Genomic DNA, 72,089 nt, shown 5'->3' on the forward strand with positions numbered 1-72,089 from the left:
GCCACCAGAAGACTCAGTAGAAACTATTGCACAATGGCCTGATGAGCCCTCTAATGAGAAGTTGGATAGAGATGATGAGCCACCAGCACACTCAGTTGAAACTATTGCACAATGGCCTGATGACCCCTCTAATGAGAAGTTGGATAGAGATGATGAGCCACCAGAAGACTCAGTAGAAACTATTGCACAATGGCCTGATGAGCCCTCTAATGAGAAGATGGATAGAGAGTATGAGCCACCAGCACACTCAGTTGAAACTACTGCACAATGGCCTGATGACCCCTCTAATGAGAAGTTGGATAGAGATGATGAGCCACCAGAAGACTCAGTACAAACTATTGCACAATGGCCTGATGAGCCCTCTCATGAGAAGTTGGATAGAGATGATGAGCCACCAGCACACTCAGTAGGAACTATTGCAGAATGGCCTGATGACCCCTCTAATGAGAAGTTGGATAGAGATGATGAGCCACCAGCACACTCAGTTGAAACTACTGCAGAATAGCCTAATGAGCCTTCTATTGAGAAGTTGGATAGAGATGATGAGCCACCAGAAGACTCAGTAGAAACTATTGCACAATGGCCTGATGAGTCCTCTCATGAGAAGTTGGATAGAGATGATGAGCCACCAGCACCCTCAGTAGAAACTATTGCACAATGGCCTGATGACCCCTCTAATGAGAACTTGGATAGAGATGATGAGCCACCAGCACACTCAGTAGAAACTATTGCACAATGGCCTGATGAGCCCGCTAACGAGAATTGGATAGATTTGACGAGCCACCAGCAGACTCAGTAGAAACTATTGCAGAATGGCCTGATGACCCCTCTAATGAGAAGTTGGATAGAGATGATGAGCCACCAGCACACTCAGTACAAACTATTGCACAATGGCCTGATGAGCCCACTAATGAGAAGTTGGATAGAGATGATGAGCCACCAGCACACTCAGTAGAAACTATTGCAGAATGGCCTGATGACCCCTCTAATGAGAAGTTGGATAGAGATGATGAGCCACCAGCACACTCAGTAGAAACTATTGCACAATGGCCTGATGAGCCCTCTAATGAGAAGTTGGATAGAGATGATCAGCCACCAGCACACTCAGTTGAAACTATTGCACAATGGCCTGATGACCCCTCTAATGAGAAGTTGGATAGAGATGATGAGCCACCAGAAGACTCAGTAGAAACTATTGCACAATAGCCTGATGAGCCCTCTAATGAGAAGTTGGATAGAGATGATGAGCAACCAGCACCCTCAGTACAAACTATTGCAGAATGGCCTGATGAGCCCACTAATGAGAAGTTGGATAGAGATGATGAGCCACCAGCACACTCAGTTGAAACTATTGCACAATGGCCTGATGACCCCTCTAATGAGAAGTTGGATAGAGATGATGAGCCACCAGCACACTCAGTAGAAACTATTGCACAATGGCCTGATGAGCCCTCTAATGAGAAGTTGGATAGAGATGATGAGCCACCAGCACACTCAGTTGAAACTATTGCACAATGGCCTGATGACCCCTCTAATGAGAAGTTGGATAGAGATGATGAGCCACCAGAAGACTCAGTAGAAACTATTGCACAATGGCCTGATGAGCCCTCTAATGAGAAGTTGGATAGAGATGATGAGCCACCAGCACACTCAGTTGAAACTATCGCACAATGGCCTGATAACCCCTCTAATGAGAAGTTGGATAGAGATGATGAGCCACCAGAAGACTCAGTAGAAACTATTGCACAATGGCCTGATGAGCCCTCTAATGAGAAGTTGGATAGAGATGATGAGCCACCAGCACACTCAGTTGAAACTATTGCACAATGGCCTAATGAACCCTCTAATGAGAAGTTGGATAGAGATGATGAGCCACCAGAAGACTCAGTAGAAACTATTGCACAATGGCCTGATGAGCCCTCTCATGAGAAGTTGGATAGAGATGATGAGCCACCAGCACACTCAGTAGGAACTATTGCAGAATGGCCTGATGACCCCTCTAATGAGAAGTTGGATAGAGATGATGAGCCACCAGCACACTCAGTTGAAACTACTGCAGAATAGCCTAATGAGCCTTCTATTGAGAAGTTGGATAGAGATAATGAGCCACCAGAAGACTCAGTAGAAACTATTGCACAATGGCCTGATGAGCCCTCTCATGAGAAGTTGGATAGAGATGATGAGCCACCAGCACCCTCAGTAGAAACTATTGCACAATGGCCTGATGACCCCTCTAATGAGAAGTTGGATAGAGATGATGAGCCACCAGCACACTCAGTAGAAACTATTGCACAATGGCCTGATGAGCCCGCTAACGAGAATTGGATAGATTTGATGAGCCACCAGCAGACTCAGTAGAAACTATTGCAGAATGGCCTGATGACCCCTCTAATGAGAAGTTGGATAGAGATGATGAGCCACCAGAAGACTCAGTAGAAACTATTGCACAATGGCCTGATGAGCCCTCTAATGAGAAGTTGGATAGAGATGATGAGCAACCAGCACCCTCAGTAGAAACTATTGCACAATGGCCTGATGAGCCCTCTAATGAGAAGTTGGATAGAGATGATGAGCAACCAGCACCCTCAGTAGAAACTATTGCACAATGGCCTGATGAGCCCTCTAATGAGAAGTTGGATAGAGATGATGAGCCACCAGCACACTCAGTAGAAACTATTGCAGAATGGCCTGATGACCCCACTAATGAGAAGTTGGATAGAGATGATGAGCCACCAGCACACTCAGTTGAAACTATTGCACAATGGCCTGATGACCCCTCTCATGAGAAGTTGGATAGAGATGATGAGCCACCAGCACACTCAGTAGAAACTATTGCAGAATGGCCTGATGAGCCCGCTAACGAGAATTGGATAGATTTGATGAGCCACCAGAAGACTCAGTAGAAACTATTGCAGAATGGCCTGATGACCCCTCTAATGAGAAGTTGGATAGAGATGATGAGCCACCAGCACACTCAGTACAAACTATTGCACAATGGCCTGATGAGCCCTCTCATGAGAAGTTGGATAGAGATGATGAGCCACCAGCACCCTCAGTAGAAACTATTGCACAATGGCCTGATGAGCCCTCTAATGAGAAGTTGGATAGAGATGATGAGCCACCAGCACACTCAGTAGAAACTATTGCAGAATGGCCTGATGACCCCTCTAATGAGAAGTTGGATAGAGATGATGAGCCACCAGAAGACTCAGTAGAAACTATTGCACAATGGCCTGATGAGCCCTCTCATGAGAAGTTGGATACAGACGATGAGCCACCAGCAGACTCAGTAGAAACTATTGCACAATGGCTTGATGAGCCCTCTAATGAGAAGTTGGATAGAGATGATGAGCCACCAGCACACTCAGTAGAAACTATTGCAGAATGGCCTGATGACCCCTCTAATGAGAAGTTGGATAGAGATGATGAGCCACCAGCACACTCAGTAGAAACTATTGCAGAATGGCCTGATGACCCCTCTAATGAGAAGTTGGATAGAGATGATGAGCCACCAGTACACTCAGTAGAAACTATTGCAGAATGGCCTGATGACCCCTCTAATGAGAAGTTGGATAGAGATGATGAGCCACCAGCACACTCAGTAGAAACTATTGCACAATGGCCTGATGAGCCCTCTAATGAGAAATTAGAATGAGATGCCGATCCACCAGCACACTCAGTTGAAACTACTGCAGAATAGCCTAATGAGCCTTCTATTGAGAAGTTGGATAAAGATGATGAGCCACCAGCACACTCAGTAGAAACTATTGCACAATGGCCTGATGAGCCCTCTAATGAGAAGTTGGATAGAGGTGATGAGCCACCAGCACACTCAGTAGAAACTATTGCAGAATGGCCTGATGACCCCTCTAATGAGAAGTTGGATAGAGATGATGAGCCACCAGCACACTCAGTAGAAGCTATTGCACAATGGCCTGATGAGCCCTCTAATGAGAAATTAGAATGAGATGCCGATCCACCAGCACACTCAGTTGAAACTACTGCAGAATAGCCTAATGAGCCTTCTATTGAGAAGTTGGATAAAGATGATGAGCCACCAGCACACTCAGTAGAAACTATTGCACAATGGCCTGATGAGCCCTCTAATGAGAAGTCGGATAGAGATGATGAGCCACCAGCACACTCAGTAGAAACTATTGCAGAATGGCCTGATGACCCCTCTAATGAGAAGTTGGATAGAGATGATGAGCCACCAGTACACTCAGTAGAAGCTATTGCACAATGGCCTGATGAGCCCTCTAACGAGAATTGGATAGATTTGATGAGCCACCAGCAGACTCAGTAGAAACTATTGCAGAATGGCCTGATGACCCCTCTAATGAGAAGTTGGATAGAGATGATGAGCCACCAGAAGACTCAGTAGAAACTATTGCACAATGGCCTGATGAGCCCTCTAATGAGAAGTTGGATAGAGATGATGAGCCACCAGCACACTCAGTAGAAACTATTGCAGAATGGCCTGATGACCCCTCTAATGAGAAGTTGGATAGAGATGATGAGCCACCAGTACACTCAGTAGAAGCTATTGCACAATGGCCTGATTAGCCCTCTAACGAGAATTGGATAGATTTGATGAGCCACCAGCAGACTCAGTAGAAACTATTGCAGAATGGCCTGATGACCCCTCTAATGAGAAGTTGGATAGAGATGATGAGCCACCAGAAGACTCAGTAGAAACTATTGCACAATGGCCTGATGAGCCCTCTAATGAGAAGTTGGATAGAGATGATGAGCCACCAGCACACTCAGTTGAAACTATTGCACAATGGCCTAATGAACCCTCTAATGAGAAGTTGGATAGAGATGATGAGCCACCAGAAGACTCAGTAGAAACTATTGCACAATGGCCTGATGAGCCCTCTCATGAGAAGTTGGATAGAGATGATGAGCCACCAGCACACTCAGTAGGAACTATTGCAGAATGGCCTGATGACCCCTCTAATGAGAAGTTGGATAGAGATGATGAGCCACCAGCACACTCAGTTGAAACTACTGCAGAATAGCCTAATGAGCCTTCTATTGAGAAGTTGGATAGAGATAATGAGCCACCAGAAGACTCAGTAGAAACTATTGCACAATGGCCTGATGAGCCCTCTCATGAGAAGTTGGATAGAGATGATGAGCCACCAGCACCCTCAGTAGAAACTATTGCACAATGGCCTGATGACCCCTCTAATGAGAAGTTGGATAGAGATGATGAGCCACCAGCACACTCAGTAGAAACTATTGCACAATGGCCTGATGAGCCCGCTAACGAGAATTGGATAGATTTGATGAGCCACCAGCAGACTCAGTAGAAACTATTGCAGAATGGCCTGATGACCCCTCTAATGAGAAGTTGGATAGAGATGATGAGCCACCAGAAGACTCAGTAGAAACTATTGCACAATGGCCTGATGAGCCCTCTAATGAGAAGTTGGATAGAGATGATGAGCAACCAGCACCCTCAGTAGAAACTATTGCACAATGGCCTGATGAGCCCTCTAATGAGAAGTTGGATAGAGATGATGAGCAACCAGCACCCTCAGTAGAAACTATTGCACAATGGCCTGATGAGCCCTCTAATGAGAAGTTGGATAGAGATGATGAGCCACCAGCACACTCAGTAGAAACTATTGCAGAATGGCCTGATGACCCCACTAATGAGAAGTTGGATAGAGATGATGAGCCACCAGCACACTCAGTTGAAACTATTGCACAATGGCCTGATGACCCCTCTCATGAGAAGTTGGATAGAGATGATGAGCCACCAGCACACTCAGTAGAAACTATTGCAGAATGGCCTGATGAGCCCGCTAACGAGAATTGGATAGATTTGATGAGCCACCAGAAGACTCAGTAGAAACTATTGCAGAATGGCCTGATGACCCCTCTAATGAGAAGTTGGATAGAGATGATGAGCCACCAGCACACTCAGTACAAACTATTGCACAATGGCCTGATGAGCCCTCTCATGAGAAGTTGGATAGAGATGATGAGCCACCAGCACCCTCAGTAGAAACTATTGCACAATGGCCTGATGAGCCCTCTAATGAGAAGTTGGATAGAGATGATGAGCCACCAGCACACTCAGTAGAAACTATTGCAGAATGGCCTGATGACCCCTCTAATGAGAAGTTGGATAGAGATGATGAGCCACCAGAAGACTCAGTAGAAACTATTGCACAATGGCCTGATGAGCCCTCTCATGAGAAGTTGGATACAGACGATGAGCCACCAGCAGACTCAGTAGAAACTATTGCACAATGGCTTGATGAGCCCTCTAATGAGAAGTTGGATAGAGATGATGAGCCACCAGCACACTCAGTAGAAACTATTGCAGAATGGCCTGATGACCCCTCTAATGAGAAGTTGGATAGAGATGATGAGCCACCAGCACACTCAGTAGAAACTATTGCAGAATGGCCTGATGACCCCTCTAATGAGAAGTTGGATAGAGATGATGAGCCACCAGTACACTCAGTAGAAACTATTGCAGAATGGCCTGATGACCCCTCTAATGAGAAGTTGGATAGAGATGATGAGCCACCAGCACACTCAGTAGAAACTATTGCACAATGGCCTGATGAGCCCTCTAATGAGAAATTAGAATGAGATGCCGATCCACCAGCACACTCAGTTGAAACTACTGCAGAATAGCCTAATGAGCCTTCTATTGAGAAGTTGGATAAAGATGATGAGCCACCAGCACACTCAGTAGAAACTATTGCACAATGGCCTGATGAGCCCTCTAATGAGAAGTTGGATAGAGGTGATGAGCCACCAGCACACTCAGTAGAAACTATTGCAGAATGGCCTGATGACCCCTCTAATGAGAAGTTGGATAGAGATGATGAGCCACCAGCACACTCAGTAGAAGCTATTGCACAATGGCCTGATGAGCCCTCTAATGAGAAATTAGAATGAGATGCCGATCCACCAGCACACTCAGTTGAAACTACTGCAGAATAGCCTAATGAGCCTTCTATTGAGAAGTTGGATAAAGATGATGAGCCACCAGCACACTCAGTAGAAACTATTGCACAATGGCCTGATGAGCCCTCTAATGAGAAGTCGGATAGAGATGATGAGCCACCAGCACACTCAGTAGAAACTATTGCAGAATGGCCTGATGACCCCTCTAATGAGAAGTTGGATAGAGATGATGAGCCACCAGTACACTCAGTAGAAGCTATTGCACAATGGCCTGATGAGCCCTCTAACGAGAATTGGATAGATTTGATGAGCCACCAGCAGACTCAGTAGAAACTATTGCAGAATGGCCTGATGACCCCTCTAATGAGAAGTTGGATAGAGATGATGAGCCACCAGAAGACTCAGTAGAAACTATTGCACAATGGCCTGATGAGCCCTCTAATGAGAAGTTGGATAGAGATGATGAGCCACCAGCACACTCAGTAGAAACTATTGCAGAATGGCCTGATGACCCCTCTAATGAGAAGTTGGATAGAGATGATGAGCCACCAGTACACTCAGTAGAAGCTATTGCACAATGGCCTGATTAGCCCTCTAACGAGAATTGGATAGATTTGATGAGCCACCAGCAGACTCAGTAGAAACTATTGCAGAATGGCCTGATGACCCCTCTAATGAGAAGTTGGATAGAGATGATGAGCCACCAGAAGACTCAGTAGAAACTATTGCACAATGGCCTGATGAGCCCTCTAATGAGAAGTTGGATAGAGATGATGAGCCACCAGCACACTCAGTAGAAACTATTGCAGAATGGCCTGATGACCAATCTAATGAGAAGTTGGATAGAGATGATGAGCCACCAGAAGACTCAGTAGAAACTATTGCACAATGCCCTGATGAGCCCTCTCATGAGAAGTTGGATAGAGATGATGAGCCACCAGCACCCTCAGTAGAAACTATTTCACAATGGCCTGATGAGCCCTCTAATGAGAAGTTGGATAGAGATGATGAGCCACCAGCACACTCAGTAGAAACTATTGCAGAATGGCCTGATGACCCCTCTAATGAGAAGTTGGATAGAGATGATGAGCCACCAGCACACTCAGTAGAAACTATTGCACAATGGCCTGATGAGCCCTCTAATGAGAAATTAGAATGAGATGCCGATCCACCAGCACACTCAGTTGAAACTACTGCAGAATAGCCTAATGAGCCTTCTATTGAGAAGTTGGATAAAGATGATGAGCCACCAGCACACTCAGTAGAAACTATTGCACAATGGCCTGATGAGCCCTCTAATGAGAAGTTGGATAGAGATGATGAGCCACCAGCACACTCAGTAGAAACTATTGCAGAATGGCCTGATGACCCCTCTAATGAGAAGTTGGATAGAGATGATGAGCCACCAGCACACTCAGTAGAAACTATTGCAGAATGGCCTGATGACCCCTCTAATGAGAAGTTGGATAGAGATGATGAGCCACCAGTACACTCAGTAGAAGCTATTGCACAATGGCCTGATGAGCCCTCTAACGAGAATTGGATAGATTTGATGAGCCACCAGCAGACTCAGTAGAAACTCTTGCAGAATGGCCTGATGACCCCTCTAATGAGAAGTTGGATAGAGATGATGAGCCACCAGCACACTCAGTTGAAACTATTGCACAATGGCCTGATGACCCCTCTAATGAGAAGTTGGATAGAGATGATGAGCCACCAGCACACTCAGTAGAAACTATTGCAGAATGGCCTGATGACCCCTCTAATGAGAAGTTGGATAGAGATGATGAGCCACCAGAAGACTCAGTAGAAACTATTGCACAATGGCCTGATGAGCCCTCTCATGAGAAGTTGGATAGAGATGATGAGCCACCAGCACCCTCAGGAGAAACTATTGCACAATGGCCTGATGAGCCCTCTAATGAGAAGTTGGATAGAGATGATGAGCCACCAGCACACTCAGTAGAAACTATTGCAGAATGGCCTGATGACCCCTCTAATGAGAAGTTGGATAGAGATGATGAGCCACCAGCACACTCAGTACAAACTATTGCACAATGGCCTGATGAGCCCTCTCATGAGAAGTTGGATACAGACGATGAGCCACCAGCACACTCAGTTGAAACTATTGCAGAATGGCCTGATGAGCCCTCTAATGAGAAGTTGGATAGAGATGATGAGCCACCAGCACACTCAGTAGAAACTATTGCAGAATGGCCTGATGACCCCTCTAATGAGAAGTTGGATAGAGATGATGAGCCACCAGCACACTCAGTAGAAACTATTGCAGAATGGCCTGATGACCCCTCTAATGAGAAGTTGGATAGAGATGATGAGCCACCAGAACACTCAGTAGAAACTATTGCACAATGGCCTGATGAGCCCTCTAACGAGAATTGTATAGATTTGATGAGCCACCAGCAGACTCAGTAGAAACTATTGCAGAATGGCCTCATGACCCCTCTAATGAGAAGTTGGATAGAGATGATGAGCCACCAGCACACTCAGTAGAAACTATTGCACAATGGCCTGATGACCCCACTAATGAGAAGTTGGATAGAGATGATGAGCCACCAGCACACTCAGTTGAAACTATTGCACAATGGCCTGATGACCCCTCTAATGAGAAGTTGGATAGAGATGATGAGCCACCAGAAGACTCAGTAGAAACTATTGCACAATGGCCTGATGAGCCACCAGCACACTCAGTAGAAACTATTGCAGAATGGCCTGATGACCCCTCTAATGAGAAGTTGGATAGAGATGATGAGCCACCAGAAGACTCAGTAGAAACTATTGCACAATGGCCTGATGAGCCCTCTCATGAGAAGTTGGATAGAGATGATGAGCCACCAGCACCCTCAGTAGAAACTATTGCACAATGGCCTGATGAGCCCTCTAATGAGAAGTTGGATAGAGATGATGAGCCACCAGCACACTCAGTAGAAACTATTGCAGAATGGCCTGATGACCCCTCTAATGAGAAGTTGGATAGAGATGATGAGCCACCAGTACACTCAGTAGAAGCTATTGCAAAATGGCCTGATGAGCCCTCTAACGAGAATTGGATAGATTTGATGAGCCACCAGCAGACTCAGTAGAAACTATTGCAGAATGGCATGATGACCCGTCTAATGAGAAGTTGGATAGAGATGATGAGCCACCAGAAGACTCAGTAGAAACTATTGCGCAATGGCCTGATGACCCCACTAATGAGAAGTTGGATAGAGATGATGAGCCACCAGCACACTCAGTTGAAACTATTGCACAATGGCCTGATGACCCCTCTAATGAGAAGTTGGATAGAGATGATGAGCCACCAGAAGACTCAGTAGAAACTATTGCACAATGGCCTGATGAGCCCTCTCATGAGAAGTTGGATAGAGATGATGAGCCACCAGCACACTCAGTAGAAACTACTGCAGAATGGCCTGATGACCCCTCTAATGAGAAGTTGGATAGAGATGATGAGCCACCAGCACACTCAGTAGAAACTATTGCAGAATGGCCTGATGACCCCTCTAATGAGAAGTTGGATAGAGATGATGAGCCACCAGAAGACTCAGTAGAAACTATTGCACAATGGCCTGATGAGCCCTCTCATGAGAAGTTGGATAGAGATGATGAGCCACCAGCACCCTCAGTAGAAACTATTGCACAATGGCCTGATGAGCCCTCTAATGAGAAGTTGGATAGAGATGATGAGCCACCAGCACACTCAGTAGAAACTATTGCAGAATGGCCTGATGACCCCTCTAATGAGAAGTTGGATAGAGATGATGAGCCACCAGAAGACTCAGTAGAAACTATTGCACAATGGCCTGATGAGCCCTCTCATGAGAAGTTGGATACAGACGATGAGCCACCAGCACACTCAGTTGAAACTATTGCAGAATGGCCTGATGAGCCCTCTAATGAGAAATTGGATTGAGATGCCGATCCACCAGCACACTCAGTTGAAACTACTGCAGAATAGCCTAATGAGCCTTCTATTGAGAAGTTGGATAAAGATGATGAGCCACCAGCACACTCAGTAGAAACTATTGCAGAATGGCCTGATGAGCCCTCTAATGAGAAGTTGGATAGAGATGATGAGCCACCAGCACACTCAGTAGAAACTATTGCAGAATGGCCTGATGACCCCTCTAATCAGAAGTTGGATAGAGATGATGAGCCACCAGCACACTCAGTTGAAACTACTGCAGAATAGCCTAATGAGCCTTCTATTGAGAAGTTGGATAAAGATGATGAGCCACCAGCACACTCAGTAGAAACTATTGCACAATGGCCTGATGAGCCCTCTAATGAGAAGTTGGATAGAGATGATGAGCCACCAGCACACTCAGTAGAAACTATTGCACAATGGCCTGATGAGCCCTCTAATGAGAAATTAGAATGAGATGCCGATCCACCAGCACACTCAGTTGAAACTACTGCAGAATAGCCTAATGAGCCTTCTATTGAGAAGTTGGATAAAGATGATGAGCCACCAGCACACTCAGTAGAAACTATTGCACAATGGCCTGATGAGCCCTCTAATGAGAAGTTGGATAGAGATGATGAGCCACCAGCACACTCAGTAGAAACTATTGCAGAATGGCCTGATGACCCCTCTAATGAGAAGTTGGATAGAGATGATGAGCCACCAGAAGACTCAGTAGAAACTATTGCAGAATGGCCTGATGAGCCCTCTCATGAAAAGTTGGATACAGACGATGAGCCACCAGCACACTCAGTAGAAACTATTGCACAATGGCCTGATGAGCCCTCTAACGAGAATTGGATAGATTTGATGAGCCACCAGCAGACTCTGTAGAAACTATTGCAGAATGGCCTGATGACCCCTCTAAAGAGACGTTGGATAGAGATCATGAGCCACCAGAAGACTCAGTAGAAACTATTGCACAATGGCCTGATGAGCCCTCTAATGAGAAGTTGGATAGAGATGATGAGCAACCAGCACCCTCAGTAGAAACTATTGCACAATGGCCTGATGAGCCCTCTAATGAGAAGTTGGATAGAGATGATGAGCCACCAGCACACTCAGTAGAAACTATTGCAGAATGGCCTGATGACCCCTCTATTGAGAAGTTGGATAGAGATGATGAGCCACCAGCACACTCAGTAGAAGCTATTGCACAATGGCTTGATGAGCCCTCTAATGAGAAGTTGGATACAGACGATGAGCCACCAGCAGACTCAGTAGAAACTATTGCACAATGGCTTGATGAGCCCTCTAATGAGAAGTTGGATACAGACGATGAGCCACCAGCAGACTCAGTAGAAACTACTGCACAATGGCCTGATGAGCCATCTAATGAGAAGTCGGATAGAGATGATGAGCCACCAGCACATTCAGTAGAAGCTATTGCAGAATGGCCTGATGAGCCCTCTATTGAGAAGTTGGATAGAGATGATGAGCCACCAGTACACTCAGTAGAAGCTATTGCACAATGGCTTGATGAGCCCTCTAATGAGAAGTTGGATAGAGATGATGAGCCACCAGAAGACTCAGTAGAAACTATTGCACAATGGCCTGATGAGCCCTCTCATGAGAAGTTGGATAGAGATGATGAGCCACCAGAAGACTCAGTAGAAACTATTGCACAATGGCCTGATGAGCCCTCTCATGAGAAGTTGGGTAGAGATGATGAGCCACCAGCACACTCAGTAGAAACTATTGCAGAATGGCCTGATGACCCCTCTAATGAGAAGTTGGATAGAGATGATGAGCCACCAGCACACTCAGTAGAAACTATTGCACAATGGCCTGATGAGCCCTCTAACGAGAATTGGATAGATTTGATGAGCCACCAGCAGACTCAGTAGAAACTATTGCACAATGGCCTGATGAGCCCTCTAATGAGAAGTTGGATAGAGATGATGAGCAACCAGCACCCTCAGTAGAAACTATTGCACAATGGCCTGATGAGCCCTCTAATGAGAAGTTGGATAGAGATGATGAGCCACCAGCACACTCAGTAGAAACTATTGCAGAATGGCCTGATGACCCCTCTAATGAGAAGTTGGATAGAGATGATGAGCCACCAGCACACTTAGTAGAAACTATTGCAGAATGGCCTGATGACCCCTCTAATGAGAAGTTGGATAGAGATGATGAGCCACCAGAACACTCAGTAGAAACTATTGCAAAATGGCCTGATGAGCCCTCTAACGAGAATTGGATAGATTTGATGAGCCACCAGCAGACTCAGTAGAAACTATTGCACAATGGCCTGATGAGCCCTCTAATGAGAAGTTGGATAGAGATGATGAGCAACCAGCACCCTCAGTAGAAACTATTGCACAATGGCCTGATGAGCCCTCTAATGAGAAGTTGGATAGAGATGATGAGCCACCAGCACACTCAGTACAAACTATTGCACAATGGCCTGATGACCCCTCTAATGAGAAGTTGGATAGAGATGATGAGCCACCAGAAGACTCAGTAGAAACTATTGCACAATGGCCTGATGAGCCCTCTCATGAGAAGTTGGATACAGACGATGAGCCACCAGCAGACTCAGTAGAAACTATTGCACAATGGCTTGATGAGCCCTCTAATGAGAAGTTGGATAGAGATGATGAGCCACTAGAAGACTCAGTAGAAACTATTGCACAATGGCCTGATGAGCCCTCTCATGAGAAGTTGGATACAGACGATGAGCCACCAGCACACTCAGTTGAAACTATTGCAGAATGGCCTGATGAGCCCTCTAATGAGAAATTAGAATGAGATGCCGATCCACCAGCACACTCAGTTGAAACTACTGCAGAATAGCCTAATGAGCCTTCAATTGAGAAGTTGGATAAAGATGATGAGCCACCAGCAGACTCAGTAGAAACTATTGCACAATGGCCTGATGAGCCCTCTAATGAGAGGTTGGATAGAGATGATGAGCCACCAGCACACTCAGTAGAAACTATTGCAGAATGGCCTGATGAGCCCTCTATTGAGAAGTTGGATAGAGATGATGAGCCACCAGCACACTCAGTAGAAGCTATTGCACAATGGCTTGATGAGCCCTCTAATGAGAAGTTGGATACAGACGATGAGCCACCAGCAGACTCAGTAGAAACTATTGCACAATGGCTTGATGAGCCCTCTAATGAGAAGTTGGATACAGACGATGAGCCACCAGCAGACTCAGTAGAAACTATTGCACAATGGCTTGATGAGCCCTCTATTGAGAAGTTGGATAGAGATGATGAGCCACCAGCACACTCAGTAGAAGCTATTGCAGAATGGCCTGATGACCCCTCTAATGAGAAGTTGGATAGAGATGATGAGCCACCAGAAGACTCAGTAGAAACTATTGCACAATGGCCTGATGAGCCCTCTCATGAGAAGTTGGATACAGACGATGAGCCACCAGCACACTCAGTTGAAACTATTGCAGAATGGCCTGATGAGCCCTCTAATGAGAAATTAAAATGAGATGCCGATCCACCAGCACACTCAGTTGAAACTACTGCAGAATAGCCTAATGAGCCTTCTATTGAGAAGTTGGATAAAGATGATGAGCCACCAGAGAACTCAGTAGAAACTATTGCACAATGGCCTGATGAGCCCTCTAATGAGAAGTTGGATAGAGATGATGAGCAACCAGCACCCTCAGTAGAAACTATTGCACAATGGCCTGATGAGCCCTCTAATGAAAAGTTGGATAGAGATGATGAGCCACCAGCACACTCAGTAGAAACTATTGCAGAATGGCCTGATGACCCCTCTATTGAGAAGTTGGATAGAGATGATGAGCCACCAGCACACTCAGTAGAAGCTATTGCACAATGGCTTGATGAGCCCTCTAATGAGAAGTTGGATACAGACGATGAGCCACCAGCAGACTCAGTAGAAACTATTGCACAATGGCTTGATGAGCCCTCTAATGAGAAGTTGGATACAGACGATGAGCCACCAGCAGACTCAGTAGAAACTATTGCACAATGGCCTGATGAGCCCTCTAATGAGAAGTTGGATAGAGATGATGAGCCACCAGCACACTCAGTAGAAGCTATTGCAGAATGGCCTGATGAGCCCTCTATTGTGAAGTTGGATAGAGATGATGAGTCACCAGTACACTCAGTAGAAGCTATTGCACAATGGCTTGATGAGCCCTCTAATGAGAAGTTGGATAGAGATGATGAGCCACCAGAAGACTCAGTAGAAACTATTGCACAATGGCCTGATGAGCCCTCTAATGAGAAGTTGGATAGAGATGATGAGCAACCAGCACCCTCAGTAGAAACTATTGCACAATGGCCTGATGAGCCCTCTAATGAGAAGTTGGATAGAGATGATGAGCCACCAGCACACTCAGTAGAAACTATTGCAGAATGGCCTGATGACCCCTCTATTGAGAAGTTGGATAGAGATGATGAGCCACCAGCACACTCAGTAGAAGCTATTGCACAATGGCTTGATGAGCCCTCTAATGAGAAGTTGGATACAGACGATGAGCCACCAGCAGACTCAGTAGAAACTATTGCACAATGGCTTGATGAGCCCTCTAATGAGAAGGTGGATACAGACGATGAGCCACCAGCAGACTCAGTAGAAACTACTGCACAATGGCCTGATGAGCCATCTAATGAGAAGTCGGATAGAGATGATGAGCCACCAGCACATTCAGTAGAAGCTATTGCAGAATGGCCTGATGAGCCCTCTATTGAGAAGTTGGATAGAGATGATGAGCCACCAGTACACTCAGTAGAAGCTATTGCACAATGGCTTGATGAGCCCTCTAATGAGAAGTTGGATAGAGATGATGAGCCACCAGAAGACTCAGTAGAAACTATTGCACAATGGCCTGATGAGCCCTCTCATGAGAAGTTGGATAGAGATGATGAGCCACCAGAAGACTCAGTAGAAACTATTGCACAATGGCCTGATGAGCCCTCTCATGAGAAGTTGGGTAGAGATGATGAGCCACCAGCACACTCAGTAGAAACTATTGCAGAATGGCCTGATGACCCCTCTAATGAGAAGTTGGATAGAGATGATGAGCCACCAGCACACTCAGTAGAAACTATTGCACAATGGCCTGATGAGCCCTCTAACGAGAATTGGATAGATTTGATGAGCCACCAGCAGACTCAGTAGAAACTATTGCACAATGGCCTGATGAGCCCTCTAATGAGAAGTTGGATAGAGATGATGAGCAACCAGCACCCTCAGTAGAAACTATTGCACAATGGCCTGATGAGCCCTCTAATGAGAAGTTGGATAGAGATGATGAGCCACCAGCACACTCAGTAGAAACTATTGCAGAATGGCCTGATGACCCCTCTAATGAGAAGTTGGATAGAGATGATGAGCCACCAGCACACTTAGTAGAAACTATTGCAGAATGGCCTGATGACCCCTCTAATGAGAAGTTGGATAGAGATGATGAGCCACCAGAACACTCAGTAGAAACTATTGCAAAATGGCCTGATGAGCCCTCTAACGAGAATTGGATAGATTTGATGAGCCACCAGCAGACTCAGTAGAAACTATTGCACAATGGCCTGATGAGCCCTCTAATGAGAAGTTGGATAGAGATGATGAGCAACCAGCACCCTCAGTAGAAACTATTGCACAATGGCCTGATGAGCCCTCTAATGAGAAGTTGGATAGAGATGATGAGCCACCAGCACACTCAGTAGAAACTATTGCAGAATGGCCTGATGACCCCTCTAATGAGAAGTTGGATAGAGATGATGAGCCACCAGAAGACTCAGTAGAAACTATTGCACAATGGCCTGATGAGCCCTCTCATGAGAAGTTGGATACAGACGATGAGCCACCAGCAGACTCAGTAGAAACTATTGCACAATGGCTTGATGAGCCCTCTAATGAGAAGTTGGATAGAGATGATGAGCCACTAGAAGACTCAGTAGAAACTATTGCACAATGGCCTGATGAGCCCTCTCATGAGAAGTTGGATACAGACGATGAGCCACCAGCACACTCAGTTGAAACTATTGCAGAATGGCCTGATGAGCCCTCTAATGAGAAATTAGAATGAGATGCCGATCCACCAGCACACTCAGTTGAAACTACTGCAGAATAGCCTAATGAGCCTTCAATTGAGAAGTTGGATAAAGATGATGAGCCACCAGCAGACTCAGTAGAAACTATTGCACAATGGCCTGATGAGCCCTCTAATGAGAGGTTGGATAGAGATGATGAGCCACCAGCACACTCAGTAGAAACTATTGCAGAATGGCCTGATGAGCCCTCTATTGAGAAGTTGGATAGAGATGATGAGCCACCAGCACACTCAGTAGAAGCTATTGCACAATGGCTTGATGAGCCCTCTAATGAGAAGTTGGATACAGACGATGAGCCACCAGCAGACTCAGTAGAAACTATTGCACAATGGCTTGATGAGCCCTCTAATGAGAAGTTGGATACAGACGATGAGCCACCAGCAGACTCAGTAGAAACTATTGCACAATGGCTTGATGAGCCCTCTATTGAGAAGTTGGATAGAGATGATGAGCCACCAGCACACTCAGTAGAAGCTATTGCAGAATGGCCTGATGACCCCTCTAATGAGAAGTTGGATAGAGATGATGAGCCACCAGAAGACTCAGTAGAAACTATTGCACAATGGCCTGATGAGCCCTCTCATGAGAAGTTGGATACAGACGATGAGCCACCAGCACACTCAGTTGAAACTATTGCAGAATGGCCTGATGAGCCCTCTAATGAGAAATTAAAATGAGATGCCGATCCACCAGCACACTCAGTTGAAACTACTGCAGAATAGCCTAATGAGCCTTCTATTGAGAAGTTGGATAAAGATGATGAGCCACCAGAGAACTCAGTAGAAACTATTGCACAATGGCCTGATGAGCCCTCTAATGAGAAGTTGGATAGAGATGATGAGCAACCAGCACCCTCAGTAGAAACTATTGCACAATGGCCTGATGAGCCCTCTAATGAAAAGTTGGATAGAGATGATGAGCCACCAGCACACTCAGTAGAAACTATTGCAGAATGGCCTGATGACCCCTCTATTGAGAAGTTGGATAGAGATGATGAGCCACCAGCACACTCAGTAGAAGCTATTGCACAATGGCTTGATGAGCCCTCTAATGAGAAGTTGGATACAGACGATGAGCCACCAGCAGACTCAGTAGAAACTATTGCACAATGGCTTGATGAGCCCTCTAATGAGAAGTTGGATACAGACGATGAGCCACCAGCAGACTCAGTAGAAACTATTGCACAATGGCCTGATGAGCCCTCTAATGAGAAGTTGGATAGAGATGATGAGCCACCAGCACACTCAGTAGAAGCTATTGCAGAATGGCCTGATGAGCCCTCTATTGTGAAGTTGGATAGAGATGATGAGTCACCAGTACACTCAGTAGAAGCTATTGCACAATGGCTTGATGAGCCCTCTAATGAGAAGTTGGATAGAGATGATGAGCCACCAGAAGACTCAGTAGAAACTATTGCACAATGGCCTGATGAGCCCTCTCATGAGAAGTTGGATAGAGATGATGAGCCACCAGAAGACTCAGTAGAAACTATTGCACAATGGCCTGATGAGCCCTCTCATGAGAAGTTGGATAGAGATGATGAGCCACCAGCACACTCAGTAGAAACTATTGCACAATGGCCTGATGACCCCTCTAATGAGAAGTTGGATAGAGATGATGAGCCACCAGCACACTCAGTAGAAACTATTGCACAATGGCCTGATGAGCCCTCTAACGAGAATTGGATAGATTTGATGAGCCACCAGCAGACTCAGTAGAAACTATTGCACAATGGCCTGATGAGCCCTCTAATGAGAAGTTGGATAGAGATGATGAGCAACCAGCACCCTCAGTAGAAACTATTGCACAATGGCCTGATGAGCCCTCTAATGAGAAGTTGGATAGAGATGATGAGCCACCAGCACACTCAGTAGAAACTATTGCAGAATGGCCTGATGACCCCTCTAATGAGAAGTTGGATAGAGATGATGAGCCACCAGCACACTCAGTAGAAACTATTGCAGAATGGCCTGATGACCCCTCTAATGAGAAGTTGGATAGAGATGAAGAGCCACCAGCACACTCAGTAGAAACTATTGCACAATGGCCTGATGAGCCCTCTAACGAGAATTGGATAGATTTGATGAGCCACCAGCAGACTCAGTAGAAACTATTGCACAATGGCCTAATGAGCCCTCTAATGAGAAGTTGGATAGAGATGATGAGCAACCAGCACCCTCAGTAGAAACTATTGCACAATGGCCTGATGAGCCCTCTAATGAGAAGTTGGATAGAGATGATGAGCCACCAGCACACTCAGTAGAAACTATTGCAGAATGGCCTGATGACCCCTCTAATGAGAAGTTGGATAGAGATGATGAGCCACCAGAAGACTCAGTAGAAACTATTGCACAATGGCCTGATGAGCCCTCTCATGAGAAGTTGGATACAGACGATGAGCCACCAGCACACTCAGTTGAAACTATTGCAGAATGGCCTGATGAGCCCTCTAATGAGAAATTAGAATGAGATGCCGATCCACCAGCACACTCAGTTGAAACTACTGCAGAATAGCCTAATGAGCCTTCTATTGAGAAGTTGGATAAAGATGATGAGCCACCAGCAGACTCAGTAGAAACTATTGCACAATGGCCTGATGAGCCCTCTAATGAGAAGTTGGATAGAGATGATGAGCCACCAGAAGACTCTGTAGAAACTATTGCACAATGGCCTGATGCGCCCTCTCATGAGAAGTTGGATACAGACGATGAGCCACCAGCACACTCAGTTGAAACTATTGCAGAATGGCCTGATGAGCCCTCTAATGAGAAATTAGAATGAGATGCCGATCCACCAGCACACTCAGTTGAAACTACTGCAGAATATCCTAATGAGCCTTCTATTGAGAAGTTGGATAAAGATGATGAGCCACCAGCAGACTCAGTAGAAACTATTGCACAATGGCCTGATGAGCCCTCTAATGAGAAGTTGGATAGAGATGATGAGCCACCAGCACACTCAGTAGAAGCTATTGCAGAATGGCCTGATGAGCCCTCTATTGAGAAGTTGGATAGAGATGATGAGCCACCAGTACACTCAGTAGAAGTTATTGCACAATGGCTTGATGAGCCCTCTAATGAGACGTTGGATAGAGATGATGAGCCACCAGAAGTCTCAGTAGAAACTATTGCACAATGGCCTGATGAGCCCTCTCATGAGAAGTTGGATAGAGATGATGAGCCACCAGAAGACTCAGTAGAAACTATTGCACAATGGCCTGATGAGCCCTCTAATGAGAAGTTAGATAGAGATGATGAGCCACCAGCACACTCAGTAGAAACTATTGCAGAATGGCCTGATGACCCCTCTAATGAGAAGTTGGATAGAGATGATGAGCCACCAGCACACTCAGTAGAGACTATTGCACAATGGCCTGATGAGCCCTCTAACGAGAATTGGATAGATTTGATGAGCCACCAGCAGACTCAGTAGAAACTATTGCACAATGGCCTGATGAGCCCTCTAATGAGAAGTTGGATAGAGATGATGAGCAACCAGCACCCTCAGTAGAAATTATTGCACAATGGCCTGATGAGCCCTCTAATGAGAAGTTGGATAGAGATGATGGGCCACCAGAAGACTCAGTAGAAACTATTGCACAATGGCCTGATGAGCCCTCTCATGAGAAGTTGGATACAGACGATGAGCCACCAGCACACTCAGTTGAAACTATTGCAGAATGGCCTGATGAGCCCTCTAACGAGAAATTAGAATGAGATGCCGATCCACCAGCACACTCAGTTGAAACTACTGCAGAATAGCCTAATGAGCCTTCTATTGAGAAGTTGGATAAAGATGATGAGCCACCAGCAGACTCAGTAGAAACTATTGCAGAATGGCTTGATGAGCCCTCTAATGAGAAGTTGGATAGAGATGATGAGCCACCAGCAGACTCAGTAGAAACTATTGCAGAATGGCTTGATGAGCCCTCTAATGAGAAGTTGGATAGAGATGATCAGCCACCAGAAGACTCAGTAGAAACTATTGCACAATGGCCTGATGAGCCCTCTAATGAGAAGTTGGATAGAGATGATGAGCCACCAGCACACTCAGTAGAAACTATTGCACAATGGCCTGATGAGCCCTCTAATGAGAAGTTGGATAGAGATGATGACCCACCAGAAGACTCAGTAGAAACTATTGCACAATGGCCTGATGAGCCCTCTAATGAGAAGTTGGATACAGACGATGAGCCACCAGCAGACTCAGTAGAAACTATTGCACAATGGCCTGATGAGCCCTCTAATGAGAAGTTGGATAGAGATGATGAGCCACCAGCACACTCAGTAGAAACTATTGCAGAATGGCCTGATGAGCCCTCTATTGAGAAGTTGGATAGAGATGATGAGCCACCAGCACACTCAGTAGAAGCTATTGCACAATGGCTTGATGAGCCCTCTAATGAGAAGTTGGATACAGACGATGAGCCACCAGCAGGCTCAGTAGAAACTATTGCACAATGGCCTGATGAGCCCTCTAATGAGAAGTTGGATACAGACGATGAGCCACCAGCAGACTCAGTAGAAACTATTGCACAATGGCTTGATGAGCCCTCTATTGAGAAGTTGGATAGAGATGATGAGCCACCAGCACACTCAGTAAAAGCTATTGCAGAATGGCCTGATGACCCCTCTAATGAGAAGTTGGATAGAGATGATGAGCCACCAGAAGACTCAGTAGAAACTATTGCACAATGGCCTGATGAGCCCTCTCATGAGAAGTTGGATACAGACGATGAGCCACCAGCAGACTCAGTAGAAACTATTGCACAATGGCTTGATGAGCCCTCTATTGAGAAGTTTGATAGAGATGATGAGCCACCAGCAGACTCAGTAGAAACTATTGCACAATGGCTTGATGAGCCCTCTATTGAGAAGTTGGATAGAGATGATGAGCCACCAGCACACTCAGTAGAAGCTATTGCAGAATGGCCTGATGACCCCTCTAATGAGAAGTTGGATAGAGATGATGGGCCACCAGAAGACTCAGTAGAAACTATTGCACAATGGCCTGATGAGCCCTCTCATGAGAAGTTGGATACAGACGATGAGCCACCAGCACACTCAGTTGAAACTATTGCAGAATGGCCTGATGAGCCCTCTAATGAGAAATTAGAATGAGATGCCGATCCACCAGCACACTCAGTTGAAACTACTGCAGAATAGCCTAATGAGCCTTCTATTGAGAAGTTGGATAAAGATGATGAGCCACCAGCAGACTCAGTAGAAACTATTGCAGAATGGCCTGATGAGCCCTCTAATGAGAAAATGGATAGAGATGATGAGCCACCAGCACACTCAGTAGAAGCTATTGCAGAATGGCCTGATGAGCCCTCTATTGAGAAGTTGGATAGAGATTATGAGCCACCAGCACACTCAGTAGAAGCTATTGCACAATGGCTTGATGAGCCCTCTAATGAGAAGTTGGATAGAGACGATGAGCCACCAGCAGACTCAGTAGAAACTATTGCAGAATGGCCTGATGAGAGCTCTATTGAGAAGTTGGATAGAGATGATGAGCCACCAGCACACTCAGTAGAAGCTATTGCACAATGGCTTGATGAGCCCTCTAATGAGAAGTTGGATACAGACGATGAGCCACCAGCAGACTCAGTAGAAACTATTGCACAATGGCCTGATGAGCCCTCTAATGAGAAGTTGGATACAGACGATGAGCCACCAGCAGACTCAGTAGAAACTATTGCACAATGGCTTGATGAGCCCTCTATTGAGGAGTTGGATAGAGATGATGAGCCACCAGCACACTCAGTAGAAGCTATTGCAGAATGGCCTGATGACCCCTCTAATGAGAAGTTGGATAGAGATGATGAGCTACCAGAAGACTCAGTAGAAACTATTGCACAATGGCCTGATGAGCCCTCGCATGAGAAGTTGGATACAGACAATGAGCCACCAGCAGACTCAGTAGAAACTATTGCACAATGGCTTGATGAGCCCTCTATTGAGAAGTTGGATAGAGATGATGAGCCACCAGCAGACTCAGTAGAAACTATTGCACAATGGCTTGATGAGCCCTCTATTGAGAAGTTGGATAGAGATGATGAGCCACCAGCACACTCAGTAGAAGCTATTGCAGAATGGCCTGATGACCCCTCTAATGAGAAGTTGGATAGAGATGATGAGCCACCAGAACACTCAGTAGAAACTATTGCACAATGGCCTGAAGAGCCCTCTAACGAGAATTGGATAGATTTGATGAGCCACCAGCAGACTCAGTAGAAACTATTGCACAATGGCCTGATGAGCCCTCTAATGAGAAATTAGAATGAGATGCCGATCCACCAGCACACTCAGTTGAAACTACTGCAGAATAGCCTAATGAGCCTTCTATTGAGAAGTTGGATAAAGATGATGAGCCACCAGCAGACTCAGTAGAAACTATTGCAGAATGGCCTGATGAGCCCTCTAATGAGAAAATGGATAGAGATGATGAGCCACCAGCACACTCAGTAGAAGCTATTGCAGAATGGCCTGATGAGCCCTCTAATGAGAAGTTGGATAGAGATGATGAGCCACCAGCAGACTCAGTAGAAACTATTGCACAATGGCTTGATGAGCCTTCTATTGAGAAGTTGGATAGAGATGATGAGCCACCAGCACACTCTGTAGAAACTATTGCACAATGGCCTGATGAGCCCTCTAATGAGAAGTTGGATACAGACGATGAGCCACCAGCACACTCAGTTGAAACTATTGCAGAATGGCCTGATGAGCCCTCTAATGAGAAATTGGAATGAGATGCCGATCCACCAGCACACTCAGTTGAAACTACTGCAGAATAGCCTAATGAGCCTTCTATTGAGAAGTTGGATAAAGATGATGAGCCACCAGCAGACTCAGTAGAAACTATTGCAGAATGGCCTGATGAGCCCTCTAATGAGAAGTTGGATACAGACGATGAGCCACCAGCAGACTCAGCAGAAACTATTGCACAATGGCTTGATGAGCCCTCTATTGAGAAGTTGGATAGAGATGATGAGCCACCAGCACACTCAGTAGAAGCTATTGCAGAATGGCCTGATGACCCCTCTAATGAGAAGTTGGATAGAGATGATGAGCCACCAGAAGACTCAGTAGAAACTATTGCACAATGGCCTGATGAGCCCTCTCATGACAAGTTGGATACAGACGATGAGCCACCAGCAGACTCAGTAGAAACTATTGCACAATGGCTTGATGAGCCTTCTATTGAGAAGTTGGATAGAGATGATGAGCCACCAGCACACTCTGTAGAAACTATTGCACAATGGCCTGATGAGCCCTCTAATGAGAAGTTGGATACAGACGATGAGCCACCAGCACACTCAGTTGAAACTATTGCAGAATGGCCTGATGAGCCCTCTAATGAGAAGTTGGATACAGACGATGAGCCACCAGCAGACTCAGTAGAAACTATTGCACAGTGGCTTGATGAGCCCTCTATTGAGAAGCTGGATAGAGATGATGAGCCACCAGCACACTCAGTAGAAGCTATTGCAGAATGGCCTGATGAGCCCTCTAATGAGAAGTTGGATAGAGATGATGAGCCACCAGAAGACTCAGTAGAAACTATTGCACAATGGCTTGATGAGCCTTCTATTGAGAAGTTGGATAGAGATGATGAGCCACCAGCACACTCTGTAGAAACTATTGCACAATGGCCTGATGAGCCCTCTAATGAGAAGTTGGATACAGACGATGAGCCACCAGCAGACTCAGTAGAAACTATTGCACAATGGCTTGATGAGCCTTCTATTGAGAAGTTGGATAGAGATGATGAGCCACCAGCACACTCTGTAGAAACTATTGCACAATGGCCTGATGAGCCCTCTAATGAGAAGTTGGATACAGACGATGAGCCACCAGCACACTCAGTTGAAACTATTGCAGAATGGCCTGATGAGCCCTCTAATGAGAAATTGGAATGAGATGCCGATCCACCAGCACACTCAGTTGAAACTACTGCAGAATAGCCTAATGAGCCTTCTATTGAGAAGTTGGATAAAGATGATGAGCCACCAGCAGACTCAGTAGAAACTATTGCACAATGGCCTGATGAGCCCTCTAATGAGAGGTTGGATACAGACGATGAGCCACCAGCAGACTCAGTAGAAACTATTGCACAATGGCTTGATGAGCCCTCTATTGAGAAGTTGGATAGAGATGATGAGCCACCAGCACACTCAGTAGAAGCTATTGCAGAATGGCCTGATGACCCCTCTAATGAGAAGTTGGATAGAGATGATGAGCCACCAGAAGACTCAGTAGTAACTATTGCACAATGGCCTGATGAGCCCTCTCATGAGAAGTTGGATACAGACGATGAGCCACCAGCACACTCAGTTGAAACTATTGCAGAATGGCCTGATGAGCCCTCTAATGAGAAATTAGAATGAGATGCCGATCCACCAGCACACTCAGTTGAAACTACTGCAGAATAGCCTAATGAGCCTTCTATTGAGAAGTTGGATAAAGATGATGAGCCACCAGCAGACTCAGTAGAAACTATTGCAGAATGGCCTGATGAGCCCTCCAATGAGAAAATGGATAGAGATGATGAGCCACCAGCACACTCAGTAGAAGCTGTTGCACAATGGCCTGATGACCCCTCTAATGAGAAGCTGGATAGAGATGATGAGCCACTAGAAGACTCAGTAGAAACTATTGCACAATGGCTTGATGAGCCCTCTATTGAGAAGTTGGATACAGACGATGAGCCACCAGCAGACTCAGTAGAAACTATTGCACAATGGCTTGATGAGCCCTCTATTGAGAAGTTGGATAGAGATGATGAGCCACCAGCACACTCAGTAGAAGCTATTGCAGAATGGCCTGATGACCCCTCTAATGAGAAGTTGGATAGAGATGATGAGCCACCAGAAGACTCAGTAGAAACTATTGCACAATGGCCTGATGAGCCCTCTCATGAGAAGTTGGATACAGACGATGAGCCACCAGCAGACTCAGTAGAAACTATTGCACAATGGCTTGATGAGCCCTCTATTGAGAAGTTCGATAGAGATGATGAGCCACCAGCAGACTCAGTAGAAACTATTGCACAATGGCTTGATGAGCCCTCTATTGAGAAGTTGGATAGAGATGATGAGCCACCAGCACACTCAGTAGAAGCTATTGCAGAATGGCCTGATGACCCCTCTAATGAGAAGTTGGATAGAGATGATGGGCCACCAGAAGACTCAGTAGAAACTATTGCACAATGGCCTGATGAGCCCTCTCATGAGAAGTTGGATACAGACGATGAGCCACCAGCACACTCAGTTGAAACTATTGCAGAATGGCCTGATGAGCCCTCTAATGAGAAATTAGAATGAGATGCCGATCCACCAGCACACTCAGTTGAAACTACTGCAGAATAGCCTAATGAGCCTTCTATTGAGAAGTTGGATAAAGATGATGAGCCACCAGCAGACTCAGTAGAAACTATTGCAGAATGGCCTGATGAGCCCTCTATTGAGAAGTTGGATAGAGATTATGAGCCACCAGCACACTCAGTAGAAGCTATTGCACAATGGCTTGATGAGCCCTCTAATGAGAAGTTGGATAGAGACGATGAGCCACCAGCAGACTCAGTAGAAACTATTGCAGAATGGCCTGATGAGCCCTCTATTGAGAAGTTGGATAGAGATGATGAGCCACCAGCACACTCAGTAGAAGCTATTGCACAATGGCTTGATGAGCCCTCTAATGAGAAGTTGGATACAGACGATGAGCCACCAGCAGACTCAGTAGAAACTATTGCACAATGGCCTGATGAGCCCTCTAATGAGAAGTTGGATACAGACGATGAGCCACCAGCAGACTCAGTAGAAACTATTGCACAATGGCTTGATGAGCCCTCTATTGAGGAGTTGGATAGAGATGATGAGCCACCAGCACACTCAGTAGAAGCTATTGCAGAATGGCCTGATGACCCCTCTAATGAGAAGTTGGATAGAGATGATGAGCTACCAGAAGACTCAGTAGAAACTATTGCACAATGGCCTGATGAGCCCTCTCATGAGAAGTTGGATACAGACGATGAGCCACCAGCAGACTCAGTAGAAACTATTGCACAATGGCTTGATGAGCCCTCTATTGAGAAGTTGGATAGAGATGATGAGCCACCAGCAGACTCAGTAGAAACTATTGCACAATGGCTTGATGAGCCCTCTATTGAGAAGTTGGATAGAGATGATGAGCCACCAGCACACTCAGTAGAAGCTATTGCAGAATGGCCTGATGACCCCTCTAATGAGAAGTTGGATAGAGATGATGAGCCACCAGAACACTCAGTAGAAACTATTGCACAATGGCCTGATGAGCCCTCTAACGAGAATTGGATAGATTTGATGAGCCACCAGCAGACTCAGTAGAAACTATTGCACAATGGCCTGATGAGCCCTCTAATGAGAAATTAGAATGAGATGCCGATCCACCAGCACACTCAGTTGAAACTACTGCAGAATAGCCTAATGAGCCTTCTATTGAGAAGTTGGATAAAGATGATGAGCCACCAGCAGACTCAGTAGAAACTATTGCAGAATGGCCTGATGAGCCCTCTAATGAGAAAATGGATAGAGATGATGAGCCACCAGCACACTCAGTAGAAGCTATTGCAAAATGGCCTGATGAGCCCTCTAATGAGAAGTTGGATAGAGATGATGAGCCACCAGCAGACTCAGTAGAAACTATTGCACAATGGCTTGATGAGCCTTCTATTGAGAAGTTGGATAGAGATGATGAGCCACCAGCACACTCTGTAGAAACTATTGCACAATGGCCTGATGAGCCCTCTAATGAGAAGTTGGATACAGACGATGAGCCACCAGCACACTCAGTTGAAACTATTGCAGAATGGCCTGATGAGCCCTCTAATGAGAAATTGGAATGAGATGCCGATCCACCAGCACACTCAGTTGAAACTACTGCAGAATAGCCTAATGAGCCTTCTATTGAGAAGTTGGATAAAGATGATGAGCCACCAGCAGACTCAGTAGAAACTATTGCAGAATGGCCTGATGAGCCCTCTAATGAGAAGTTGGATACAGACGATGAGCCACCAGCAGACTCAGTAGAAACTATTGCACAATGGCTTGATGAGCCCTCTATTGAGAAGTTGGATAGAGATGATGAGCCACCAGCACACTCAGTAGAAGCTATTGCAGAATGGCCTGATGACCCCTCTAATGAGAAGTTGGATAGAGATGATGAGCCACCAGAAGACTCAGTAGAAACTATTGCACAATGGCCTGATGAGCCCTCTCATGACAAGTTGGATACAGACGATGAGCCACCAGCAGACTCAGTAGAAACTATTGCACAATGGCTTGATGAGCCTTCTATTGAGAAGTTGGATAGAGATGATGAGCCACCAGCACACTCTGTAGAAACTATTGCACAATGGCCTGATGAGCCCTCTAATGACAAGTTGGATACAGACGATGAGCCACCAGCACACTCAGTTGAAACTATTGCAGAATGGCCTGATGAGCCCTCTAATGAGAAGTTGGATACAGACGATGAGCCACCAGCGGACTCAGTAGAAACTATTGCACAATGGCTTGATGAGCCCTCTATTGAGAAGTTGGATAGAGATGATGAGCCACCAGCACACTCAGTAGAAGCTATTGCAGAATGGCCTGATGAGCCCTCTAATGAGAAGTTGGATAGAGATGATGAGCCACCAGAAGACTCTGTAGAAACTATTGCACAATGGCCTGATGAGCCCTCTAATGAGAAGTTGGATACAGACGATGAGCCACCAGCAGACTCAGTAGAAACTATTGCACAATGGCTTGATGAGCCTTCTATTGAGAAGTTGGATAGAGATGATGAGCCACCAGCACACTCTGTAGAAACTATTGCACAATGGCCTGATGAGCCCTCTAATGAGAAGTTGGATACAGACGATGAGCCACCAGCACACTCAGTTGAAACTATTGCAGAATGGCCCGATGAGCCCTCTAATGAGAAATTGGAATGAGATGCCGATCCACCAGCACACTCAGTTGAAACTACTGCAGAATAGCCTAATGAGCCTTCTATTGAGAAGTTGGATAAAGCTGATGAGCCACCAGCAGACTCAGTAGAAACTATTGCAGAATGGCCTGATGAGCCCTCTAATGAGAAGTTGGATACAGACGATGAGCCACCAGCAGACTCAGTAGAAACTATTGCACAATGGCTTGATGAGCCCTCTATTGAGAAGTTGGATAGAGATGATGAGCCACCAGCACACTCAGTAGAAGCTATTGCAGAATGGCCTGATGACCCCTCTAATGAGAAGTTGGATAGAGATGATGAGCCACCAGAAGACTCAGTAGAAACTATTGCACAATGGCCTGATGAGCCCTCTCATGAGAAGTTGGATACAGACGATGAGCCACCAGCACACTCAGTTGAAACTATTGCAGAATGGCCTGATGAGCCCTCTAATGAGAAATTAGAATGAGATGCCGATCCACCAGCCCACTCAGTTGAAACTACTGCAGAATAGCCTAATGAGCCTTCTATTGAGAAGTTGGATAAAGATGATGAGCCACCAGCAGACTCAGTAGAAACTATTGCAGAATGGCCTGATGAGCCCTCTAATGAGATGTTGGATACAGACGATGAGCCACCAGCAGACTCAGTAGAAACTATTGCACAATGGCTTGATGAGCCCTCTATTGAGAAGTTGGATACAGACGATGAGCCACCAGCACACTCAGTTGAAACTATTGCAGAATGGCCTGATGACCCCTCTAATGAGAAGTTGGATAGAGATGATGAGCCACCAGCACACTCTGTAGAAACTATTGCACAATTGCCTGATGAGCCCTCTAATGAGAAGTTGGATACAGACGATGAGCCACCAGCACACTCAGTTGAAACTATTGCAGAATGGCCTGATGAGCCCTCTAATGAGAAATTGGAATGAGATGCCGATCCACCAGCACACTCAGTTGAAACTACTGCAGAATAGCCTAATGAGCCTTCTATTGAGAAGTTGGATAAAGATGATGAGCCACCAGCAGACTCAGTAGAAACTATTGCACAGTGGCCTGATGAGCCCTCTAATGAGAAGTTGGATACAGACGATGAGCCACCAGCAGACTCAGTAGAAACTATTGCACAATGGCTTGATGAGCCCTCTATTGAGAAGTTGGATAGAGATGATGAGCCACCAGCACACTCAGTAGAAGCTATTGCAGAATGGCCTGATGACCCCTCTAATGAGAAGTTGGATAGAGATGATGAGCCACCAGAAGACTCAGTAGTAACTATTGCACAATGGCCTGATGAGCCCTCTCATGAGAAGTTGGATACAGACGATGAGCCACCAGCACACTCAGTTGAAACTATTGCAGAATGGCCTGATGAGCCCTCTAATGAGAAATTAGAATGAGATGCCGATCCACCAGCACACTCAGTTGAAACTACTGCAGAATAGCCTAATGAGCCTTCTATTGAGAAGTTGGATAAAGATGATGAGCCACCAGCAGACTCAGTAGAAACTATTGCAGAATGGCCTGATGAGCCCTCCAATGAGAAAATGGATAGAGATGATGAGCCACCAGCACACTCAGTAGAGGCTATTGCACAATGGCCTGATGACCCCTCTAATGAGAAGTTGGATAGAGATGATGAGCCACTAGAAGACTCAGTAGAAACTATTGCACAATGGCTTGATGAGCCCTCTATTGAGAAGTTGGATAGAGATGATGAGCCACCAGCACACTCAGTAGAAGCTATTGCAGAATGGCCTGATGACCCCTCTAATGAGAAGTTGGATAGAGATGATGAGCCACCAGAAGACTCAGTAGAAACTATTGCACAATGAACTGATGAGCCCTCTCATGACAAGTTGGATACAGACGATGAGCCACCAGCAGACTCAGTAGAAACTATTGCACAATGGCTTGATGAGCCTTCTATTGAGAAGTTGGATAGAGATGATGAGCCACCAGCACACTCTGTAGAAACTATTGCACAATGGCCTGATGAGCCCTCTAATGAGAAGTTGGATACAGACGATGAGCCACCAGCACACTCAGTTGAAACTATTGCAGAATGGCCTGATGAGCCCTCTAATGAGAAATTGGAATGAGATGCCGATCCACCAGCACACTCAGTTGAAACTACTGCAGGATAGCCTAATGAGCCTTCTATTGAGAAGTTGGATAAAGATGATGAGCCACCAGCAGACTCAGTAGAAACTATTGCAGAATGGCCTGATGAGCCCTCTAATGAGAAGTTGGATACAGACGATGAGCCACCAGCAGACTCAGTAGAAACTATTGCACAATGGCTTGATGAGCCCTCTATTGAGAAGTTGGATAGAGATGATGAGCCACAAGCACACTCAGTAGAAGCTATTGCAGAATGGCCTGATGACCCCTCTAATGAGAAGTTGGATAGAGATGATGAGCCACCAGAAGACTCAGTAGAAACTATTGCACAATGGCCTGATGAGCCCTCTCATGAGAAGTTGGATACAGACGATGAGCCACCACCACACTCAGTTGAAACTATTGCAGAATGGCCTGATGAGCCCTCTAATGAGAAATTGGAATGAGATGCCGATCCACCAGCACACTCAGTTGAAACTACTAAAGAATAGCCTAACGAGCCTTCTATTGAGAAGTTGGATAAAGATGATGAGCCACCAGCAGACTCAGTAGAAACTATTGCAGAATGGCCTGATGAGCCCTCTAATGAGATGTTGGATACAGACGATGAGCCACCAGCAGACTCAGTAGAAACTATTGCACAATGGCTTGATGAGCCCTCTATTGAGAAGTTGGATACAGACGATGAGCCACCAGCACACTCAGTTGAAACTATTGCAGAATGGCCTGATGACCCCTCTAATGAGAAGTTGGATAGAGATGATGAGCCACCAGCACACTCTGTAGAAACTATTGCACAATGGCCTGATGAGCCCTCTAATGAGAAGTTGGATACAGACGATGAGCCACCAGCACACTCAGTTGAAACTATTGCAGAATGGCCTGATGAGCCCTCTAATGAGAAATTGGAATTTGATGCCGATCCACCAGCACACTCAGTTGAAACTACTGCAGAATAGCCTAATGAGCCTTCTATTGAGAAGTTGGATAAAGATGATGAGCCACCAGCAGACTCAGTAAAAACTATTGCAGAATGGCCTGATGAGCCCTCTAATGAGAAGTTGGATACAGACGATGAGCCACCAGCAGACTCAGTAGAAACTATTGCACAATGGCTTGATGAGCCCTCTATTGAGAAGTTGGATAGAGATGATGAGCCACCAGCACACTCAGTAGAAGCTACTGCAGAATGGCCTGATGACCCCTCTAATGAGAAGTTGGATAGAGATGATGAGCCACCAGAAGACTCAGTAGTAACTATTGCACAATGGCCTGATGAGCCCTCTCATGAGAAGTTGGATACAGACGATGAGCCACCAGCACACTCAGTTGAAACTATTGCAGAATGCCCTGATGAGCCCTCTAATGAGAAATTAGAATGAGATGCCGATCCACCAGCACACTCAGTTGAAACTACTGCAGAATAGCCTAATGAGCCTTCTATTGAGAAGTTGGATAAAGATGATGAGCCACCAGCAGACTCAGTAGAAACTATTGCAGAATGGCCTGATGAGCCCTCCAATGACAAAATGGATAGAGATGATGAGCCACCAGCACACTCAGTAGAAGCTATTGCACAATGGCCTGATGACCCCTCTAATGAGAAGTTGGATAGAGATGATGAGCCACCAGAAGACTCAGTAGAAACTATTGCACAATGGCTTGATGAGCCCTCTATTGAGAAGTTGGATAGAGATGATGAGCCACCAGCACACTCAGTAGAAGCTATTGCAGAATGGCCTGATGACCCCTCTTATGAGAAGTTGGATAGAGATGATGAGCCACCAGCAGACTCAGTAGAAACTATTGCACAATGGCCTGATGAGCCCTCTAATGAGAAATTAGAATGAGATGCCGATCCACCAGCACACTCAGTTGAAACTACTGCAGAATAGCCTAATGAGCCTTCTATTGAGAAGTTGGATAAAGCTGATGAGCCACCAGCAGACTCAGTAGAAACTATTGCAGAATGGCCTGATGAGCCCTCTAATGAGAAGTTGGATACAGACGATGAGCCACCAGCAGACTCAGTAGAAACTATTGCACAATGGCTTGATGAGCCCTCTATTGAGAAGTTGGATAGAGATGATGAGCCACCAGCACACTCAGTAGAAACTATTGCACAATGGCTTGATGAGCCCTCTATTGAGAAGTTGGATAGAGATGATGAGCCACCAGCACACTCAGTAGAAGCTATTGCAGAATGGCCTGATGACCCCTCTAATGAGAAGTTGGATAGAGATGATGAGCCACCAGAAGACTCAGTAGAAACTATTGCACAATGGCCTGATGAGCCCTCTAATGAGAAGTTGGATAGAGATGATGAGCCACCAGCAGACTCAGTAGAAACTATTGCACAATGGCTTGATGAGCCTTCTATTGAGAAGTTGGATAGAGATGATGAGCCACCAGCACACTCTGTAGAAACTATTGCACAATGGCCTGATGAGCCCTCTAATGAGAAGTTGGATACAGACGATGAGCCACCAGCACACTCAGTTGAAACTATTGCAGAATGGCCCGATGAGCCCTCTAATGAGAAATTGGAATGAGATGCCGATCCACCAGCACACTCAGTTGAAACTACTGCAGAATAGCCTAATGAGCCTTCTATTGAGAAGTTGGATAAAGCTGATGAGCCACCAGCAGACTCAGTAGAAACTATTGCAGAATGGCCTGATGAGCCCTCTAATGAGAAGTTGGATACAGACGATGAGCCACCAGCAGACTCAGTAGAAACTATTGCACAATGGCTTGATGAGCCCTCTATTGAGAAGTTGGATAGAGATGATGAGCCACCAGCACACTCAGTAGAAACTATTGCACAATGGCTTGATGAGCCCTCTATTGAGAAGTTGGATAGAGATGATGAGCCACCAGCACACTCAGTAGAAACTGTCACACAATGGCCTGATGAGCCATCTAATGAGAAATTGGACAGAGATGATGAGCCACGAGGACACTCAGTAGAAATTATTGGAGAATAACCTGATGACCCCTCTATTGAGAAGTTGTATATTAATAATGAGCCACCAGCACACTCAGTTCAAACTATTGCAGACTGGCCTGATGAGCCCTCTAATGAGAAGTTGGATAGAGATGATGAGCAACCAGCACACTCAGTAGAAACTATTGCAGAATGGCCTGATGAGCCCTCTAATGAGAAGTTGGATAGAGATGATGAGCCACCAGCACACTCAGTAGAAACTATTGCAGAATGGCCTGATGAGCCCTCTAATGAGAAGTTGGATAGAGATGATGAGCCACCAGCACACTCAGTAGAAACTGTCACACAATGGCCTGATGAGCCATCTAATGAGAAATTGGATAGAGATGATGAGCCACGAGGACACTCAGTAGAAATTATTGGAGAATAACCTGATGACCCCTCTATTGAGAAGTTGTATATTAATAATGAGCCACCAGCACACTCAGTTCAAACTATTGCAGACTGGCCTGATGAGCCCTCTAATGAGAAGTTGGATAGAGATGATGAGCCACCAGCAGACTCAGTAGAAACTACTGCACAATGGCTTGATGAGCCCTCTATTGAGAAGTTGGATAGAGATGATGAGCCACCAGCACACTCAGTAGAAACTATTGCACAATGGCTTGATGAGCCCTCTATTGAGAAGTTGGATAGAGATGATGAGCCACCAGCACACTCAGTAGAAACTATTGCAGAATGGCCTGATGAGTCCTCTAATGAGAAGTTGGATAGAGATGATGAGCCACCAGCACACTCAGTAGAAACTATGGCAGAATGGCCTGATGAACCCTCTACTGAGAAGTTGGATAGAGATGATGAGCCACCAGCACACTCAGTGGAAACTATTGCAGAATGGCCTGATGAACCCTCTATTGAGAAGTTGGATAGAGATGATGAGCCACCAGCACACTCAGTAGAAACTATGGCAGAATGGCCTGATGAACCCTCTATTGAGAAGTTGGATAGAGATGATGAGCCACCAGCACACTCAGTAGAAACTATCGCACAATGGCCTGACGAGCCCTCTCATGAGAAGTTGGATAGAGATGATGAGCTACCAGCAGACTCAGTAGAAACTATTGCAGAATGGCCTGATGAGCTCTCTAATGAGAAGTTGGATAGAGATGAGCTTGAAGAGGAGTTCGTGGCTGAGAGAAGTAGAGTCGAGAGTGCTGACCATACGAAAATTGGAACAAAGGGATGAAGTCTTAAATGACTTGCTAAAGGAAGGTGCTGAAATTCTGGAGGCAGCTGTGCAACCAATTGTAGAGGGAGAAATTTTCAATGTAAAATATGACATTCTTCTAGATTCAGGAAGTCCAGTTAATGTAGTGACACAAAGGTTGTATACAGCATGGTTGGGAAAAGGTAGAGAAATACCAAATTTTCCTGTAAACGGTGTGCCCCTTGTGGGTGCTGTTGGTACAGAAGGTAAAAATGTAAAGGAGCAAATCCTGATTACAGCAAAGCTTAATGGGAAGACTTACAATGTTTTAGCACTGGTTGTGCCTGGACTGGCATTGTCTTTGATATTTGGTGTCATGTGGTTAGAAAACCAGTAAGTGTACTTAGATTTTAGAAATGAGAATGTGAGGATAGTTAATAAGGGAGGAGAGGAGGTTACTGCATTCAAGGGTGCCATGAAGAAATAGGATTGGCTAAGATTCAAATTGGCATGGCGTCAGAAGCTGTACAACATGTATACAAAGGTGACATGCAGGCTTGAATAAAAGGCAGTGGAGATGGGAACATCAAATTAGAATGGAAGACTACGAGAGAGCGCTTAAGAAGAAGTTAGCCTTGCTACAACAGGGTGGGCATAATGAAATCAAAACTCTTGCAGATGTTTTGAGAAGGCACAGTCAGGTTTTTGCAGATGAACCTGGAGTAATCAAGACAGCAGAATGCAAGCTAGAGGCGAAGGAGCATGAACCTTTCTTTGCAAGGCCATATGCTATTTTACAAGCCAAACATGAAGCTGTCAATGAGGAGATTAGCAAGATGTTGAAAATGGGAATTATTGAACATTCATCAAGCCAGTATAATAATCCCTTATTTGCTGTGGAGAAGAAAAATGGGAATGTCAGAATTGTGCTAGATGCTAGACCAGTGAATAAAATCATGCTGCCACAGAGAGAAGGTCTCAGAGTCTCGAGGAGTTGCTTCAAAAGTTCCGTGGGGCAAAATTATTCAGCACCATCGATCTGAAATCTGTATATGGGCAGATTCCACTGCGTAAGGACTCAAGACAATATACAGCATTCCTATATGAAGAAAAAAGCTACCACTACTGTGTTCTATCTTTTGGGCTCAACATTTTTACATCAGCTTTCATTTGATCATTAGACAGGGTGTTAGGAGAGCAGCTTCTGAAGAAAGTTATGTGTTTTGTAGATGACATTCTCATCGCTATGATGAAATGGGAAGAACCTGTGCAGACTTTGGATGGTGTCTTGACTGCATTTGAGAGTGCTGGTGTAACTGTGAACATAGATAAATCAGAATTTGGAAAATACATGATTCATTTCTTGGGACACACAATTGAACCGGATGAGGCAAAATTGCAGGCTATAAAGGATTTTTCTGTGCCTCACTGCAAGAAACAATTAAGGAGATTCCTCGGATTAGCTGGATTCCATAGAAAATTTGTGAATGATCAGTCATTAAATAGCCCTCACTTGCTGAATCTTCTGAAAGCTAAAACACTATGGCAATGGACAGAAGACTGTCAAAGAGATTTTGACGATATCAAGAGGCATCTGTGTAATACACAAATTTTGTCACACACAGACTTAGAAAAGGACTTTTACATGGCTTGTGATGCATCAGACTATGGACTTCGGGTGCATCTGTATCAAATTGATGACAAGATTGAAGGAGGACTAAGGAAACAGCTTTCAAGAGTCGTGCACTAACAAAGTGGGAGTGCCAGTATACAATTACGGAATGTAAAGCATTACTAATTCTTTAGGGATTCAGTATATTTCGGTATTACCTGGCAGGTAGAGTGAGAAAGGTGATAACGGACCATACGCCACTTTCCTTCCTGACTGAAAGTAAATTGTGTCATAGGAGATTAACTAGATGGCCTATTGCACTTCAGGAGTATCAATTTGATATTATCTACAGAGCAGGGGACCAAAACATTGTACCAGATGCCTTGTCCAGAATGCCACCTGGTATGGAAGACATTAATGTAAATGGACCACAAGAAAATATATTGCATGTTATTCTTATGAAAGGTGTTCCACATGAGACTCATGTGAAGGATTTTATTAATAATATATGGTGTGAGCAGAACACGGATCCAGCGCTGAAGCTAGTTAAGACTAGGTACGGTTGTGTGGGTCAAGAGAAACTTTGGAAATACTACCTGATTCATAATAATGTCTTATATAGATGTACTGATGAAACAAAACAAGACTGGAGAGTCTGTATTCCAGAGCACACTGTAGAGCAGTTAAGTTGGTACATCCTCTACAGCAATGCACATTTAGGTGCCGACAAATGCATCACGAAATTAAGAAGAGAGTGCCTATTCTTTGGCATGAGCAAAAATGTTACGGAGATTATTCTGAACTTGTGATGCCTTCCAAAGGGCAAAGACAACAACAATTAGACATCAAGGCCCTATGCATCCAATCATTCCAAATGGAATTGGGGATGTAGCTGTAATTGATCTCCTCAGCCATTTGTCAAAGTCACAAGGAAATTTTACTCAGATTATGGCGGTATTGGATGTAGGATCAAAATATGTAAAATTTTACCCACTGAAAAGAGCTGTTAGCAAGATGATGGTGAAGAAGTTGGTTGATGACTATTATATAAATGTTTGTAAACCAAAGAGGATACTTACGGACAATGGTCAACAATTTATATCCAAAGAGTGGAAGGAGCTGCTCTGTCAAAATAGCACTGAACAAGTCTTAATTGCAAAAATATAGACCACCCTTGAATCCAGCAGAAAGGGTCATGAAGGAGATTAATCATATGTGCAGAACCTACTGTCATCACAAACATAGCCACTGGAGGGACTATGTGAAAGACTTAACAGCATGCCACATATGTCCACAGGTTTTGCACCTTGTGAGCTGTTGTTAAACCAGGAACCAGAGTTGGTAATTACTGAACTCATTAAGGATGTCACCAAGACCACTGTCACCTTAAATGATGAAATACAATTAGCAATGTAGACTCTAGAAGCTAAGGTAAATCACAGAAAACAGTGTCATGATAGAATTGTTCATCCAATCTCATATAAAGTGGGTGATTTGGTGTTGATTAAGACACACACAAAATCCAGTACGATAACAGATGAAATAAAAAAATTCAACTTAGAATATAAGGGACCACATAAAATAATTGGCATTGAAGGACCAAATACAGTGGAACTGGAAGTATTGAGTTCTGGCAACTATGAAGGAAAACATCATGTGGAAAATATCAAGCCCTACTATAGGATTGACTAACGTAAACAGAATTTCATGTCACTGCAGTCACTAAAGACTGTGATGGAATCAGAAAATGTAGTATAAGCTGTTAGAGTTATATGTGCGCTAATGTATTACCTTAGGTTGTAGTGTGATATCGTTTAATATTCCAATTGTTCTCCTACTCATTATTTACCACATATTGACACACCATGTTGATTTAAGGATAAATTTTTGCTGATTGAGTCTCATAAAATTATGTCAAAAGTTTGTACGTCACATTCATGTACGGGTGGCCACAGCTATCTCCCTTTTAACTTTAACTTTGCCTGAGGGAGCTTAATAATGATGTACAAGATGAGGTTAGCAGATAATTTCTACAGCAACGGATGTCACACATGATGCTGCCAATAGCTGCAAGGGAAGAAGTGAATAATGATTGGATTTACGAGGTGAGTGGGTAGGAATATCAAATACAGACAAAACAATAATCCCACCCTCCCCCATTCGCTTACAGAGTCCTGTGCCAGTTTACAATACAACGGTGAGACCTGTACACTACAGCTCATTGGGATTGAGTACACAAGACAATTAACGAAGTTCCAGACGTCACTCTCACCGTATTAAAATAATACGGGCAAGTGAAAATTTACAGCATAGCCTGGGAAACTGTGTGTTATTTCAATCTGATGGCACTGATAGATAAATCTGTGCACACTGAAGGTTCTCACAGGGCAGGAAACCAGATACTGTAAAGATAGATCGGAGTTACTGAATATGATTGCAGCAGAGTGTAAAAGTGTGGAATTTGTGTTAAAATGGCTCACAGGAAAAACTGGAAAGGCCCATGGTCTAACTGGACAATTAGCATGGCATGAACCTCACATAAAGAAGCAAGGGATCTTGAACTCTGTGAACGAAGTTAGTAAGATTTTGTTCAGAACACTAGATGAAGATGACGCCTCATACTTCAAGACAAAGACAGATGTCATAGAAGCAGAACGGGAACAGTTACTCGGACTTTTGAAGGAGAAAGTGACCACAGTTAAAGTAACCTTGACTAGTGTTAATCAAACGGCATGCTCCATAACAAAAAATGAAGAGTTTATCATGCATGGAATGACCAATTACGCTGACACAGTAGAATTTGAGAACAGTACTGACATGGTTGCAGAGAGTAGTCAACTTAATCACTGTTAACGAACATTTGATACAACTCTCAGGCATTTTCAACGAGCTTGAGCAGCCATGCACTACACACAGGAAGCGGTTACTAAGTTAGTGGAGTACGTATGGCTTGTACATGGGGCTTTTTTAGATTAGAGGACCCCTCCCTTGGGAGCAAATACGATTTGCCTGTTAAATCAGCCACAGCAACCTCAGAGAATCTAGGTCCTCGTAGATCAGAAATAGAAAAGATTAATATGATTTGAGTAAACTGCAGGAGCATCAAAGGAAAGGACCCAGAATTAGTATCACTTATTGAAGGTTGTAACGCACAGACAGTATTGGGAACAGAAAGCTGGTGGAAGCCAGATGTCAACGACAACGAAATCCAAAGTTCATACTAGAATATTTACCATAAAGATCGATTAGTTGCCAATGGTGGTGGCATGTTTATTTCAGTAAAAACTTCGATAAAATCTAGTGAGGTTACCATGGATTCCAAATGTGAATTAATATGGGTGAAATTGAGTATCAAAGAACAGTCAAAAATGGTGATTGGATGCTTTTATAGTCCACCTGGGTCAGGATCTGTAGTTGTAGAGCACTTCAGACAGAGCTTGCAGAATATCGTTAGTAATTTTCCTGGTCATGCTGATGTAATAGGGGGTGACTTCAACTTGCCAGGTACAGACTGAGTATGTTATGCCATCAAAACTGGTGCCAGAGACAAGGAATTGGGTGGCATTGTTCTACATGTTTTGTCTGAAAATTACCTTGAGCAGATAGTTACAGAACCAACTCGTGAAGGTAACGTCTTAGACCTCCTGGTAACAGACCTGAACTTATCGAATCAGTTAACATAGAGGAAGGTACCAGTGATCATAAGGCTGTTACAGCATCTATGACAACGGGTTCTACAAGGAATTTTAAGAAAGGTAGGAAGATATATTCGCTCAGCAAGGGTGACAGGATACAAATTTCAGAATATCTCAGCAGTCAGCATCACATATTCTTTGATGAGGACGAAAATATGGAGAACAAATGGAAAAACTTCAAATGCATCATTTAATATGCCCTAGACAAGTATGTTCTGAGTAATGTTCTAAGGGATGGGAAAGATCCACCATGGTTTAATAGCAATGTTAGAAAGTGCTACGAAAACAAAGAGCAATTCACCTCAGATTCAAGAGAAGTAAAAACCTAGCTGACAAACAAAAGCTGAACCAAGCAAAAATGAGCATAAGGAAAGCAACGAGAGAAGCGTTCAATGATTTCGAAAGTAAGACATTGTCAACTGACCTGAGTAAAAACCCTAAGAGATTTTGGTCGTATGTAAAATCAGTAAGTGGGTCAAAATCATCTGTTCATTCTCTCAGTGACCACACAGGCACAGAACGGAAGATAACAAAGAAGGGTGAAGTACTGAATTCGGTCTTCTGTAGTTGTTTCACCGTGGAAGATCATAACACTGTCCCTCCTTTCAATCGTCGTGCAAACGTCAAAATGGCAGATATTGAGATAACCAATCACGGAACTAAAGAGCAGCTACAATAGCCTAGTCGTGGAAAGGCTTCAGGACCAGATGAGGTACCTATAAGATTCTATAAAGATTATGTGAAAGAACTTGCTCCCCTTCTAGCAGTAATATATTGTGGATTGCTTGAGCAACGAAAGGTATCTAACGACTGGAAAAAAGCACAGGTCATTCCCATTTTTAAGAAAGGCCATAAGATGGACCCACACAATTACAGACCTATATCATTGATGTCTATCTGTTGTAGAATTATGGAACATGTTTTATGCTCAATAATTATGACGTTCTTGGAAAATGAACAGCTCCTCTAAAAAAAATCAACATGGATCCTGCAAACAGTGATCCTGCAAAACTCAGCACACACTGTTCCTCCAAGAGATCCACATGGCAGTGGACAACGGCGCTCAGGCTAACGCCGTGTTCCTGGAATTCAGTAAGGCATTTGACACCATCCCGTATTGCCGTTTAATGAAAAAAAATGTGAGCTTATGGAATATCAGAGAAGACCTGTGATTGGATTCTAGACTTTCTTGCAGATAGAACTCAACACGTCGCTCTTAACAGAACTAAATCAACAGATGTAAAAGTAAAATCCAGAGTACCACAGAGAAGTGTGATAGAACCATTGCTGTTCACAATATATATATATATAAATGATCTAGTAGAAAGAGTCGGATGCTCTTGAAGACTATTCACAGATGATGCAGCTGTTTATACCAAAGTAGCAACGCCAGAAGGTGGTAATAATTTGCAGAACGACCTGCAGAGAATTGATCAATGGTGCAGACTCTGGCAGTTGACCCTGAAAGTAAACAAACGTAACACATTGTGCATACATAGCACAATAAATCAACTACTGTACAGCTACACTATTGATGAAAAACTGCTGGAGACAGCATCTGACATAAAATATCTAGGTGTAACTATCCAGAGCGATCTTAAGTGGAATAACCATATAAAACAGATAGTGGGAAAAGCAGACTCAGAACTCAGATTCATCGGAAGAATCTTAAGGAAATGTAACTCTTTCACGAAGTAAGTGGCTTATAAGGTGCTTGTTCGGTCAATTCTTGAGCATTGTTCATCTATCTGGTACACTGATAGAGGAGATAGAGAAGATCCAACGAAGAGCGGCACATTTCATCATGGGATCGTTTAGCTGGCGAGAGAGTGTTAGAGAGATGCCAAGCAAACTCCAATGGCAGACGTTAGAAGAAAGATGTTTTGCATCATGGAGAGATTTACTATTGAAATATTAGGAGAGTACTTTTCAGGAGGAGCCAAACAACATATTACCTCCCACCACATACATCTCGCTTATTGACCAAGAAGAGAAAATTCGTGAAATCTGAGCCAAAACAGAGGCTTACCGACAATCATTCTTCCCACGCACTATTAGTGTGTGCAACAGGGTTGGAGGGATCACATAGTGGTACCAAAAGTACCCTCCGCCACACACCATTAGGTGTCTTGCGGGGTATGATGCAGATGTAGATGTAGAATATGATATGTTAATATCAGGGATTGTTAACACTCAGAAAGGCATTCTGGAGCTGCATCTGATAAATCAAGTTTAGATCATAAGAGTAGCTACAACTAAGGATAAGTGGTGATTCCCTGTCACCAATAGCAGTTACCAATTGATCAGAATTATTGGTCTGGATGTTTTCATTGCTGGAAACATCATAAGTTACATGTGGACACCAGAAGGACTGCACCCATCATTTTGACGGGTATTCTACTTCTGTAGACTTATTTCTCCTAAATGGATTTTTCTACTAGTCCCATTTTTTATGAATTTTCATAAATATTTGTTAAGTAGACATCTGCAAAGAATTTACCAAGTAGGACCAGTCTGAAAAGTGTCCCAAACAGCTTCTAATACAAGGACCAAAATACGTCATTTTGACGGGTACTGAAATGTGAACAATAGTTTTCGGACATGTCCAAAGCTATTGCTGTTTACCACCCTAATTTGATTATTGTCTTCTGCAGACCAATTGTAATGGTGGTTCAAAGACGCAGTTTGTCAGATGAAGAAATTCTAAAATATTTGATGTCATTGTCAGGTGGTGAATCCAAAGGGGAAGATACGTACTTGTGATGTTTGTGAAGCTGTTGAATAACGAGAAGATGACACTGCATGCACTATTGATGATGAGGAATATGTCCCTTCCATCAATGAAATCAGTGACTCTCCAGATAGTGATGTTGCAACTGCCGGACAAGAGCAAGCTGAGAAGTTGCAAACCAATGTTGCTTTACCTATAGTAGGTACATTTGTACAGCCGTTGTATTATTATTTTATATTTTATTGAAACTGGTATTTCAGCTAGAATTATAAGTGTTTTCCATTTTGCTGTATTATAATTTGAAATTCATTGTTTTTGTTGTAACTGAATTGTTCTGTACTGTACTGTATTTTCAGGTACATCAAACAACAGTGTGTGCTTACCTCCAGCTAACAGCTCTAGAGGCATTAGTGGCAGAGTGAAAAGAAAATTTCAGATGGAAGGAAATCCTTCCATTGGGAGCAGTGAGACAGCTAATGATGGAACAACATGGACTTTTACACCTCCAAAAGCTGTTCCTGGAAAATGTTCACAGCAGAACATCTTGAAGGTAGCACCAGGACCTACAGGCTACACAAAGAAGTTTGTCAGGAAAGGTACGTATTGTAGTGGATGGAGATTGCTAATTGATGACAGCATGCTTCACATTATAAAGAAGTGTACAGAAAATTGAGCATTCCAAGAACTACATGATGACAACTGGACCATTAGCGTCGATGCAATTTTATTGTTTGCATCTGAGATGTACTCATCATTTTTTCGTTTTTTGGCTTCTTTTATTACCTTGCTGAATATTTGGTTGTATTTTTTCACATAATTTCTGAATTCTGGAGTAGTATTTCTGTGCTTAATAAGACAGTGAAGAATTTTTTTCTTTATACCGGAAGTTATAATGCCTTTCGTTACCCAACATTTATTAAGACAGTAAAAAATAAATGTTGGGTAACGGAAGGCATTATAACTTCCAGAATCAAATGGAGCAATAAATAAATAAATGAAAGCAATAGAACCCACAACATCACTTATGTGTGTACAGGGCGTATATGGAGCAAAAAACCTTTTCTTTGAAGCTGTTATGGTCAAATACATTAGGACCAGCATTTTTTCAGAACACAATGAGCTGAAAGAAGTTCACCAAAATTTGCTGTTTAAGCAATTTGACAAAAAGCGCACACATTCACATATACTAAAGACAGATTGTTTTGCACCTGCTACCCCATGTGGAATCCTTTCAATGCCAATTCCTAGCTGTGTTATATTCCAGGTGAAAATATCACTGTGGATGAGCAACTGTTTCCATGCAAGGCTAGATGCTCTTTCATTCAATACATGAGCAATAAACCAGACAAATTTGGAATAAAGTTTTGGCTTGCAGTTGATACGATTTCTAAGTGTCTGGTGAATGGGTTTCCTTACCTAGGCAAAGATGAGCAGCGTCCCACAGGTGTTCCCCTTGCAAAGCATGCTGTAATGTGTCTTACGCAGCCCTTTGTTTCCGCAGGAAGAAACATAATCTGCGACAATTTTTTCACAATTAAATGTAAGGGTGCAAGCATTGCAGGTACAGTGAAGAAATCTAGAAGGGAAACAGCAAAATCTGCTGTAGCATTTTTGCACACAGCTATTCTTTATAAGTCACGTGGCATGGCCCTCAAAATGCTATCAGGGGAAAAAGAACAAAAATGTGCTTATTTTATGTTCAATGCATGACACAGTAACTATCGATAAATGACATCCTAAAAAGCTAACAATCAGTGGCCTACGATAATAACATCAAGTATGGTGATGATGTAATCGATCAAATGGCTCGGCTTTACACTGTGAAGTACGGATGCTGCTGACAGCCCATGCACGTTTTTTTCGATGTCGTGGACTTAGCAGCTGTAAATGCTTGGGTACTCTATAAGATAGTAACAGGAGAAAAATTAGGGAAAGGTCAGTTTATATACAAATTGGCAGAAGATTGGGTTCAGCATATAAGGCCTCAAGGGTACAAAACACTCTTCCTAATACAGTATCACAACATTACATCATTCGGAAGATTTGTCAAATTGGAGGGTGTAGAGGCAAGAATAGAAGCACGCATTTATGTACAAAGTGTGGCAAACTTTATACATAAATGCTCTGTGGACCATGTTTAGGCAATACTGAAAACACCTGTGTGACGTGTCACGATGCAGCAGGTGGTTTTCAATGAGTCAAAGCAGGGTTATAAATGTTTTCTCTAGAATATGTTGTGCTTTTCAGATATTTGTGTTAAAACACATGGTTTTCTTTTCTACAGAAAGTTATCCATTCCACATTTTGTTACACAAGGTTTTGATTAATTTTTACGTGTAAAATGTTCATGTATCATGTAATTCTACAGAAAAAAGTAAAATTATAAGATGGCAAACTGTGTAACTTGTCTGAAATGAATTGATGTATGTTAAAATGTGTTTACTTCTTTAAAAACAGCAAATGAAACTGTACCCGTCAAACTGACGGGTTGTCCTTCTAGGTAGATTGAAATCCCCAGTCATTCTAGTGTTACATATCCTGCTAGTAGAAGACAATGTGTACAGTCTCTACAGAATATCACTATTACAAATGGATGGAGTGAGGTATTTATTTATTTTATTGCCCCTGAGAAAGACATACTGATTACTGATCATGCAAAATGTCAGTCTGTGAAATTAGGTAATGAGCAATTACAGTTTAAATCAGTATACCAGAGCCTCAGAATCAGCAATGAGGTGTTTATACTCTTGTTCATGTACGACCATGAGAGATGTGAAGATGTGCAACCAGTGGATGGAGTTCTGAAGGGTCACGTGCAGAAGCTAATAGTGTTGAACGGAAAGTCTGTGGACACTGTTAAGTAATAATGAATGGCTATTTGTTGTCCTGGTCGATGAAGGCATTACCATCATCTGTCATGAAGGAAGACACACACATATTGTGCTCTGAAGCACAGGGAAGTTATAATTTTTAAGTAAGTGTGTAATGTAGCAAGTTATTATGAGATGACATTCGTTGCAGTAAGGCACGCAGCCATTTGGTATGGTGGGTGCAGGATGGCTACGTTTTTTTTCGCTTTGCTCACAGTGCAGCTGACACTGCCTGCTGTGAGAATTGCAAAGAACATTCAGTCGGTATGAAAATTCATACCCTCTACAAATCTAAATAATTCATATTAGTTATTATTCGATTTTGTTCAAATATGGTACACAGCCTTTTGTTATTAATAGAATGATGCTTTCAAAATTTCAGATTTTTATTTCGTATAGTTCCAGAGATAATGACAATTATCTAAAAGTTCTAATATCAACACTTATGTTTTAGAACCCAGTTACAGGCGTGCTTTTGTGACAAGTGTAGTATAATAGATTTAGATTATCATTGTTGATAGTGAAAATGGTGTACTTCCTAACAAAAAGTATGAATAAATATAATTGTCAGCTGAAAGTATTTCAAATCCGGTGGAGTTTATTTTAAACAGAAGAAAACCCAGGCCATGCTTATTGGGATGATTATTTTGCAGACAAAACTACAAAAAAAAAACCTAGACAAACGAGATCTGCAAATTGTAAACTTTCAGCAGTTACTAAAAAAAATAATTCTTACTGAAATTGTGCTGGAATTGGTCATATTATTCTCATTCAAAAACACGTGGTGAGAGTGTTGTCCTACCACAACACACCACGTAGGATTCCACAAACAATTTTTCAGTTATCTAAGAAACGAGTAAGGTAACAACCAGTAGAATATGGTGGCATCGTCCGAGATTATTGAGAAAGTTATCGACATAAATTACCTCCGAGATTGCGAATACAATGGCAGAATTCATACATCTGGGATGAAAATGTTCAAGAAAGTCGTATGCTGATGCTGATACCTTCAAGACAACGGAATGCAGCTACTGGATCAAGAATTACGGCGCAATAAGTCAAGAAAGAAGAAAAAAGTGTAAAGTGTTGTGCAACAAAAAAGCAACATTCGTATAAGTGTAGTGTTTCAGTGTTGTGAATTCCATCATGCACCAGTAAACAAAGAAGATTTTATAAGATAAGAAAATCAGTGAACTATGAGTAAGATAATTTAGTATCCTTTAGCAAAGATAAATTTATTGGGTTTGTTTATTCCAGTATAAAAAGATGACGATTGTAAAAGAGGAAAGTATTGACAACAGTATCGCTAGCGCTAGTACCGATGTAAATTTATCATTCGAAAGTGAATGCAACAGGAATAGTCTGGACCCTGTAGAGAAAGTTGAAACTTGTATGGAAAAACAGGATGAAGTTGAAGACATGTTATCAACAATAATGAATTATATGGAGGGAAAATTTTACGGCAATTGATGACACTAACAGACAAAACAGGGAATGGTTAGGAAAATTTAAAGTCAGACTCGGTGCCCATGAGATTCGTTTAGAACAAATGGAGAAAAATAATGAGATTCATTTTAATCAAATACAGCAATAGAGCTGCTCAGTTAGACCAGATCCTTAAGGACATCAGTGATAGATTTGAAAAACAGTTCAAAGAATATGAAAAGAAAAATGAGGATCACTTTCAAAAAGTACAAGCAAAAATTTCCAGTTTGAGTAGTAATATGGTTAAGATCACGGGTAAGGTCAATTACGTCAGGAGAAAGGTTAAAAATGTATATTCAAAAGTAAAAAATCTGAAAACTGAAATTAGCACAGGTAGAGAGAAAATCCATAATGCATTTTAAGTTGTGCATGCAGATATCAAACATGTAAAAGATACAGTATACAATCGTATTTCTATTGTAGATGATAAAAGTGTTGAAGTAGAAGGCAAAGGATGAAGTCAAGAATTTAGAAAATAGTATTAGTGACATCACTAAGAAACTTGAAAGTGTTAGTAGCAATATGGTCACCAATAGTTTGGTGAACAATATTGGCACTATGTGGTGCAACATTCCAGTAAAAAACATTTCAGATGAGAGCAGTATGCATCCGGTAGATTTCCTGCAACATTGCAAAGATAACTTTTTTCCAAATATGAATGGTAATTTAAAAATTAAATTTGTGAAAAGATTTCAAGAAGGTAAAGCACTGTCTTGGGCTAATCATTATTGTATTGAGGGTATGGCTTTTGCAGAGTTTGAGGAAAGGATCTTAAGTGAATTCTGGCCAGGGACAGAACGAGCTAGGATAAAAAGCGAATTCTTGAACGAACCTGTTTATAAACATGAGTTTGGTAGCATGAAGCAATTTTGCAAATATCAGTTAAGGAAACTCACTCACCTAAGCAAACCATTTGATGAACTCACTCAAATCGATGCACTAAAAAGAAGGCTACCATATGAATTACAGCGGGAGTTAGCTTATGGATCTGATGACACAATAGATCAGTTTTTGAAGTATGTAGACAAACTAGACACAATTATTGAGAAAACATGTAAACCACCACACCATCGTCAAAACCATTTTCAAAAGACAGGACATACAAATTGGGGAAACACACAACACAATAAAAAGGAACCACACAATTTTGAAAGTAATGATTCTCATAAGAGAAATCACCAGTACAACTTCAAAGGATCACAAGGTGTGACATTATTGTTCATATTTTTAAAAAAAAAATTGTAAATATTTTATTGAAATTGTTAAAGCAGAAGTACACACATCTTGTTTGAAGCGAAATCGATACTGAAACTCTTTGATAAGATTAAAATGAATGTACATTTTAAACATTTTAAGAAATAGGGTGTAATATTTACTTTTAAATATTGTAAGGATATCTATTTGTTATAATTATTAAATGTAAAAAGGTGCTATAATGTAATTATATATGTAATAGTTACTGGCACTCACTTAGGGCTGTATGAGATATGTGTAGTATAAAAGATGGAGTAGTTCCGTCAGGAACGGAAAGCTGTGTAAGCGTAGGAAAAGGTGGGAGCGGAAAAGTTTGGCGTGCTTTGGTGGGCATGAACAAAGTCAGTCGGTAGCCAGTGATCTTAGAGGCAGCACGTACAGCACCAGCATAGTGTGGAGAGCGCCATATTGTTGCATCTTGCCTCGGCTGGAAACTGCAGATTATCACGGCTTGGTATGGGGAGAAAAACAGGCTATTGATTGTAAGATTGATCATCGCTATGAAGAGGAAATAAGTCCGACATGGATAATTGCTCTTCGTCGTTCTGATATTAATGCAATTGTTGCCACCAACGCCACAGTCACTGATCACAGCTTACAGGGTACAACATTTTAGCTATGTATTATAGTGTGTGCCGGGAAGTTGAAATGTGCTTTAAGAATAATAACCATCATCCAAATTAACAATTGTGTCCACCTGGTAATTTATCTCGCTCATAAACCAAGCAGGATCCTAACCTGGTAAATGAAAATTCCGAGTGACCTGTATTCAGCCAAGACTGTAAAATCTTGAATATATTGTTGGCAAATCAGTGATTAATCAGTGAAATAAATGATGGAAAGAATAACTGAGAATTTCATAATTAACATTACTATTTTTTGTGTGTTAAAATGATTATGTAAGGTTATGCCAGATTCAGAGACCACATTAGATATATTGTTAGCTGCTTTCACATTACATATTAATGAAAGGAAATACTAAGTTGATGATTAATGGTGATAAATAGTAACGTTAAACAGTTTATAGTGAATCAATGAAATGCCGAGTACCAAATATGTTGATATAGAAGCCCCCCCCCCGTCAAAATTTACTTTTGTTTTCATGAAATTAGTCTGTTTGATTAAGCAATTGGGGTGCTGTAGTTTTGTCTCGAGCGGTTAAACTTTTCTAATATTGCTGAAACATCTTTTATCTAAAGTGAAGTCGGTTAGTTAAGTAGGGAGTTGCAATCTTTTCTGCTGTCCTACTCAGCTTCATTACGTGTGCCTAATTAGACTGGCGAATAATAGTGTACCACCAACCAAATATATTGTTATCGATGCAGAATAGTAGTCTGTTATTTGCCATACCTCTGAACTAGTGACTTATTTGGAGAAACGAGTTAAAGTCTCATGCTTATTCCTTAGGTTAACACACATGGTTATTACACTTGTTTTTGTGGTTTTGTTGTCCGGATAGGTAACTGTATTTTACTGTATTTCACTAAGATGGGGTGCCTCTACGGCTGATTCTGGACACTATCAACTCGCACAGTTATGGACTGGCCAAATACCTGGCGACACTATTAAAACCACTGGTGGGACACTGCAGTCATCACATGAAAAACTCCGCAGATTTCGTAAGAATACTGAAGGACATCCAAATACAGAGAGATGACCTATTCGTGAGCTTCGACGTCACCTCCTTGTTCGCGAAAGTACCTTTACAAGACGCCTTGGCACTCCTTAATCAGCACTTCGAGCCTGAAACATTGAAGCTCTTTGAATATGCATTACGACCACCTACTTGAAGTGCAATGGAGAGCATTATGAACAAGTGGATGGAGAGGCTATGGGATCTCCCCTTGCTCCAGGGATCGCGAATCTTTATATGGAACACTTTGAGGAGGTGGCACTACAAACTGCTCACCGTAAACCCATGATCTTCTTCCGCTATGTGGACGACACTTTCATGATTTGGCAGCATGGCAGGCAGGCACTGGAGGAGTTTATGGACCACCTAAACGGCATACATGAGAATATCACCTTCACGATGGAAGTAGAAGAGAATGGATGTATTCCATTCCTGGACATACTGATCAGGAAGAAAGCGGATGGCATGCTGGGCCATTCAGTATATAGAAAGAAGACGCACACAGACCTGTACCTCCATGCAACCAGCTGCCACAATCCCGCACAACGCCAGTCAGTACTGACCACCTTGGTACATAGGGCGCACGTCATTTGTGACAAAGAAAGCCTCTCAGACGAATTACACCACCTAAGAGAGGTATTTCGGAAAAACGGGTACAGTGAAACACAGATCGGTAGGGCCTTCAAGAAGAGACAGGCTGACAAATTTCAGGAAGAGGAAGAAGAGGAGGAGAAGGAAGTTAACACGAGACTCGCCTTTCTTCGATATTTGGGGCCCATATCAGCCAAAATCGGGAGGCTACTGAGAAAATCAAATATAAATACCGTCTTCCGACCACCGCCGAAGATGAAAGAGCAGCTGAGCTCAGCTAAAGACCCACTCAAACTCAACACACCTGGTATATACAGCATTTCCTGCGAATGTGGTGTATAGTACATTGCACAAACGCAGCGCTGCATCTCGAAAAGGTGCGAGGAACACATCAGACATGTCCAAATTGGACAGATAGAGAAATCTGCTATAGCTGAACATAGCATCAAAGAAAACCACACTTTTGATTTCGAGAACACCAGGATGCTGTGCCGAGCAGGGGAGCTATTGAGACAGCGTCATTAAAGAATCAATAGAAATACGGGTCCACGAGAATCTTGTGAACAGGGACGAAGGTTATCAACTGAGCGCGGCCTGGAAGCCAGCATTAGCTGCAATACGCCAGGAACGCACCAAGAACCGTCCAGCTCACGAGACACAACCGGAATGCTCTGATGGAGACATGAACGACGCACACGCTTCCCGCTCCACCCTGCCCGCCGGCTCCTCTGGATCCAGCCTCCCGCAGCCAGGTGGTGGGGGGCACGCTGCAGGTATAAAGGGACCGGCATCCGCAAAGTCTCGGCACTTCGCCAGAAGATGACGAGTATGTCACTCGTCGAAACATCGCAGTTTGAAGACACCACCACCCAGCTGGAAGTCCGAGAACTCTTCGCCAACTGTATTTCTGTTTGTTACATTGCTTATTATTAACAGTATAGTATAAGAATATTACAGTTGGCTTTGCATGACAGTATGTTTTGTAAACCAATTCAGAGAATACAAAATACACGCAAGTATTACATCTGGATTTACATATCAGGATAGTAAATAACACACACAAGTCAAAAGGAAGAATATTACAAAGGAAACAATTTCCATTACAAGGGTCAATATGGAAATAATCATAATCAATTTGTTAACAGACACTTTGGAAACAAACCAAAGGAGTGGCACAGTCATAATGGTATGGGGAGAACTGAACAAGCAGATATATAGGAGTTACAAAACTGACTAGGGCTCCATTGGCAGTCCGTAAGGTAGGAGCTACTTATACACAAATGGGAAGGGCTAACCCAACTGTCAAACTAAACAGAAAAATACCAGTGGCATAATGAGTAATTATTTTAAAGAGAAGTGTTATCCCATTAATTTGGTATCTGTTACAAATAATATGTGTCATACAAATAAACCAGAAAGAAAAGGTAAGTTATTTAAAGACACTAACTGCTTGGAGAACTGTGAAGAAGAATTAAACTTAGATTTATTCTATGAGTGGGCTGAAAGGGACACCTTCCTGGAAAATAGTTGTTCAAATGATCAAAGTGTCGTAGGAATTAGAGAACTTATGGAAGGGTCTGGTGGGCTAGTAATGAAAATTGCACCAAGTAAAGATGATTCAAATGTGTATCTGCATACTGAAGGTAAGAGTGCAGAGGATCAAGAGGATAACTTTTGTGATGTTGATTGGGAAGAATAGGAGATTGAGGATAGTAGTGAAGAAAGATGTTTTATTGCTGTAAGTGAGGAGTTGGAAGCTTTAGGGGTTACCAATATAAAATAGGATAGTAATGCAGTTAGCGAGGTACACATGAACAAAATTGACAAGTTGAATGATAAGGATGCCAGAATTTTAGTCAATGAGCTATTTGATCTTACTTCAATACATGTAAGAAAAACAATGAGAGGGAGTTGACAGCAGGTAATCTTAACAGCATTAGTGGAGTAGATGATGAAATGTCAGATAGTGAGCAATTTTTGTTTAACTTATGGATTAACAGTAGTGCCATTAAGAATGATGAAAATTTCAGAAAGGTAACACTTGATACTTGGGAAACTTTGTATCCAGAATGGTTGCATACAATTAAGTACCACATTGCACAAATATTGAGAGATGAATATAAAGGAGACACACACAACAGCACAAATGAATGTATTTGGATTAATGAAATACTTAGGAATAGTAATCAGGCCAAAAAAATGCAATTAGGGTAATTACAGCATATAACTGTGGTAGAAATGATACAGGTAAGGACACTAGAAAGGGATATGGATTTAGTGAAATTGAAAATGACTTATTACATGAGAATATTAATAACAAATTTGACTTTGATGTAACCAGTCTGCTTATTGATGTAGAGATACGATCATGGAAAGGAAAGTGTTTAGTGGACAAAGAAAGTCAAGTATCTGGGATATCAGAATCATTAAGTAAAAAACTAAAAACTAATAAGGATTATGTTGAGTTACCTGTAGTAGGAATTAAAATAAGAGGTGCTACTGGGAGGCACAATAAACCAGTAAGGCTTTTATTACTTTTGAAACTGAAGGAGTATCGTGGTCACATGGGTGTCTCGTTATACCTGATCTCACAGAGGATTTTATCCTAGGCATGTCTTGGATAACAGAAGTAAGTGCAGCATTTGATTACGTACGACATAAATTAATGATGACTCTACCAAGTAGTGAAGTCATTTCTAGGAAACTTCGTACATCAAATGTGTCGTGTATGAATAAGACTGTGAACAGAATTGAATTTACAAAAGAAGGTAAGTACATTGAAAGCCATGTCACAGATTTTGATACAGATGAGATAGAGTTTGAAAACTTGGTAAATGAAAAAGTAGCTGAAGCTAGAGAACTAACTGGGAACCAAAAACAAGATTCGAAATTATTTTCATGGGAATATAGTGATGTATTTAGCAACATACCAGGTGAAGTAATCGGATACCAATGTACTTTGCAGTTGAAGCCACATGAACCTTTCTTTACAAAACCGTACAGTATTCCAATCTCAAAACAGGTAGCAGTGGAGAAAGAATTACAAAAGATGGAAGTGTGTGAGATCACTGAGAGGAGTATAAGCCCTTACAATAATCCCTTGGTCACTGTAAATAAACCTAATGGACAAGTCAGATTATTACTAGATTCCAGACAGTTAAACAAATGTTTATATAGAGAAACTGACCACCCAAAGAACATTGATGAGTTGCTATATAAATTTAAAAACATCCTAGTTATGTCAAGCCTTGACCTAACTTCAGGGTTTCATCAAGTACCTCTTGCAATTAGTTCTAGAAAGTCTGCTTTCTTATACAATGGGAGATGTTACCAATATTGTGTAGTGCCTTTCGGATTAAACTCATCAGTCACAAAATTTATAAGAGCACTAGACTATGTACTTGGCCAAGAAGTTGTGTCAGAATTAACCATTTATGTAGATGGTATATTAGTGTCAAATCAAAATTGGGAGGATCATTTGAAGTTATTGAAAAAGGTGTGTGAGAAACTCAGAAGAGGGGGAGTGACATTAAAAATAGAAAAATGTAAATTTGGTGTGTGAGAACTCAAATTTTTAGGTCATGTCTTTACTAAGGAAGGGATAAGTGCAGACCCTGAGAAAATAAAATCTATCGTAAACTTTCCATCTCCTACAAACTGAAAACAATTGAAATCTTTCTACAGAATCTATGGATTCTAACGAAAATATATAAATGGACAATGCCTTAATGTAACATGTTTAACCAACTTACTTAGAAAAAATGCTACATGGAATTGGTCCGCAGAGAGTCAGAATGCATTCGAGAAAATTAAGAATGAACTCTGTAAGAACAATCTTTTACGAGGCCAGATTTTAGTTTGCCATTTTGTCTTTACACTGACAGTAGTGATTATGGACTAGGAGCAGAACTATTTCAGGAAAAAGCTGTGAATGGAAAAAAAATCTTCATTGTACTATTACATTTGCCACTAGAATGTTACTTAAACATGAGAGAACTTACACAGTCACAGAAAAAGAAATACTCGCGGTACACTGGGCGTTTACAAAATTTAAAACATACCTGTTAGGACACAAGATAAAAGTGTGTTCAGACCACAAAGCTTTAAGTTATTTACAGGAGCGTAGACTATATCATAATAGATTATCCAGGTGGGTGATGTTCATGCAACATTTTGACTAAGAAATTGAGTATATTATGGGGTCAGGAAATGTAGTAGCTGATGCTTTATTCAGGTTAACAGTAGGAGGAGATGAGGAAATCTTTGATCAAGAGGAAGAAAAAGAATTTAAAATAAGACACATGAAGGGATTCCAACATGAAAAGCTCATAAGGACACTTTGTAATAACATCAGGAGGGGACAAAATAACGATCCTAATTGGAAATTATTTAAGGACTGTTTAGGCAAAAGAGGGTATGATAAACTTGACAAATACTATAAGGTCTTTAAGGGAACACTCTTTAGAAGAACAGATATGGACTCTGACAATTGGAAGCTATTTTGGCCAGAGTGGGAGGCAGACAAGTTAATACAGTACACCCATGAAAGTTATGGTCACTGTGGTATACAGAAATCCGTACAAAAGTTACAAAAAAAAAAAAATCTACTTTTATAACGTGGTAAAGAAGGTGAGGAATGAAGTATCAACATGTAAAATGTAAAAGATTTAAAGTGAGTAACAGAACATGTCAGGGAGAAATGCAGAACATTATTCCGGATAACCCATTAGATTTAGTAGCTGTAGACCTTTATGGTCCTGTAAAGGACGAGCCAGACAGTAGGAGATTTTACTTTATTATATGAGCTTTCAAACGGTAACTTCATTTTTCAATTGCGGCCAAGCCATGGCCGGCAGTGTTAGCTGCCTGTAAATTCTTTTGTCCCATGGTCTAGTAACAGGAAGTCAGCACCGAGGGAGGGCACCTTGGCCACTCGCCTCTCTCATGTGCTGACGAGGTAATGCTGCCCCAGGCGTCGCTTAGCAGGCAACGCTCTGGAAAGTTCCATGCCGCCCGCACGGTTTTCTCAATCCCGAGCAATCAGTGCGGACGAAGCCGCGTGGTGCGGCGAATATACCCGGCCGCCTGTCGCCGGCCCGCTCTCTGGTATTCTTGCTCACCCGCGAGTCAGATGCGCGCCCTGTAGCACTGAACATCTCCCGCTTCTCTCGGTGCTGCGGCACTGTGGACTTAGTTTTGGCAGACAACAACTTTCGAAAGCTTCGCAAACAATGTTTCGCCGAACTCTAAGCTCTGGCTCACCCTCACCTCCTTAGGCCTATGTAGCCCCTTTCAACATGCTTTCGCCACGAAATGGCCTTTCTCTAAAAATAATCCTAATCATTCCATAATGCCCACCACCTGCCCATACGCCCATCCTGTACAATTGGTGTCAGAGGTGCGGATCCATTCCCGTAGCGACTTTGTCGTTACACCATATTCTTTCCGGCAAGACACCATGCACTTCGTGCATGGAATGCGCCAACCGGCCGCCACGTTTGCTCCACGTGGGCCGTGGCTGCTCCACTAAACATGCACAGGGCACGCACTGCAGCGAGGCAGCTCACGCTAGTCAGCCACGTGAGCCGGCCACAGCCGTGCTGCCCGTTGGCCGAGTTCGAGAGGCCTGCGCTGCGCGACCGGCCAGGCCTGCGCTGCGCGACCGGCCAGGCCGCCGTCATCCGGCACTGCGCCAGCCACCGCCCACACCGCCCAGCGTTGCCTGCCACTGTCGCCGACGCGCCAGGGGTCTGCCGCCATTGCGAACCGGCCGAGCCAACGCCGTATGCCGCCAACACATTTGCCGCCGCCCGAGGGTTCGGGCGTCACCGCCGCCGCCGCCGCCCGCCGCAGCCACTGCACCATGCCATCGCCATTACCAAGGCGTCGCACCATCTCCACCGCCATGTAAGTCACTTCAATGCTTTAAACATTAGCTTCGTCAATCTTCCGCCGCTGGATTAGGAATCTTTGTGGCCGTTCTTTTTTTGCAACAATTATTACTTTTTCTTGGTCACTAGCATCCCATAAATTTGTAAACATGCTGATGGGAACACGAGCGACGGAATTGGATACTCCTGCAGAGGCACCTGCCTCGCAAGACCCGCTCGAGGCCATAAATGCACAATTGCACAAAATCAGGAGCTACTTGAACAAAATTGCGTCTCGAAACAGACGCTGGAAGCTAGTGCGAGAACTTTCACACCTGTGGCTAGCTCTGCCCCTGTAACAAATGCTCAAACGGAGGCAACTAACACTAATTATGTCTCTAATACAAACGCCACAATTTCTGCTAACATGGCGACTGTAAGCAATTTTCCTGCGGCTGATTTCATTCCCACGTTTTCTGGGAAGTCCCACGAAAATGTGGCTATGTTTCTACAAAATATTTGTTATGTGGGTCGCACGTGTGCCTGGCCAGATGATCTATTGGTCAATGCAGCCAGACTGAAGTTGACAGGGGAAGCCCGGATGTTTATAGAAACAGTGGACGAATTGCGTGATATACATGAATTTGAAGTATAGGCCCGCGGATTGACTACGCGTTATTCCGATACCAGAGGTAACGGATATTACAGAGATAAATTATCAACCCTTAGACAAAAGCCCAATGAGGATTTTGATGCCTTTGCAGATCGCATACGAGCAGTATCTTGTCGTACCTATAAGCTAGGCGAAAATTCCAGTGAAAATAGAATTTTGCACTCAGAAGAGGAAGCCCGTGCAATTGATGCATTTGTTCACGGTATTGACCCCCGCATCGGAGGAGAAGTCAAAGCAGCCTCCCCCACTTCTCTTTTTGAAGCTGTTGTTCATTTGGCAATGGTACACGAAGAGGTATTGCATTTTTGCGCTGTCGCACCGCGCCCGCCGGACCCAATACCCGTCCCACCAAAAGAAGTATTTTGTCAGCGTTGTTGGAGGCCCAACCAAATGGCAATGTGCTGTCGCGCGCCGTATTGTACCATTTGTCAGACAGCAGATCATGCTAATAATGTTTGCCCCACAAAGTCACCATTATCTAATCAGATGCACGGTCACCGCCGCAACGCGGGGTCGATCAGGGAAACGGGTGGGGGGCAGGTTCCGCCACCCACCCACACCCCCGACAAAAATAATACACCTGGTGAGGACCGGAAAATGTGAAGAGGTGGAACACGTTAGTCTAGTTGGCGAACTCGGGAACAAAATAGTTAGAATTTTAGTTGATACTGGTGCTCAAGTTAGTGTATTGTTTGTGGAGAAAAATGATCGAAGGGTGTTACAGTCACCCAAATTCCATATCAGTGGCCTTGGAGAGGAAGAAATTGTCCCTGCAGGTTCGTGTGTAGTGAATCTGCAAATAGACGAGGGTAAATACAGTCAGAGGATGGAAGTAGTAAGGCCAAAGAAGGGTGAATTTGATATCATACTAGGGAATGACTTCCTGCACCGTTATCAGGGGATAGTGGATTATCGAACGCGAACTATGCAGTTCGGCGAAGCAATTCACTGATTTGGCAGTGTGTACCCTGTCAGACACGAGGGAGCTGTGAAAGGCGCCGTTCACAGTCTCCCATAAAACCGCAAATGTGGGTGATAAAAACCACCGACCCTGTGAGGATAAAAGGCGGAAGTGGAAGGATACCTTGGATAGATGTCAAAAATCAAGAGCAGCCTAAGACAGACATTCTGGCTGACCCGTTCACCCAGAATGATGTTTTAGATCGTCAGTCAGCACATATAAAGAGAAGTATCTGCCGACCAGAAAGGAGACTGAAGGGTTTTGCGATACCAGTTAGTATAGATAATTTTGGTGTAAAAGATGTTGTGATACCAAAGGGTACTATTGCTGCCAGTGGACAGGAAATTTTTGAGTAAATAAGAGGAGTTGAGAAGCAGCAAAATAAAGGTGGGAAAGGAAGGAGAAGAAAGAAATGTTCAGTTAGAGAAGTGCACTATGTCACGTCGACGTTAAGGAGTCAGTCAGCGGAACGCACAGTGACCGTTCATTTTGACAGATTGAAATTGTATAAAGGATCCAAGCCACCCCCACCTAACAGTGAAACCGGGCCTATTACACCAGTAGTTCCACCCAAAAAAGCAAGAAAGAAGGTAATACAACCGCCTAGACAGCAACATAGATATGCTCTAAGGTCAAACCCCTATGATTTACGTTCCAGAAATTAGATCTGAGATGGTACATAAACAGTTGGAAAAGTCCTGCATACAGCAAGAGAATTAATTGACGGAAAACACCGCCGTTACTACACATTTCATTAAGTTGTGCATGTTAGTTATAAGTAGACATAAGAATTGGCAACCATTGGTAATTGGTAATAGAATTTACGATGTCACATGTTGATGTAAGTGATTGAAGTTTTGTAATAATTTTGTCTTGTGTCATTTAACGTCTCCAGTAATGTTATCGTAGCAGTCGAGAAGTAGAAACACAAATATTCTTTAATCATGGAATTAAGGGGAAAGTTGTCCTTGCCAATACAATATGCTGGATTATGAATCAGTTACTCTTGTATATGTTAAATGGATTCACACTTCACCTGTTGCTTCAGGAATAGTACACAAACACAGCTGTCCAAGCTCTACCATAAAAACATGATAGTAACACACCTTCATAACTACCAGTAGATCAGTGACTAAATGCACTGCCATCTACCTGTCATTTGAAATATGCCCTATTACACGTATGTTTTGCTAAATGATCACACAACGAAAATAACAAGAATAGGTACGTCCAAGTTAAACAACAAATTTGTTACTCTAAAGTAAAAGGAAGTCATCCTTAAGTGCTATTTTATTGCTTTCATGATGCGATGTTGAACAGACCACAAGGTAAGTTCTTTTTGGTACCACGTATTTCTGTATGAATATGAAACAAGCTCTAGTAAAAATGCAATCCGGAGTAATAGCCCCTCATTCGGTTCTCCGGGAGGGGACTACCAGAGATGTCGTTTCAACAGTTCATAGGAAGAAAGGAAATAAAAAGAGCTATAGTAGAATTGGAACGTGGAACGTCCGCACCTTAAAAACAAAAATCTTAGTTGCAAGCAAACAAAATAATCAAGCAAATACGAATATAAGCCTGAATGGAGAGAAGCTGAAAGAAATACAAGACTTTGTCTACTTGGGAAGCAGAATAACATCAGATGGTCGTAGTAGGAAAGATGTAATAAGTAGAATAAATCAGGCAAAGATTGCATTCTATAAAAAGAAAGGACTCCTCACATCAAATATGATAAGTCTGTCGTTAAGGAAGCAGTTAATAAAGACCTTTGTTGGCAGTGTGCTTCTCTATGGCAGCGAAACCTGGGCACTTGGAGAGGACGAAAGAAGAAGGATTGAAGGATTCGAAATGTGGTGTCTGCGAAGGATGTTAAAAATTCCATGGACGGCCAGGATGACAAATGAAGAAGTCCTGCAGAGAGCGGAGGAAGTTCCAGTTCTTTGGAAGACGGTCAAGAAGAGGAGAGATATATGGATGGGACACATTCTGAGACATGAAAGTCTTCTCCACACTATAACGGAAGGCCTTGTGGAGGGCAAAAGGGCAAGAGGCAGACCTAGAAGAAAGTACATAAGCCAGATAATGCAGGACCTAGGATGCGGAAGTTTCACGGAATTGAAGAGGCTGGCCAACAATCGCACTGAATGGAGAGCTGCTGCAAATCAATCTTAGGATTGGCAACTTAAGAAGAAGATTTGTGTATATTAAATGCCACGGAAGGAGTCACATAAATACCGCTGCTGTTGTCTACAGCTGTTCACATGCGGCGAGTCCTGCCCCTCCCGGTCAGCTGGTGACGCAGCCCCCTTCCCTTCCCTCTCACCGGCCTGCCGAGAGAGCGGCCATTGCAGTTCCCCCTTCCCCAGCTCGCTGCCACTGTCTTTGGCGCGCGCAGCATCTGCACCTTTCCCCTCGCCCCTCCTCACTGCCCTCCCTTTGCCCTGCAGGTCATGTGCCTCAGCTCCTCACTACTTCTTCGTACATTCCTATGTTGCAGTTTAAACAGCAATCCTAAAGGGATAGTTATAGAAATTAATACACCAGCTTAATATTGCCCTACAGATTTTACTAGTGTGATCTAAAGATGGGGATCTATTTGCATTGTCTATTTGAATTTTCAGTAAGGAACAAAATCGTGAGGGAGAACTTTTTCCTGGTACGCATTTTCTAACCCATCAGGATTTGTAAACGTTGGAATTTCAGATCGATCTCCGGCCATGTTGTATCACCACCACGGTTAATAAACGGATCTATATGGCATCAAGGAAGCCGGCACTTGCCGCTATATCTGCCCTGTAAACGACTGCTGTGTGGGAAACACGTTAACCAAGGAGTTGGGTTTGGACTGCCATCACAAAATACAGTTTATTTAGAAGCCTAACACCTGCCAGTTACCTAAATTTTACAAGAACAGAGTGTTAAGTAAAATAATTGGAACCTGATAGTTCTGTGACCTCTAGCGTTTGAAGTTATTAGAGTCTCTTAGAAAAGAACACCCCCCATGCATAACTGTCGTGAAAAACATAAGATAACTCTGGAAGGAATTCTTGTGACAGTACCAAGAGACTAAACTCCACGCGTAGCAAGAGGATGGACCCAGCGTGAACGCCATTTCTGCAGCCGAGCCAGTGAAACCAGATGCAGTCGTACTGTCAGCTGTGCTCTCAGCAACTTACAATCTCACAAGCACGGCGCGTGTCGCACCTTAGCACCTCAAGCTGCACTGAATCTCAACACAGAAATTCTTAAACATTATAAAATGAACCCTTTGAATAACTTTACGCACATTTTCAATAGTAAGGAACTTACTTTGCTCCCTACACATTTTATATATGGCAAATGAACTCTAATTTTATTAAAAACAAAATCGCCGACAAGTAAGTCATACCAACGTCTTCGAGATGCAACTAGCTTCATCGAGCCGCCAATAATGATTACATGGAAGGAGGTAGGTGAGAGAATGAACAAAAGGAACAACAAATACACACCGGAACGATTGACTGGGTGACTGATAATCACCAATATTTGCAAATACAAATCAATACGGGAAACAACATATCACATATTTAATAATTATTGGTCTGTTCATTGAAGGAGACATAAAACCATTTTTCAGCAGAGTCTTCTTAAAGGAAGTATTAACATGACATTACACTATGCCACAGCACTACACATAACATTGCCATGACTTAACGACAGTTTTCTTATAGGTAGAAGTATCAAAGACTATCAGTTGGTATGAAAACATAAACGAGAGCATAAAGAAATACCAGGGGATGCTTGCATTCATTTTGCTACGAAACGTAACTGGAGAGTAAGGGAATTTTGTATAAAGGCAATAATATTTTGAACTTTTGCTTTTGTTGCAGTTTTGCCAACGCTCGTATCACTATGACGAGTTGCCAATTACTTATGTCCAGTTACTTACGTCCAACTGATTACGTCTAATTACTTATGTCGATGTATTATTTTTACTATTGTTCATTTTGTCCATGTCTCATTTATGCTATTATCAAACGTTTAGAGAGTTTTAGCTAGAGTCTGCCAGCACTAGTAATTTAGTATTTGTATCAACCTAGTGTTTCCATATGTCACTGTGTTACTAGATTGATGAGGATAATTATTTTTGTGGGTTTTCAAGTATGCTAGGACAAGTCCCCGAATATTGCCAATTATTTAAGTGTTTAGTAATAATGATGTCTTAGGTAAGGAATTCTTTTGGGAGGGTAATTTAGGATGTAACCATGTTTCATTTTCATTTGTATTTGAATGTTTATCTGGAGGGACATACCACAAGCCTACCCCAGTGTTAGGTAACATAAAAACAGAGAGCAAGCTTTGGCCATATACCTAGTCTGTTGGATGAACAAGAGAACCACACCCGCAGGGCATGTACCTCACGTGACGCGAATGGCAATCGCGTGGTACCTTAGCCATCTGTGTCGTTTCTTCACTTTTCTGTTTCGCGACATAGTCCATCCTAACTACTTTCATCTGTCAACTTTCAACAGAACAGCGTCTTTTGGAGTTTGTTATCCGGGCGTATCCTAACACAAAACTATTCAGCCCATGTGTACAATGCAGTTAGACTTTTAATCTTTCATGTCGAAGAAGAACAGTGTTCCGTGCTCTCTGACGACAGCTGATCAGGCACCATCAGATGAGGCACCATCAGACGCGAACCGCGTCTAGCCCGCAGCTAAACCGCCAGTAAGCGGAAATCTCTGTTCAAAACCTTGAGCCTTCTTTGACACTGTTTTTCCATTGTATTTTCCGAAGGAATGCCGACTATTGAAGTAGTAGCATTTAACTGTATGACATGTCCCAGGACACTGTGATACAACCAACAATAGACGGAGTTTTAAGTAACCAGCTGGGCCCAATGAGGCCAACACCATGGAGTCATAGAGACGGCGAGTTTAGTCGCAAGATGTTGAGAGGATAAAGACGGCAAATTTGGTCGCACAACAAAGTTTTTTTTTATGTAAAAGAAGTAGAGTTTGAAGAAGAAGTAGGTAGCAGCTATCTTGGAATTGCAGAATTGTCATATACCCAGTTAAGTAGGTGATAACATCGTGTCAACGATGCGCTGTGCACTATACCTTCATAAAGGAAAAGTCTTTCAGAAATTACGCTCAACTTATTCTTTTCTAATTCAAATCCTTACACTTTCTGTCTCCACTGTGGAAATCTGTAGCATCTCATCGAGTTTTGTTTCTCTCCTCTCATTAACAACAGCGTTGACATCCAATGACACAATCTACACCCCACCTGCAGCAAACTGGTGTCACTTTTCTTTGTCATTCTCACTTTATAGTGTTTAGCAGATATAATGATGCATGAGAAACTTCCTCTCACAATGTGAACGTTATTACACTTGGATGGTTAGCCCAAAGAAGCATTTAACTTTAATTATTGATACGGTATATACAACAATTTAATACGGTTATAATAGCGGGAAACATTCCACGTAGGAAATATATATCTAAAAACAAAGATGATGTGACTTACCAAATGAAAGTGCTGGCAGGTCGACAGACACACAAACAAACACAAACATACACACAAAATTCAAGCTTTTGCAACAAACTGTTGCCTCATCAGGAAAGAGGGAAGGAGAGGGAAAGACAAAAGGATGTGGGTTTTAAGGGAGAGGGTAAGGAGTCATTCCAATCCCGGGAGTGGAAAGACTTACCTTAGGGGGAAAAAAGGACGGGTATACACTCGCACGCACACACATATCCATCCACACATATACAGACACAAGCAGACATATTTAAAGACCAATACATGTCTGCTTGTGTCTGTATATGTGTGGATGGATATGTGTGTGTGTGTGTGTGTGTGTGTGTGTGTGTGTGTGTGCGCGCGCGAGTGTATACCCGTCCTTTTTTCCCCCTAAGGTAAGTCTTTCCGCTCCCGGGATTGGAATGACTCCTTACCCTCTCCCTTAAAACCCACATCCTTTTGTCTTTCCCTCTCCTTCCCTCTTTCCTGATGAGGCAACAGTTTGTTGCGAAAGCTTGAATTGTGTGTGTATGTTTGTGTTTGTTTGTGTGTCTGTCGACCTGCCAGCACTTTCATTTGGTAAGTCACATCATCTTTGTTTTTAGATATACAACAATTTAATATGATATTTGTGTGGCTCAATTCTATATTTATGTATGTAATGTAGTTTTAAACAGAACTCGCTGTAACAACGCATCTAACATGATGTCACGCGTAATCCCACTTCAGTTTTGTTGGTCAGCATTGGAAAAAAAGTCAGTTAAGCACACCTATTCCCGTTTATTCAGTAATGCTATACCCCTTTTTGTGACATTAATATTCGTCACTTCTCACTTTAAAGCACATAAATACGCTTATCGGGTGCAGGAGTCAAAGAACATGTGGAGAGAGTGTAAAGTACAGACAGCGCAGCGAACAGCGTCAGTAAGCTTCATCTCTCTCTTGCTCTTAAACCTGACGCTTGCTTCCTGCGCACGTTTGCACTGCAAGCCGCTGCGGGATTTGACAATTGCAAACGCTTCGGCTTCGCTCCTCAGCTCCCGCGTGCAGCTCTCACGACGCGCTGCCCCCGGAAGTTATCTGCCGCGCGCCTTTCTGACATAGTGCGAGATTCGGCCTTGCAGCCAGCTGCCATTCCGACGTAGCCTCCGCGCAGGTCTTTAGCAAACGGTTCCTGTTGGAACACCACTTATAACCTTTCATGCCACTAAGGCTTCCTCAGTATTCGCGCCCCTTTAATTATGCTTTTTATACATGGGCCTAACATAACGTTTATTCGTGATTCCCTGCTTTATCTAATAAATCAAATGATCACCTCCTTTGTCAATTGATGACTTCTTAAAACATGAAAAAGGACAAATTTCTTATGTTCACCTGTTAGCACACCTAAATGAATGGCAAGCCACCACTGAATGCCATACAACCATCATACCCAGTGGACCTAAAAAAAAAAAAACTATCAGGCATGTGCCCTCCCTTAGTTTTAAGAGTGCAATGGTGGTATCAACTAATGTGGAGAAACTAGTGTAGTGTAGTGAAGTGTTCCCTTAGTGTTAACTCCCTTTCTAAACGTGTTTGGAGCGTGTGAATCTCCCCTCATACCCCCCTACCCTGCGCTGAGTCCCAGTGCACGGACCTGGCCACGGCCTCGCCCCCTTCCCGCTGGCAGCCTGCGTGCTGCCCGCTGAGGACAACACACCACGCCGCCCTGCGCCACTCGCCCCCGCAGTGACTCATCAGTGGTGATATGTTTACATTCTCAATTTATTTAAACAAAAGCAATAAAAAAGACATTTATACTTCATCTTAGCAACACGAACACTTGGCATGTTTACCTAACACACTGCTATGTTTTGTTTTGATATTTTATGATGTTTTGATGTTTTATGATGATTCTTGTATACACAAATATTGTTGACATGGTAAGTCCCTTTGCGACCCTTAGGAGGTCTTCAGAGTCTCTACATCCTCCCATAGGTTAAGACCCTTGCCGTCTTCTGTGAGGGCCATTCTTAATCAAGTGATGTTTAATTTGTTTTGCAAACTAAAATTGTTTACATTTAAATAATGATTACATTGAGCGAATTCACATATGTTCTCCGCTCCCACGGAAGGGGGAGGAGTGTAAAGGATGAGCCATACAGTAGGAGATTTTACTTTATTATATGAGCTTTCAAATGGTAATTTCATTTTTCAATTGTGTCTAAGCCACGGCCGGCAGTGTTAGCTGCCTGTAAATTCTTTCGTCTCACTGTCTAGTAACAGGAAGTCAGCACCCAGAAAGGCCACCTTGGCCACTCGCCTCTCTCATGTGCTTATGAGGTAACGCCACCCCAGGCGTTGCTTAGCAAGCAACGCTCTGGAAAGTTCCATGCCGTCCGCACGGTTTTCTCGATCCTGACCAATCAGGGCGGAGGAAGCCGCGTGGTGCGTCGGATATACCAGGCCGCCCATCGCCGGGCCCGCTCTCTGGTATTCTTGCTCACCCACGAGTTGGATGCGCGCCCTGTAGCATTGAACATCTCCCGCTTCTCTCAGTGCTGCGGCACTGTGGACTTAGTTTTGGCAGACAACAACTTTCGGTAGCTTCGCGAACAATGTTTCGCCAAACTCTAAGCTCTGGCTCACCCTCACCTCCCTAGGCCTATGTTGTCCCTTTCAACATGTTTTCACCAATAAGTGGCCTTTCTCTAAAAATAATCGTAATCATTCCATAACGCCCACCGCCTGCCCATACGCCCATCCCGTAGTCCTTTACTTAAAAGCAAAGGTTGTCACTGTTTTATATTAGCTAAGAGCAAAGAGATCATTACAAAGATTGAGAGAGAATACTTCAAGAGTGTAGGGTAACCTAAAGCCATACTATCTCATAATGGTTCACAATTTGTTTCAAAAAACTGGAAAGCATTGATGGAATAAAACTAACAAAACACATCTTGATATCCATGTACAACCCATCTTCAACCCCAGCAGGAAGGTACATGAGAGAAACAGGGAGACTTTGCAGGACATATTGTAGTCACAAACACCCTAGTTGGTCCAACCATAAAACAACTTTGAGAACATAATGAACAGCTTGCAGCATAGCTCTACTGGATTTTCACCATATGAAATTATGTTTCATCTCAGACCAGCGAATCTTGCTTCTGAACTAATAGACTTTCTATAATGTGCCTTAATATCAATGAAAGAATGTGAAGAGATTGTAAAGAAAACCATGAAGAAACTAGGTGAAGCTAGGAAAAACAGACATTATAGGAAAATAAAGGCTACCACATTCAGAGTAGGCAACCATGTCTTAGCGAAATCCCACGAACGATCAAAGTTACTAACAGCAGAACTCAAGAAGTTTTTTGATATTTACGTTGGGCCATTCGAGATTATTCAGAAACCACACCCAAATGTGTACTGATTAGTGTATCCCAAGTCGAGAAAGCTGTTTGGTCTTAGGAATGTTGTTTCTTTGAATTCGTAAATTGAGAAAAGGACAAACTGAGCCTACAAACAGGCCTTTATATAGAAAGAATTTTACTGGAAAAAAACCAAATGCTGTGAGATATAGTCACAGGAACAAACTGTAATCACCATACTAAGCCATGTAACATATCTCATGCAAAATGTATCTAGACTGATTGTCACTTAATTCTCTTATAAGATTAGATTTCATGATTCCAATGTACTTGTTAAAGTAATTGTACAGTATTTAATGAATTGCAAAATATGTAAATGTGATAAATGAGGGATGTTATTTTAAAGATGATGCTAGGAGACAATACATGTCACCTACCCCGACAGTTTGAGAATAGCAAATCTCATAATTTTTGAAAACTTGCTCATTCACTTAAATAGACCATAATGTGTATAAAATATGTTCTATAGTTAATATATATTTTCTTGTATATGCAAGTGTGCTTTTGTTTTATTATTAGTAGAATAGGCTACGGAAATTATGGGATCTGAGTAAACGCCCCAATTTGTAACTTATATTGCCCATGTAAGGGATAGATATCGTTGTGTTAGATGACAAACAGGTGGCGTTTACTCAGAGCCCATTCTACTAATAATAGTTTACATAGGAATTTAATTCATTCCTTGCAGAGTAAGAGCGATAAACTTTCCCAATCAGGAGTATATAAAATTATATGCAGGGATTGTCCAAAATTTTACATCAGACAAACGGGACGAGCTCTGGGTTTCAGGTATAAAGAGCATATTCCTACTAGAAGTGGTGACGGTACTAAGGGCTCTACTTATGCGGAACACATTGTGCAAACGGCTCAAGTGCCGAGCCCTCCAGTTAATATCAAGTTACTTCATGCTGAGGTTAAGGGCTTAAAACTGGATGTTTTGGAAGAAATCCAGATCTTTAAGCATCTGCAACATGTTAAAGACAATATCCTCAATGACCAACTCCTACTAAGATATGATGATCTGGGGATTATCACACGCGCACTGATTGGAGAGTGTGGTTGGTCAAGCTGTTCATCTTCTTTCTTTTCATCCTCATTTTCCTTTTACCATAAGGTGATTTTAGCCCGTTGAACACCTCATGTTTTACCCCTATATCTTTATTACCACGACGTCTTTAGATTACGTCCCCTTAGCCATTCCCCCCCCCCCCTCCCCCCAGGCTAACTATGGCTTTAGGTACAGTTTTTAAGAGTTCCTCCTCTTGGCATAGGTAGCTTCATATGTAAGTTTCTTTACTATCATAAGCAACTGTGTGTGGTTATTTTTAGATTTCATCTCCTATTTAGCTCGTCTCTTGTTCTATCCATTTCATTTTTTGATATACATTGATCCATGGTTGGAAATACATGGGCTATTTAGCCCCGACCCATGGATAAACTTTCTCGTATTCGTATGCGCATTCAAGTAACTTCCCTTATCTTGCGCACGTGCATACATAGCGGGTCAGGCTTGTAAGTGAGCGACCGTTTGTAGCTGCAGTTTATGGTGGGTCATGGCCCATCGAACATAGGCCAGTGTGAGGTGGAGCGTACATCATTAAGTTAAATAGTGGTTTTGACTTTGTCATATGTACTGTTTGTGTTTTCCTTTTCTTTTTCGTTTATAATGTATAGTTATGGTGTTCTTTTAATCATTGACAAAGGTCTTCTTAGGCACTTGTGGGTTTTATTGCTGTTCTGAAGAAGGTGTAGTTATTTATGCAAGAACCTGGGTTAACACTTAACGCTAGGAGTGTTTTTTCACAATCGAGACTGGTTTTCAGTTTTTAATATTCTGGCAGTGTATTCAGTATTGCGTGTTGGAAATCGTTGCGGATTGCCAGTGCATTGAGTGTGTACTTTGTGTTTTGTTTTCATGCTACAGATAATTAATATGGTAGTGACAGTTTTCGACCGAGAAAAGGAATTTTCGTCAGAAGGATTTTATGTTTTCGACAAAAGTAGGAAGATACTTATGTGCAAATACTGCAATGTGCGTGTTGAGTGCCAGAGGAAGGACACGTGCCTGAAACATTAATAACAGTTCTTCCCATAAGAAGAACAAGGAGAAGGTGCTAACAACTATTGGTATAAAAAGACAAGGTACGCTCACGGAAGTCACTGCAGCGGCAAAACGAGTGAAAAATGATAAAGAAGAAATCATTTTATCGACTACTCAAGCTTTAATTGAGGCTAACATTCCAATGGAAAAAGTTGATCATCCAAAGCTGAGGGAATGGATGAACAAATACATACCTGGTTTGTGTAATAATTAATTTACCATCTACTAATTGCAGCAAAGATTAGGTAATCTCGATAGCCAATAATTTTTGTTGGTCAGAATAGGCCGATATTAAAAATAATTTTTCCTCGAGCACCCTCTTAAAAAAGTCTTATAATTGGGTAATGTGGTAATTTAATTCGTTTCATAGTACTCTAATAGCAGTTCTATTGACATTTTTAAGGTGCTGGAGACTTACCCTCAGCTGGAAGACTACCGGAAGGTTACATACCTCGAATCATCAAAGAAGAAGAGGAAAGATTAAAATGAGTCATGAAAGATGAAAGAGTTTCAATCCTTTGTGATGAAACGACAGACAGAAAATGGCAGTGTGTGTTTGTGGTTCTGATAAAAGTACTTAGTTGTGGCGATGATGCAGTTCAGAAATTATTTGTCGGGGGAGTGAAAGATATTGCAAATGCAAATGCTATGGAATGTGCACCAACAATTGAGAGTGTAATACAGAAACTTGAAATTCAGTACAGAAATGTTTCTATAACTTCAGATTCAGCCCGTTATATGGGCAAGTGTATAAATACAGTTAGGGTTTTAGTTTCAGAAGGGTTAGTACACAAAAAATGCTGGGCCCATAAATTAAATTTGGTTGGCAATGTGTGGGCTGTGGAACTTTGTTATTTGAACAATTGTGTTTTGCACACAAAACACATCTTCCTTAATACCCGAAAGAGAAAGCATGCATACATTCAGTTCTTAGCTCAGAAATATGTAGGTGTACCCACAAAAGCTAAACTTTTCCCTATTCCTGTTGTAAGGGATCCGTGATCCCATGAACATATATGCTAGTATCCGACACCCATGTCGATAGTAGACAGGAGTCGATTGTCAAGTGCTGCAGGAGGCAGCAAGACGAGTGTCGAGTGAGGAGGCAGTGAGAGGAGTGTCGAGTGAGAAGTGGTGCTGGAGAGACAGTCAAGAGTGGTGGTCGAGTGAGTTGTAAACGGTAAAATTCACCGGAGCATGACGAGTGATTACGTCCCCCTGATCGTCGTGAGGCTGACCCTCACTAATACCGATTCGCGAGTGATATGAAACAGAAAGTGACAAGTGCCGAATTAATGTGTTTCGCGTCAACCGCGTCGGCCAGCAACAACCATGGATTGCAGTGAGGATTGTTGTGAATGTTAACCATCAGCATTGCGTGTGACGAAATACTGAAAATCAGCAACCAATAAAAAGATATAACTGTAATTATACGTGTAAGGCGAAGGTAGCAACTGCCTCAGAATTTGTGTGTTACTGGAAAATATATATCAGTTTGTACATCGCAACCTTTGTGGTCCTTAATAATAGACAAACTTTCAATCATTCCACTATCAGTTGCAATACAGCCGCACTCGGTTGAAATACCCCCAAAACCACAGCAAAAAAATCGTTAGCCTTTCATCCATTAAGCACACGGTCATATAATCATAATAATTAACTGTTTGGCGGCTTCGGTAAATTATACATAAAACCCAGTAAATAATTTAATCGGGGGTGTTTCATCTTGGCTCCCGTGATAAGGACAGTTGCAATCTTCGGATCCGAACAATGATTTATTGACCTCAATTTTTCGTTTCAGTGGAATGACATTTGCAATTATCGAACAATTTTAGTGCAAGAGCAATCCGGTATTGTTGTTACCGTGACTAAAATTACCGTATTCCAACTAGAAACAGTGTAATATAACATTTATGGTGACATTAGAAATCGCGGGAACGAAGCACATTGTTTAGAGATTACAGTGCAAAAGTGACTGAGGAACAGTAAACAATTTCTTTTTACAAGCTCAAGTGACAAAAGCAGTGTTAATAAACAATGTATTGAAGTATGGACAGGAAAACATACACGAATTGCTGTAAAATTCATATTCTAAAAGAGGCGCGTTTGTGCATAATCTCAAGTGAACCAGCCAAAATTCCGTTACGAAAATATCAGGAGAATGTTTTCAAGTGACTTTGTATCCGAAATTATCTTTTGAATGGTGTAAATCGCTCAATTTGATGTGGACCCATAAACTGTTACTGCATTTGTGAGTGTTGACTGGCGTAATTGTTGGTGACGTCACCCAGACTCTGTGAGCGGCTAATCAAAGCATCTGAAGCAGTGAAGAAGCTTCACACGCAGTGCCGGCAAGGATTTGGATAGCGGAGATGTACCACACTGATGAGTGACTACAGCGGAGCCAAGTGGTTGAAGTAGAAACAACGACGACGCAGAGTTCGACATCTAGTGGCGAAC

General features: G+C 42.9%; 3 protein-coding genes across 3 annotated transcripts; all 3 read left to right on the forward strand.

The window, feature by feature from the left end:
- Positions 1 to 22,238: 22,238 nt before the first annotated feature.
- Positions 22,239 to 25,366, forward strand: LOC124598437 (cell surface glycoprotein 1-like). Its single transcript, XM_047136001.1, has 4 exons — positions 22,239 to 23,129; positions 23,330 to 23,674; positions 23,798 to 24,844; positions 24,968 to 25,366. Exons 1-4 carry the CDS (start codon positions 22,239 to 22,241, stop codon positions 25,364 to 25,366), a joined length of 2,682 nt encoding a protein of 893 aa, XP_046991957.1.
- A 147-nt stretch (positions 25,367 to 25,513) lies between these two features.
- On the forward strand, positions 25,514 to 29,421 carry LOC124598453 (cell surface glycoprotein 1-like). Its single transcript, XM_047136002.1, has 5 exons — positions 25,514 to 26,248; positions 26,372 to 27,262; positions 27,463 to 27,807; positions 27,931 to 28,899; positions 29,023 to 29,421. The coding sequence occupies exons 1-5, from the start codon at positions 25,514 to 25,516 to the stop codon at positions 29,419 to 29,421; spliced, it is 3,339 nt and encodes a 1,112-aa protein (XP_046991958.1).
- A 3,189-nt stretch (positions 29,422 to 32,610) lies between these two features.
- On the forward strand, positions 32,611 to 48,086 carry LOC124598469 (cell surface glycoprotein 1-like). The gene is made up of 8 exons (XM_047136003.1): positions 32,611 to 32,877; positions 33,001 to 33,579; positions 33,703 to 34,047; positions 34,093 to 34,437; positions 34,483 to 35,227; positions 35,379 to 35,501; positions 43,630 to 43,869; positions 48,052 to 48,086. Exons 1-8 carry the CDS (start codon positions 32,611 to 32,613, stop codon positions 48,084 to 48,086), a joined length of 2,679 nt encoding a protein of 892 aa, XP_046991959.1.
- Positions 48,087 to 72,089: the final 24,003 nt, after the last annotated feature.

The sequence above is a fragment of the Schistocerca americana genome, chromosome 1 (assembly GCF_021461395.2).
Source record: "Schistocerca americana isolate TAMUIC-IGC-003095 chromosome 1, iqSchAmer2.1, whole genome shotgun sequence".
Lineage (NCBI taxonomy): Eukaryota > Metazoa > Arthropoda > Insecta > Orthoptera > Acrididae > Schistocerca > Schistocerca americana.

What these genes read in the sequence shown, in the direction of transcription:
- LOC124598437 (XM_047136001.1), top strand. Translation starts at nt 22,239, where the DNA reads ATGGATAGAGATGATGAGCCACCAGCACACTCAGTAGAAGCTATTGCA. An exon ending in ATGAGCCACCAGCACACTCA is followed by an intron (nt 23,675 to 23,797) that starts GTTGAAACTATT and finishes TCTATTGAGAAG; the next exon opens with TTGGATAAAGATGATGAGCC. An exon ending in ATGAGCCACCAGCACACTCA is followed by an intron (nt 24,845 to 24,967) that starts GTTGAAACTATT and finishes TCTATTGAGAAG; the next exon opens with TTGGATAAAGATGATGAGCC.
- LOC124598469 (XM_047136003.1), top strand. Translation starts at nt 32,611, where the DNA reads ATGGATAGAGATGATGAGCCACCAGCACACTCAGTAGAAGCTATTGCA. An exon ending in ATGAGCCACCAGCAGACTCA is followed by an intron (nt 32,878 to 33,000) that starts GTAGAAACTATT and finishes TCTATTGAGAAG; the next exon opens with TTGGATAAAGCTGATGAGCC. An exon ending in GGGTGCTGTTGGTACAGAAG is followed by an intron (nt 35,502 to 43,629) that starts GTAAAAATGTAA and finishes CTGTATTTTCAG; the next exon opens with GTACATCAAACAACAGTGTG.
- LOC124598453 (XM_047136002.1), top strand. Translation starts at nt 25,514, where the DNA reads ATGGATAGAGATGATGAGCCACCAGCACACTCAGTAGAAGCTGTTGCA. An exon ending in ATGAGCCACCAGAACACTCA is followed by an intron (nt 27,263 to 27,462) that starts GTAGAAACTATT and finishes TCTATTGAGAAG; the next exon opens with TTGGATAAAGATGATGAGCC. An exon ending in ATGAGCCACCAGCACACTCA is followed by an intron (nt 28,900 to 29,022) that starts GTTGAAACTATT and finishes TCTATTGAGAAG; the next exon opens with TTGGATAAAGCTGATGAGCC.